This window comes from Scyliorhinus torazame, chromosome 6 (assembly GCF_047496885.1).
Source record: "Scyliorhinus torazame isolate Kashiwa2021f chromosome 6, sScyTor2.1, whole genome shotgun sequence".
NCBI classification, from domain to species: domain Eukaryota; kingdom Metazoa; phylum Chordata; class Chondrichthyes; order Carcharhiniformes; family Scyliorhinidae; genus Scyliorhinus; species Scyliorhinus torazame.
This window is the reverse complement of record NC_092712.1, coordinates 116,684,293-116,755,987: the sequence shown is the minus strand read 5'-3', so window position 1 is coordinate 116,755,987 and position 71,695 is coordinate 116,684,293. Positions and strand designations below refer to the sequence as shown.

The following is a 71,695-nucleotide window of genomic DNA, read 5'->3' as shown; positions in this document are numbered from 1 at the left end:
AGAGCAAGGTGGGGGGAAGACGGGGGGTGGTAGTGGAGAAACCCCCCGTAGAATTAACGACGGTGGGGGAGGTCCCTGACTCCACGGTCACACAACCGGTGGCAAGGTGCTGTCCCGAAGGGGCAGTCCCAAAGGAAACGACGGTGCTGCAAGCACCCAGCCCAGGGACAGTAACGATTCCCAAGCCCTTACCTGTGGGTCAGGTGGCCTGCCTTAGTATAGAGGCTAAGGAGGCGGAGGAAGTGGAGGTATCACCTTGGGTTTGGGAACCAGTCAGGGGACGAAGGAGCAATCGGGTCTCCAAGCCCCCTCTAAGATGGTCCCCATCACACCTCCCTAGAACCCAGTCCCGCAGTAAGGGGGCCCGAGTAGAAGGGAACGCTGAGGGATCCCCGAACCCTGTTGGGGAAGGAGAGGCAAGGGGCAGCCCGAACCCCCGGGAGGGGACGGTCTGGCCCGAGCCGTTGGACCAAACAGGTGAACTGCCCCAGTTTAGCGGGGCACAGTTTTAATTTGGCCACCCGGAGACGGGTGGCATTGTATATAGCATTCCCCCCCTGTTAGTTCTAATTAGTGTGTAGTGGTGTGTGGATTATTTAGGATCGTGGGATCACAGAAGCGCCTAGTGCAATGGTATAATGATGGAGCAGCAGGCACTAGGACCCTGGGGGAACCGGGCTGTGGACACAGAACCACAGACAGGCTGCGGCAATTTCATGTTGATTTCACAACTTCAAAGCGGAAGCTGCTGCTGCCGCTGGATAGAACCCATGCACTTTAAGGTAGGTAGGGCTGTAGAGGCAAGGATGTGTTTTGTCTGTTTTACAGATGGGGCACCCGACGATGTGGAGCTTGCTGATGATCTTGGCGATGGTGGGACCGGGAGAACTCCGCAGAGGCGAGACAGAAGAGTCCTTCGACTGACCGGGTTAGGGTGACTGAGGGCAGGTGGGTGTGTTTAACCTGTGAGGGGGACGTTCCTTTGGGGAGATGGTGGTGGCTCAGGAAGCTGAGCCTGGACATGAGGGATCGGTCCTCGGACTGGGAACGCCTGGACAACACCTACCGGACCATCACGGGGTCACCGGGTAGGATCACCGTTTGCTGGGATAAGTGGTGGGCTTCTGACCAGGGCATTTATTTGTGTTTATGGGGATCTACCAAGGCATGTCCACAAGGGGCATTAATCACTTTTGTAAGGTGGTGGCAGAACCCAGGGAACGGGATAAATTGACCGCAGTGGGGAGGGATGTGTAACGCCCAGGGAAGGGATGACTGTAAAAGCTACCGAACTGCTGGTTCAGGTAAAGCGACCCCTGCCCACAGCCCAACCGATCGACCCTCACAACTGTCCGATCACCACCAGGGGGGGCCTGAGAATGGTTTAGTGTTTGCCCCCACAAAGAAAATGTTGTACAGGGGGTACATTATGCTGTCGCCTCAGTTGGACTAAACCTCTCAGCTGCAGGTATCGACGACGGAGGAAAAATGAAGAGCCTTCAACGGGAAGAAGCGAAGTGCAGCCAAGAAAGGAGGATCCTTGGTGAAATAAAGAGATGCAATTGTAAATAGTTGTATGGATTCGCGGGTTTCAGTTACTTGATTGTGATATATGTACAGGGACCCTTACGTTTGGGGTTCCGGTGAAATGTGTATATGTTACTGTGTGTTTGAATTAAGTATGGTCTTGTCTTTCCCTTTCATTGAAATCAGGGGTAGCCTAGATTAAGGGAACTGTCTTGGGACTTGTAGTTTCGCATGTTGTTGAGGGGGGGCCTACGGTCCACACAAAAGGAAATGATTGCCCTTCACCTGTGTCGATACGGTCCAAGCAGGTAGGGACGTATCGAAGGGGCATCTGTAAGGTTTTCGGGCAATTCGGCCCTTTTTGGACTGCCCAAGAATAAAACTCAGAGACTGTAAACTGACTTTTAAGCCAAGAGAACGTAACCAGATTTCCCAGCAGGCTTGATCCGCTGAGCTGAGTAGGGGCATAGGTATTTACAAACCCCCCCCTAGGAGCTACAAGGAAGAAGGAGCCAGACAACGAGATAAGATTAAAACACAGACAAAGGGGCACGGGAATACACAGGGGGCCTGCCTGCAAGCAGGACAATGGGATGGTCATAGCCCCATGCAGATGTAAATGACTTTGCCTCCACCAGAGCAGAATCCAATCAACACCCCATCAACATAGCAGCTATCTCCGGAGCAGATGGAAGACTTTGAAAATCTTCAAGGGAGCTCAACCTCGTTATCTCAAAAAAAACAGACTGGAGGCGGACCTAGGGGAGGTACTCCCATCTCGACAGGTCTGACCGGCTCAAAGGGGGCAGGACCAGCGGGAACTTTAAACCTTATGGATTCAATGCAAAAGGGGCTGGCCGAACACAGGAAAAAGCCAGGTAAAACAATATAAAAGGGGCTGTGTTTCGATTGAGGGTCTCTTGGCTTGACCTCTCCACCTTTGACTTGACCTCCTGCAGCCTGTGACTGTAAGTACCCTGCAGCAGCTTGCGAAACTCCCTTGACTTTGATAGTGGTTGAGGCCTTGGGGAAGGGTTTGTGTTCTGTGTCATTGCTAAAACTGTGTAACAATAAGATTTTTCGTTGTGTCCGTTATAGTACTTTCTGAATAGACTTAGTTTGTGTTAGAGTTTAAGATTTTATTATAATTTCTTCTGTTTGATGATTTTGACCTGGGTTTTGCAATAAACCTTGATTTGCTGATAATTGGAGTCGTTTAAATTCTTCAATCTCTCACCAGCGATCTCTGACCAAGTCATTGTTAAGATATTCCTCACCTTAATTCCGGGTTCAAGAATCTAGGGTCATCTTGAGCGATTCACTCAGGACAGGCTGCTGGTTAGGTAATAAACAGCAGTGTCCTATTCTCTCTCTTGGGAAAGCTACTCCAGCGAAGTAGGAACCGGGTGGGTGTTGCACCACCGGCAAGAGAGAGAATCACCTGGGCATTGGTAGGGGTCTGGAGATCTGTGTGATATAAGCCTCAGGCTTCCGGTTAGGGATAAACGGCAGGCTTGATTCAGTGCTCTCTTCAGTGGAGGTGTCCCAGTGCGGCATCCCCTGGCCTCTGAAGTTTCAGTGCCAGCTGGAGAGAGACACACACAGATACTCAAACCCCAGATATCGGCCCAGTAGTGGAGTAGCAGAGATGGCACCCTCTACAGCCTTGTGGATAGCACAATTGCTTCACAGCTCCAGGGTCCCAGGTTCGATTCCAGCTTGGGTCACTGTCTGTGCGGAGTTTGCACATCCTCCCCGTGTGTGCGTGGGTTTCCTCCGGGTGCTCCGGTTTCCTCCCACAGTCCAAAGATGTTAAGGTTAGGTGGATTGGCCATGATAAATTGCCCTTAGTGTCCAAGATTGCCCTTAGTATTGGGTGGGGTTACTGGGTTATGGGGATAGGGTGGAGGTGTTGACCTTTGGGTAGGGTGCTCTTTCCAGGAGCCGGTGCAGACTCGATGGGCCGAATGGCCTCCTTCTGCACTGTAAATTCTATGATTCTATGATCCTTTCTTTTCTACCTTGCATCAGAAAGAAGAGCAGCAGCCTCGGTAAGTAAGACCTGGCGAGTATTTCTATTGACGTAAATACAATCTAAACTAGAGGGAGTAAGGTAAAGGGAGCAATTTGAAGGCAAGTTATGGCAGGGCAGCTTGGCCATGTGGAATAATAATTTGTAAAAAAATTTAGTGTACCCAATTCATTTTTTCCAATTAAGGGGCAATTTAGTGTGGCCAATACACCTACCCTGCACATCTTTGGGTTGTGGGGGTGAAACCCACGCAAACACGGAGAACGTGCAAACTCCACATGGACAGTGACCCAGAGCCGGGATTGAACCTGGGATCTCAGCGCGTGAGGCAGCAGGGCTAACCCACTGTGCCACCGTGCTGCCCGTGTGGAATAATAATAATGATAATATTCTTTATTGTCACAAGTGGGCTTACATTAACACTGCAATGAAGTTACCGTGAAAAGCCCCCAGTCGCCACATTCCAGCGCCTGTTTGGGTACACTGAGGGAGAATTCAGAATATCCAAATGACCTAACATCTCGTCTTTCGGGACTTGTAGGAGGAAACCGGAGCACCCGGAGGAAACTGACACAGACACGGGGAGCACGTGCAGACTCCACACAGACAGTGACCCAAGCCAGGAATCGAACCTGGCACCCTGGAGCTGTGAAGCAATGGTGCTGACCAATGTGCTACCATGCTGCCCACAATGCACCTCTAGTATGATTTGGGAAGTCAGGGGCACTTTCAGTGACCATTTATGCAGGAGGTTTCTCCAGCAGGTCAAAATCTGCATTTCCAAACTGGGGCTGTGATTGGAGTCACTATGGAGTATCCTGAAGGATGAAATCTTCTTCAATAGCATGTACAGTGAAATGGTCACACCGCAGGTAAAGAGTGCACAGGCAGAAAGGGAATGGGTGACTGCTGGAGAGAGTAAAAGCACAAGGCAGGTAGTGCAGAGTTCCCGGGGGTCCATCTCCCTCTCTAACTGGTTTTCCGTTTTGGATACTGTTGGAGAGGTGGTTTCTCAGGGTAATGCAGCAAAAGCAATGTCCGTGGACGAGCATGAGAGAGCAATAGTAACAGGGAATTCTATGGTATTAGGAACAGATAGATGTTTCTGTGGCTGCGTATGTGACACCAAAATGATATGTTGCCTCCCTAATGCCACGGTCAATGATGTCACTGAGTGGCTACAGAGCATTCTGAACAGCCAGCGGCTGTGGTCTATATCGATAACAATGTAGGTAGGAGAGGGATGAGGTCCTGCAAACAGAATATAGGGAGCTAGAAAATAAATCAAAAAGCAGGACCTCTTTGAATTACGCCCAGTGACATGTGCTAGCGAGAGCAGGAATAGCAGAATAGTCAAGATGAATGTATAGCTGGAGAGATGGTATAGGAAGGGATTTGGATTCCTGAAGGATTGGGACCAATTTGGGGGAAATGGAACGTCAATGGGGGTTGCTGGGTTACGGGGATAGGGTAGATACATGGGCTTGAGTAGGGTGTTCTTTGTAAGGGCCGGAGCAGACTCGATGGGCCAAATGGCCTCCTTCGGCACTGTAAATTCTATGATTCCATGACAAGTTGAACGGATAGCCCCCCCCCCCAGCAGGACAGGTCCAAAATCCTTACAGGGGTATTTGCTAGTGCTGTTGGGGAGGGTACAAACTAGAGTGACGCGGGGGGTGGGGGTGGGGGCTGGGAACCTCAGTAGGGAGACACAAAAGAGGGAAACAAAGATGTTGGGCTGGATTCTCCGATTTTGAGGCTATGCCCCGAGCATGTGTCTAGTATTACGACCAAAACGTCAGCACTGCCCCCGCACTAATTCTCCGCCTGGTGGGAAGTTAGCAGCCGCGCCACGTAGACCCCCCGGCTTTACCTGCAGATACGGACGGAGAATTGCCGGGTCAGTGGCCGTGCACGAGCACGGCGGCAACTTCCAGCGGCCACGCCGTACAACATCGTGCTGGCCGCATGCGGACCCGGCCTGCCAGGTAATGTCCCCCTGTAAACCCCTCACCACCCCCGGATCACCCCCCACCAGTCCCCCCAGATGCTGCCGAAGCACCCCCCCCCCCGCCCCAGCCAGCGGAACGGTTCCCCCCCCCCCCCGCCCGACTGTGGTGGCGTTGGACACAGTCCACAGCCACCACGCGATGTTGACGAAACCTCAGACATCATGTGATCCACGTCATCGGGAAGTCCGCCCATCGGGGGCAGAGCATTGGTTGAGGGCCTTCAGGTGACGTCCTGAGGCCATCCCAATGGCGTGCGGCGTACTCACCAATGACACCATTTTGGAGGGGGCAGAGCATCCAAAAACATGCGGCACCGCCCATTTCTGCTTCAAAAGGGATTCTCCAGCCAATTGCTGAATGCGATTTTGGCATCGGCAATCAGAGAATCCAGCCTGTTATGTATTGTTACCAATGCCCTTCTCTATAGTATGTCACATGATTATGTGGTGATATCATAGAATCATAGAATAGAATCCCAACAGTGCAGAAGAAGGCCATTTGGCCGATCGAGTCGGCATCGACCCTCCGAAAAGGCACTCTACCTAGGTCCACTGCCCCGCAACCCCATAACCACACCTGAACGTTTTGGACACAAAGGGACAATTTAACTTGGACAATCCACTATTATGCACATCTTTGGACAGTGGGCAGAAACCGGAACACGCAGACACGGGGAAAATGTGCAAGCTCCACACAGACAGTCACCCAAGGTGGGAATCGAACCCGGTCCCTGGTGCTGTGCCACCGTGCTACCCCATCAGAGGCACTTGGGAGATTTTCCTTGTTTGGTACAGCTTGAATTCCGGATCCCTCCTCTGCTTATCCTGTGGTCATGTTCATGACCTTCCCCGTCACCGGATCTGACCTCATGGCCGGGATTCTCCGTCCTGCTGCACCAGTTTTCTGGCGCGGCACGCCCCCGCCAGCGGCAGAATTCTCCGACCCGCCAACCAGCCAATGGCATTTCCCATTGTGGGCAGCCCCATGCCGTCAGGAAACCCCAGGCATGAGTGCGCTGCCGGCACAACAGAGAACCCCGACAGTGGAGAATCCAGCCCCATAAGTCTTTGTACTTGAGATGCACCATCTACCTGGGAAATGTACACACTATTTACATAGTTCGCCTGTGATTTGGCTTTGTCCAGTATTGGTAGATGTGATTTCCACGTTGCTCTGATCTTCTGCATAGAAGATATCCCCATAACACAGCAACCCTGATGTGTTGGGTGTTCTGGATCACAAACAGGTCACCAACACTGGAAGTGGTGCAACTCTATTTTATTATAAGGTTAACTGTATTAACATACTTGAACTGTGGGTAAATGCAATACCAGCTTTAACTGTTGACCCTTGCCTAGTCCTAACCAGGTGATGCACTCAGCACATGGCGAATGTCTGTGTTGCAGGCTGTGAGCTCTGTGCTCCGAGCTGGCTGCTACTAGAATGAGCGGGAACTCTGATGCCCCCTGTCTTTATAGTGCGTGTGCTCTCACTGGTGATTGGCTGCGGTGTTGTGTAAGGTGATTGGTCCCACTGCATGTCCATCAGTGTGTGTGTGTGTCTGCACCATAATATACTGGTGTATATTATGACAAACCCCACCCCACCTTTTCGAACACTAAGAGCAATTTAGCATGGCCAATCCACCTAAACTGCACATCTTTGGACTGTGGGAGGAAACTGGAGCACCCGGAGGAAACCCACACAGACACAGGGAAACTCTGCACAGACAGTGGCCCAACCCGGGATTTGAACCTGGGACCTGGAGCTGTGAAGCAACTGTGCTAACCACTGTGCTACCGTGCTGTTTGGGAATTTTCATTGTCTTCATTCATTCTGTGGATTTGTTTTGTGGATTTGGGTGTTTTTACCCATCTTTATAGTTTGAGGATTCTGTCTTGGCCTCGCCTTTGTTATGTGACCTTTCTTGCCGCAATTCCAACACTTGACACCAACATTTCTGTGGAGAATGCCTTCATGTTTAACAACACATAGCGGGGTAAGATCAAAAATGATAAGATCTTGCGGTGGAGGATCGAGCTCGCCACCTTTAATTACGAGATTTTATATCGCCCCGGTAAGCTCAACGAGCCCCCCATTGCCCTGTCCCGAGGTACATGTGCCATCGCACAAGTGGACAGACTCCGGACCTTGCACGACGATCTCTGTCTCCCAGGGGTCACCCGCTTTTATCACTTCATTAAGGCCCGCAATCTGCCCTACTCCATCGAGGAAGTCAGGGCTATCACCAGAGACTGCCAGGTCTGCGTGGAGTGTAAACCACACTTCTACCGGCCAGACCATGTGCGCCTGGTGAAGGCCTCGCGCCCCTTTGAACGCCTCAGCGTGGAATTCAAAGGGCCCCTCCCCTCCACCGACCACAACACGTATTTTTTCAATGTGGTCGACAAATATTCCAGATTCCCCTTCGCCATCCCATGCCCCGATATGACGTCTGCCACCATCATCAAAGCCCTCAACACCATTTTCGCTCTGTTCAGTTTCCCCGCCTACGTCCACAGCAACCGGGGATCCTCATTTATACGCCAGTACCTGCTCAACAGGGGCATTTCCTCGAGCAGGACGACCAGCTACAACCCCAGGGAAAACGGGCAGGTGGAGCGGGAGAATGGGACGGTCTGGAAGGCCATCCAGCTGGCCCTACGGTCAAGAAATCTCCTGGCCTCCCGCTGGCAGGAGGTCCTCCCCGACGCCCTTCACGCCATTCGGTCGCTCCTGTGCATGGCGACTAACGAAACCCCCCATGAACGTCTCTTTGCCTTCCCCAGGAAGTCCACCTCCAGGGTTTCACTCCCAACGTGGCTGGTGGCTCCTGGACCCGTTCTCCTCCGCAAGCACTTGTGGCTCTACAAGGTGGACCCGTTGGTGAGAGGGTGCAGCTACTCCACGCAAACCCGCAGTACGCCTAGGTAGCGTACCCCGACGGCCGCCAAGACACAGTCTCCCTCAGGGATCTGGCACCAGCTGGGACTCCACCCCCCCCCTGCCCCGGTGCCACCCTCCCTTCCCCCAGCGCACCCCATAGCCCCCGCTCCAGGACAATCCGTCCTCTCCTTGGTCCCACCCGGGGATGAAGAGGGTGTCGACACGCTCCCGGAGTTACCGACGACCGAGCCGACGCCTGACTCGCCACCAGCGCTGCGGCGCTCTCAACGACGGATCAAGGCGCCCGACTGTCTAAATTTGTAAACTTCTCTGAAATTTTAATGACAACCTGTATGTAAACAGTTCCCCCCCCCCCCCCCCCCCCCCCCCTGGACTCATTTTTAACAGGGGGTGAATGTGGACTGTTGTATTATATTGTATATACTGCACTGCATATGAGGGTATTACGGTAAGGCCCCTGTACTACAGGTACGGGAGTAGATCCCTGCCTGCTGGCTCTGCCCAGTAGGCGGAGTATAAATGTGTGTGCTCTCCGAACTGCAGCCATTTCGACAGCAGCTGTTGGAGGCCACACATCTCTGTGTAATAAAGCCTTGATTACATTTTACTTTTGTCTCATCATAATTGATAGTGCAGCAGAGACCCCCAAATGGCCATCACAACTGATCTCCGCAGGTGGTGACCAGTACTAATCGGTGCCCGATTGAGGCCTCGCTGGTTCGGCTGGTGACTCCCAGGCACTGGGTGAATGTGATGTTGGCATATTTAAATCTCATTATCTGGATCATGGCCAGCGAGGGTGTGATCCAGGGTGTGCCGGGCAGATGACTCGTGATCGGTCCAGCACCCAGGGCGAAATCCCTTTCCTGGGATTTGCCTATCACACCCAACTCGAGGCACAGTGTCGAGGATGGTTTAATCCTGTGGGGATCCCGGGTGCCTGTTCCTTGCCCATCGTGACACCCAGTTTTAATGGAGCTACATAATAACCACCCTGGCGTTTCTAAAATGAAGATGCGCGCCAAGTGCTGTGTTTGGTGGCATGGGCGCGACACAGACAATTCAAACTTGGTCAAACCGAATCCCACCCTAAGACTTCCAGATGTCGTGTATCCAAAAACTGTTAAAGCTTCTCAATCGCAGCATGGGGGTTCATAGGGGCCATGTAATGTACCTCCATCCACTTGGAATGTGCACCCACCTAGATCAGAAACACAGAACCCAAGAAAGACTCGGCAAAGTCTACATACACCCGTCTCCATGGTCTGCCTAGCCACTCCTCTGAGTGTAGGGAGGCCGGACCCCGGGGGGGGGGGGTCTGGGTTCCTTGGCATAACTTACATTGTTTTACTAAGTTTGCATTGTCTGTGTCGACATACCGCCTGTCCCAGAGCTGCAACAATTGGAAGCACAGCCCTGGGCAAAGCAGTGCAGAATGCCCCCACCATTGGCAGCTAAAGGGGGACTTTTGGAGTTTGGGGGAGGAGTGTTACCCCTATCAGTACCACAGAGAAACCATTGTTGATCACCCCCCCGGGACTCATGGAGTACGGGCTTCCCAGATAGGGGCGGAGACCAGCTAGCTGGAGCTTCTTCCAAACATACAGAAAAGCTAAGCCAAAGCAGGGCCTGGTGTAGCTCGTTCTCCCAGCCAGGACTGGAGTGAGAGCGAGTTACTGCCATGAGTAGGATATTGTGTATAATTAAATAAACCTCTGCTCAATTACTCAAGTTAATAAAACTGCCATGCCTTCCTTCTTAATCAGCAAATAGTGCCGCTCTGCATCCGAAAGAGTCCTGGACATGGGGGATCATACCAGTGCCAAAAGAGAACCAGGCCAGCTGCCTCAATGACTACTGTCTGGTGGCCCTGACATCTATCTTTATGAAGTGCTTCGAGAGGTTAGTCATGACACATCAATTCCATACTTCCAGAATGCCTTGATCAACTGCAATTCGCATACCGGCACAACCGGTCCACAGCAGACGTCATCTCCCGGGCCCTACACTCATTCCTGGAGTATCTCGATAAGAAGGATACCTACCTCAGACCCCATTTCATTGACTACAGCGCCTCCTTCAACACCATAATCCCAGCTAAGCTCATATCCAAACTCCAACACATATGACTTGGCTCCTCCCTCTGCAACTGGATCCTCCATTTCCTGACCCGTAGATCACAATCAGTAAGGATAAACAACAACACCTCCTCCACAATAGTCCTCAATACCGGGGTCCCGCAAGGCTGCGTACTTAGCCCCCTACTATACGCCCTATACACACACGACTGTGTGGTAAAATCTGGCTGCAACTCCATCTACATGTTTGCTGATGACATGACTATAGTGGGCCAGATCTCAAACAACACTGAGTCAGAGTACAGGGGGAGATAGAGAACCTAGTGGCGTGGTACAATGACAACAATCTCTACCTCAATGTCAGCAAAACAAAGGAGCTGGTCATCGACTTCAGGAAGCAAAGTGTCGTACACGCCCCTGTCTTCATCAATGGTGCCGAGGTGGAGGTGTTTGACAGCTTCAAATTCCTAGGTCTGCACATCATCAACAATCTGTCCTGGTCCACCCACGTCAACGCTACGACCAAGGAAGCACAACGGTGCCTGTATTTCCTCAGGAAATTAAGGGAATTCGGCATGTCCACATTGAATCTTACCAATTAATAATAATAATAATAATAATAATTGCTTATATTCCCAAGTAGGCTTCAATGAAGTTACTGTAAAAAGCCCCTAGTCGCCAAATTCCGGCGCCTGCTCAGGGAGGATTGTTACAGATGCACCATATAAAGCATCTCATCAGGCTGCATCACAGCCTGGTATGGCAACTGCTCGGCCCAAGACCATAGGAAACTACAGAGAGTCGTGAACACCGCCCAATCTATCATGCAACCCGCCTCTCATCCATTGACTCTGTCTACACCTCCCGCTGCCTTGGGAAAGCGGGCTGCGTAATCTCTCTTCCGACCTGGGTTATTCTCTCTTCCAGCCTCTTCCATCAGGCAGAAGATACAAACGTCTGACAACACGCACCAACAAGTTCTAAAACAGCTTCTTCCTTGCTGTTAACAGACTCCTGAATGACCCTCTGATGGACTGAACTGATCTCTTAATGCCTCTTCTTTACTGCTGTAGAACTATATTCCTTATGCTTCACCTGATGTTTATATCTATGCAATTGTATATTTATCATGCGTTCTATGTTTTTCATGTATGGAACGATCTGCCTGGACTGTACACAGAACAATACTTTTCACTGTACCTTGCTACACGTGACAATAAATCCAAATCTTTCTGTATCATCTTTCCAACAATGTGAGACGACCACCTGACTCCATAATGAGAGGCATCACACGTCATTATGAGCTCCTTCTTGGGATCACAATTAGCCAATCAATTAGATGATAGTAGTTGTCATTTGGTCTTTTAAAGGCCTCTTCTTGTGGCGCCTCCCAAGACCATTTCTGGTATTTCTTCATTAGCAGATATAATGGCAACAGCAAGGCCATGTTCGGGATGAACTTCCCATTATAATTGCCTAGTTCCAGGAAATATTTCAATTCTGGGGCATTTCATGGGATAGGCACTTTCCTAATGACTTTGACTTTGTTTTCCATGGGGTGTATGCCTTTTTGGTCCACTCTGTAGCCTAGATAATTTACTCCACTCGCCTGGAAAATATGAGTTTCCCTTTTAAGATGTACCCCTGCTTTTGAAATTTGCCTCATTTAGGTTTGCTAGGTGCTCTTGCTCTGTAGTCCCTTTAATCAGATCATCATCCAGATGCAGTCACCTTGGGTAACCCTGGAGTGTATTATCCATAACGTGTTGAAATATGACGCATGCTGACTGATGCACGATCAATGACCACTAAAGCGAGGTTGTAGTCCAACTGAAGGCTTTACTAAGTTAGATGTTTCCCCCAGCAGCTCAGGTACAGAATGAAGGCTGCTGGGGCGGCACGGGCTCTTATACCCCGCCTTGCAGGGCGGAGCTACCATACAGCTTGACCAATAGGAAACATGCAATATCTACCAATGGTGTTCCAGCAATACCAGGTACCGTACTACCTCTACACAGGCTACCACATTCACCCCTGTTAAAATGAGTCCGGCGGGGGTGGTGGCCTGATATTACAACATGGTAACATGGTAGAAATTATAGTTATGGAGGTACCGTAATACCTCCGTACAGCGTTTTGTAACCATTTACAATTCTATTTACTATTTACAATTTATGATTCATAATTAACTATACACTTTAAAATTAAGCAATCAGTTGATCGGGGGCCCTGGTCGTCCTCTGTGATCGTCGAAGCTTCGGTGGTGACTCCGGTGGAGGCTCGGGTGTCTGTGCCTCCAGGGGCGTGGCCTCGATCTCTGTGGCAGCTTCGACACCCCTAGACGGAGCTGGTGGGGAAAACGGTTGACCTGGGAAGGGAGTGTCTGCGGGGTGCGTCGGGGGGTGGGGGGGCCTAGACGGGGCCGGCAGAAGGACCGATCCTCCTGTAAGGTGCACTTGTGGGAGGGATAGTGGGACTGGTGACTGGGGTGTGTGTGGGGCTCCGGCGGGCGCCAGGTCTCGTAGGGAGACCGTATCTTGTCGGCCGTCGGGGTACGCCACGTAGGCGTACTGGGGGTTAGCGTGGAGAAGATGGACCCTCTCGACCAACGGGTCCGTCTTGTGCGCCCGCACATGTTTTCGGAGCAGGATGGGTCCGGGAGCTGCCAGCCAGGTTGGGAGCGAGGTCCCAGAGGAGGACTTCCTGGGGAAGACAAGGAGACGTTCGTGAGGTGTTTGGTTGGTTGTGGTACAAAGCAGTGACCGGATGGAGTGGAGGGCATCCGGGAGGACTTCCTGCCGGTGGTAGACTGGGAGATTCCTGGACCGTAGGGTCAGTAGGACAGTCTTCCAGACCGTTCCGTTCTCCCTCTCTACCTGTCCGTTACCCCGGGGGTTGTAAGTGGTCATCCTATTCGAGGCGATGCCCTTGCTGAGCAGGAATTGACGTAGTTCGTCGCTCATAAAGGAGGACCCCAGAGACATCTGGTTGCGGCTATGCGGAGCTACGTCGCACATTCGGCGGGCTCCCACAAAAACGGACTTTTGGGCTCTTTTCAGGGCTCCCAACAGAACTTTTTCAACGTTTCCCGGTGTGGGAAGGAGATTATAACAGCTTTCCGATAGTATATGGCTTCTACTAGGAGCGGGGCGGTGGACCCGAAGAAGGTGCGAGGGAAGAAGAACAAAATGGCGGCGGGCGGAGACCAGGCAGCGTGGATGCAGTGGGCTGACGAGCAGCAGGAAGGTGTCCAGCACTGCTTCAGAGAGATTAAAGTGGATCTGCTAGAGCCGATGAAGGCTTCTATTGATAAGCTGCTGGAGACACAGACGGCCCAGGGGATGGCGATCCCCGAGGCTCAACAAAAGATCTCCGACAACGAGGACTAGATCTTAGGCCTGGCGGTAAAGGTGGAGGTGCACGAGGTGCTCCACAAGAAATGGCAGGAGCGGTTCGAGGAGATGGAGAATCGGTCGAGGCGGAAGAATCTACGGATTCTGGGCCTCCCGGAGGGGCTGGAGGGGCCGGACGTGGGGGCCTATGTGGTCACCATGTTGAACTCGCTGATGGGAGCGGGGTCCTTCCACGGGCCCCTGGAGCTGGAAGGGGCCCATAGAGTGCTGGCGAAGAGGCCCAAGGCTAACAGGCCTCCACGGACGGTGCTGGGGAGGTTCCATTGGTTCGTTGATTGGGAGTGTGTGCTCAGGTGGGCCAAGAAGGAGAGGAGCAGCAGGTGGGAGAACACGGAGGTTCGAATATACCAGGACTGGAGTGCGGAGGTGGTGAAGAGGAGGGCCGGGTACAATCGAGCGAAGGCGGTGCTGCACAGGAAGGGGGTGAAGTTTTGCATGTTGCAGCCGGCACGACTGTGGCTCAAATACAAGGACCAGCACCATTATTTTGAGTCACTGGGCATAGTAAGAGAAAAACCCTAGGCAGCGCTTTAGGGCCTTGGAGCAGCGAGGGAGGGGGAACTCCATAAGGGGGCGCATGTGTTCAGGGTCAGGGCCTATAACTCCATTTCGCACTACGTCGCCGAGGATGACTAGGTGGTCGGTGCTAAACACGCATTTATCCTTGTTATATGTAAGGTTAAGGATCTTTGCGGTCTGGAGGAATTTTTGGAGGTTGGTGTCGTGGTCCTGCTGGCCGTGGCCGCAGATGGTGACATTATCGAGATACAGGAATGTTGCTCGTAAACCGTACCGGTCAACCATTCGGTCCATCTCACGCTGGAAGACCGAGACCCCATTGGTGACATCGAAGGGAACCCTTAAAAAGTGGTAGAGCTGCCCATCTGCCTCGAAGGCAGTGTATTTGCGGTCACTAGTGCGGATGGGGAGCTGGTGGTAGGCGGACTTAAGATCCACCGTGGAGAAAACCTTGTAATGCGCGATCCTGTTTACCAGGTCAGATATGCGGGGGAGAGGGTATGCGTCCAGCTGTGTAAACCTGTTGATGGTCTGACTGTAGTCGATCACGATCCTATGCGCCTCCCCGGTCTTTACCACCATTACTTGAGCTCTCCAGGGACTGTTGCTAGCTTCAATGACTCCTTCCCTCAGTAGCCTTTGGACCTCTGACCTAATAAAGATCCGATCCTGGGCACTGTACCGTCTGCTCCTGGTGGCGACGGGTTTGCAATCCGGGGTGAGGTTCGCAAACAGGGAAGGCGGATCGACCTTGAGGGTCGCGAGGCTGCAGACAGTGAGGGGGGGTATAGGGCCGCCAAATTTGAAAGTTAGACTTTGGAGATTACACTGGAAGTCTAAACCTAGGAGTGTGGCTGCGCAGAGGTGGGGAAGGACGTAGAGCCGGTAATTTTTAAACTCCTTTCCCTGGACTGTGAGGTTTGCTACACAAAACCCCTTTATCTCTACTGAGTGGGAACCGGAGGCCAGGGAGATTTTTTGATTAATGGGGTGGATGAGGAGAGAACAGCACCTTACCGTGTCAGGGTGTATGAAGCTGTCCGTGCTCCCAGAGTCGATTAAGCAGGACGTCTCGTGCCCGTTGATTAGTACTGTTGTTGTAGCAGTTGAGAGTGTTCGAGGCCGGGACTGGTCCAGGGTCACCGAGGCTAATCTCAGCAGTTGAGTGTTCCCTTCGGGCAGTGTGCGGTCAGCCGAGCTGGGGTCCTGGGAGTCCATCAAAGAAGGCGGCTCCCATTGGTCGCACATGGCTGGGGGTGCACAAAATGGCGGCGCCCATCCATCGAACGTGGCATCCGCGGGATAAGATGGCGGCGCCCGGGGGACGCAAGTGGCCCTGGAGTAGGAAGATGGCAGCGCCCACTGACCGCACGGGTACCGTGGAGAGGTTTGTGGTGGCAAGGGCCCGTGCCTCCTTGAGGCCTAGGGTATCCTTTTCCAGCAATCGCTGGCGGATTTGGGAGGACAGCGTACCTGCCACAAAAGCGTCCCAGATCAAGAGTTCTGTGTGGTTGCTCGCTGAAACTTGCGGGCAGCTGCAGTTTCTCCCCAACACCAGGAGCGCACGGTAGAATTCTTCCAGCGTTTCCCCAGGGATTTGTCAACTCGTTGCTAGCAGATGTCGGGCGTAGACCTGGTTTACTGGGCGACTATAATGTCCTTTTAGCAGCTCCATTGCCGCATCGAAGTCTTCCGCGTCCTCGATGAGGGTGTAAATTTCCGGGCTCACCCTCGAGTGCAGGACTTGCATTTTCTGCTCTCCTGTGGGTGTGTTTTCGGCCGTTCTGAGATATCCTTTAAAACACGCCAGCCAGTGTTTGAAGATTGTCGCTGGGTTCGCCGCGTGGGGGCTGAGTTGCAGACACTCTGGCTTGATTCAGAGCTCCATCCTTTTAAATCTAGCTTATTAAATTGATGCACGATCAATGACCACTAAAGCGAGGTTGTAGTCCAACTGAAGGCTTTAATAAGCTAGATGTTTCCTCCAGCAGCTCAGGTATAGAATGAAGGCTGCTGGGGAGGCACAGGCTTTTATACCCCACCTTGCAGGGCAGCGCTACCATCCAGCTTGACCAATAGGAAACATACAATATCTACCATGATGTTCCAGCATTACCAGGTACCTTAATACCTCTACACAGACTACCACACAGATAAACCCTGAATGGCAGGTGAGTACACTCATACAGACCCCTATGGGTGGTAATTATGACATATTTACAAGAGGTTTCATTCAGATTGAGCTAGGTGTGCCTCATGTCTGGTTTATGAAAGTCTGACCACCTGATAGTTTGAGGCCTGTTTGATTGTGAGGTTATAATCCCCACAGAGGGTGCCTGATTACTTAGGTTTGAGGACAGGAACAACGTGTGTGGCCCACCCTGCGAATTGCATGGGTTTGATTATCCCTAAACCGACCAGATGCCCAGGTTCAGTCTTTGCTTTCTCTGGCAGTATGTGTGGAACTGGTTGTGCTCTGAAGGATTTTGGCATAGCATCGGAGTCAACATAGATTCTGGCTCAGATTTCTTTTAGTTTTTCAAGCCCCTCTGAGAAAACATTTGGGTATTTACTGATAATTTTGTCAAGTTCTCCAATGCCCAATGTGAACATTTCCAGTCTGATCCACTGGAGTCAACCTCTGCCCATAAGACTTGGCCCCTGTCCTAGCACAACAATGAGTGGTTGCTGGGCTGACAGTTTCTGTAGGTCTGGGGTCACCGTCGTTCCCATAAGCCTTGAGTTCTTCAGGCAGAGAGAGAGAAAGTCTGCCAAAAGTTGAAAAAAAAATGTCCACTGGAAGCAGAAAGACTATCAGGAATCAAAGGTATTTCTGAGGTGGAGCCACTAAGCAAGAGTGCAGTGAAACCTATGCTTGAGCTGGAGAGTCCACAATTGTGAGGTACTTAAGGAGAAATGGAGGATCACTTAGCGGGAGGCTAGTGGAAGGACTGCAAGGAAGCTCATACTTTGGAAGTGTTAGAACCTGCCTGCTTACCATTGGCTGGGGACTAGTGACAATCCTACAATCCGTGGGAGTATCAGCTTCCCCAATGAGGGGGGCGGAGAAACCATTAGTAAACTCCAAGTATAAATAAAGCTGGCCAGTTTAGGAACCGGCAGGAAGGTATGTGCAGCAAGGGAAGTTGCTGCTGCTGTTATATACATATGTTATTGTAAATAAATGTTATTACTTTGTATCCATAAAACTCGTGCTGGATTCTTCGTGGCCCTCACAAAAGGAAGATAGCAGGAACACTGAGGATTTGAAGAGTTGTGGCACTTCGGTTTAGTCCCAGGAAATGAAGGAACCTTCTTGGGGAGTTCAAATTACCCTGTAAACATCACGGCACACTGGGATTGTAAAACATTTTCAAACATTAATAGTCTTATAAACCTCAGATCTGTGACAGTATTGAGCAGCAATTGTATTTGGTGTTAATTAGATAGGTAGAGTACAACGTCCAATAACTCGATTGCTATCAACTATGAATAGAAATATCACTTCAGTCAAGGAAGGAGTCATTCAAACTTCACTCATAATATTATTTAAAATTATAATAGATTAATAATATGTCCCAAAAGGTGTATTTTTACAGTTTGTCATAGTTGATCATATTTGTACAGTATGCAATACATTTTTCATCGGCATCAGTTAAATATTCTGTAAAAATTAGGAATTATTCAAATGGGTTTTAAAGTCAGATTTTTGCATTAGTCCTTGTTCATCTGTGGAGTAGACAAGGTGAAGATGCAGAATTCAGATTAGTGCAGTGGTGCTGAACATTGGCATTCTGATGCTTAGTGTTCTGGAGTGGGCCATACCAGGTTCAATCCTGCAGATCAGTAAGTTCTTTACAAGTGCCAAGATTGAGTCTGCTAAATGCAGATTGCAAGATCTCGTTATGTGGAAAGGGAAATTGGATTGAGATGCTTTGTTCAGAGTACCTCCTCTGACTGCCAACATTGGAGATGAGGGGCTGGATTCTCCATTCCCTCAGTCATGTATTTTTTAACAGCATGCCATTCGCTTCTGCCACTTGTCAATGGGATTTCCCATTGTAGCCACTCCATGCCACCAAGTAACCCATGGGTGGGGAACCCTGCCAGTGGGAACATAATTCCCAATGACTGGAAAATTCTGCCAGGATACTTAGAAGAGACCCAGGAAGAATGACACAGAACTCAAAAAGAACTTTATTCTTGAAATTTACAAGAGTGATTTTTTAAAAAATATGAAAATACAGGATTGCTGCTAATTCCATTCTTATCTGATATGTCTGACAAAAAGCATCACAGAATTTAGACAATTTAAAAACTTTGCTATGAAAATCCATGGAGTCATTTATGATAATGCTGGTCTCTGAATGTGGACCTTACAGGAAGTTTTAAGGGGGCTACAAAGGGATATCAATACGTTAAGTGAATGGGAAAAGAATTGTCAAATGGAGCACAATATGTGCAAATGTGAAATTTTCAATTTTGGCAAAAAAGAATAAAACAGAAGTATATTATCTAAAAGGTGAGAGTTTGCAGAGTTCTGAAATTCAGAGGGTTCTGGGTGACCTCGTGTATGAATCACAAAAGGCGAGTATAAAGGTGCAGGAAGTAATTAGGAAAGTGAATAGAATTTTATTGTTTATTCTGAGGGGGGTTGACTACAAAAGTAAGGAGGTTATGCTTCAGTTGTACAAGGCATTGTTGAGACCATATCTGGTGTACGGTGTACAGTATTGATCTCTTTATTTAAAGAAAGAGAATAATAATAATCGCTTATTGTCACAAGTCGGCTTCAATGAAGTTACGGTGAAAAGCCCCTAGTCGCCACATTCCGGCGCCTGTTCGGGGAGGCCGGTACGGGAATTGAACCCGCACTGCTGGCATTGTTCTGCATTACAAGGCAGCTGTTTAGCCCACTGTGCTAAACCAGCCCCTGGATGTAAATATGTTAGGAGCAGTTCAGAGAAGGCTTACTAGACTAATACCAGGAATGGGTGGATTGTCTTATGAGGAAAGGTTGGATAGGCTAGTTTTGTATTGACTGGAGTTTAACATAGAACATACAGTGCAGAAGGAGGCCATTCGGCCCATCGAGTCTGCACCGACCCACTTAAACCCTCACTTCCACCCTATCCCCGTAACCCAATAACCCCTCCTAACCTTTTTGGACACTAAGGGCAATTTAGCATGGCCAATCCACCTAACCTGCACATCTTTGGACTGTGGGAGGAAACCGGAGCACCCGGAGGAAACCCACACAGACAAGGGCAGAACGTGACCCAGCGGGGATTCGAACCTGGGGCCCTGGCACTGTGAAGCCACAGTGCTATCCACTTGTGCTACCGTGTTGCCCAACCATGCTGTTTAGAAAAGTAAGAGACGATTGATTGAAACCTTAAAGATACTGAAGGGTCTTGACAGGTTGGATGTAGAGAGAGTGTTTCCTCTTGTGGAAGAATCTATAACTGGGGCAGAGGGTAGGGAGTCTTTGGAACTCCCTTGCTCAAAAGGTAGTAGAAGCAGAGTCCTTTGAATAGTCTGAAGGCAAATGGAGATAAATTCTTGATAAACATCAGGTTAAAGGGGGTAAGTGGGAGGTTACAATCAGATCAGCCCTGATCTTATTGAATGGCGGAGCAGGCATGCGGTGCTGAGTGGTCTACGCCTGGTCCTAAAGCGTATGTTTGTATGTAACCATCAATGCTCAACTGTGACATACGTGGTGAGAGGTTGTTTTTGGAAATTACGTGTACAGCTTTTGAAAAGCCAGGATTGGTTGAAGATTGACAAATTGAAGAGCGAGAGTTAATTCAGAAAAATGCCTGACAAAATCAGTACGAAGTCTGACAACAAACACCAGGTTAAAGTCCAACAGGTTTGTTTCCAATCACTAGCTTTCAGAGCACTGCTCCTTTCTCACCTGTTGGACTTTAACCTGGTGTTGTAAGACTCCTTACTGTGCTCACCCCAGTCCAACGCCGGCATCTCCACATCATGACAAAATCAGGTCACTGGGCATGGTGGCTCACTGGTTAACACTGCTGCCTCACAGTGCCAGGGTCCCAGGTTTGATTCTGACTCCGGGTGACTGCCTGTGTGGTGTTTGCACGTTCTCCCCGTGTCTGTGTGGGTTTCCTCCGGGTGCTCCGGTTTCCTCCCACAGTCCAGAGATGTGCAGGTTCGGTGAATTGGCCATGCTAAGTTGCCCATAGGTGGGGTTACGGGGCTAGGACGTGGCCTAGATAGGTTGATCTATCGGAGCAAGGGCCGGTGCAGACTCAATGGGCTGAATGGCCTCCTTCTGCACTGTAGGGTTTCTGTGTGTGGTTTGGCGCTGTTTTGAAAGCATGTCTTCAAGTGGACAACCTGACAGAGGCTGCTCCAACTCTTTTTGCGTTGTCTGTATGGACAATTCATGGCACTGCTTTGTGCAACAGGCACTGTAATTCCCTGTCTGAAAATCTCTTCACACCATTCCAACAGTAGCACAGCCACCAGAGATTTAATAATTTATTCAACATCAGCAGCTCAGTGCGACAGAATTTCTTTATCCATTTGACACCTTTGCTAATTGTGCCACTCACAGCTATTTCCTTGTCACAAATCAACATCACAATTTTGTCTATTTCACTAACCAGGCTACCTGGCAATGACAAAATGAATCAATTATTAATTTTTGCTACACCAAGCACTTATTTATTTGTTGTCTCCTTTAATTTTTTGCAAAAGATTATTCATGAGCAGGAAATGAATGTTCTTGCATAATCACACATTCACAAAATATCCTGAAATTCAATGCCAGAGTTCTGCTAGGTTTATTTCAAAATTGATTTGGTCTGATCACTGGGCTGTGTGCAAAACAGCTTTTATTGCAAAAGTTAACTTGACTTTAGGGTATTAAAAATCAACCACTTCTTTGTGTATGATTGTAGTTACATGTAGGTTATGTTGGATAGGTGTGACAGGCTCCCTTCCTTCTAAGACATAAATGTACAAGTTGTGATTTGATAAAAATCAACTGTAACTTTGTACTAGCCCACGAATCACCAAGACGATTTTGTAACTTTGCATGGTGATATTACTGGAATTACCACTTTAACATTGGGAGAATTTTCCTGCATCTTTCAGACATTGCAATATCCTCCTAAATCAATAGTACCAACTCACCTCCTTTCCTTCCTTCCCCACCTTTCCTGAACTCCTTGGCCAGAGTTTCCCCATAAGAGACAGGAATCAGGAATCCTTAAAATCCAAGGAATCCCTACAGTGCAGAAGGAGGCCACTCTACCTATGCCCATTCCCCCGCCCTATCCCCATAACCCCACCTTTCCTTCACATCTTTTGGACTGTTGGTTTTTTGGAGTTGGGATTAATCCCAATGTTGAGATCCTGCCTCCATCCTGGAGGTGTTGTAAGACGGAATCTTCATAACCTGGACAGTTGGACAGACTTGAGATGGGTGGCAGGCCAGAGGAGGAGACAGAGGTAAAGGTGGAGGTGGGCTAATGCTGAAACAGCCAGGTTAAAAGGCCCAACTCCATTGCCAGGAACATCAACCCAGTTCTTAAATGATAGCAGGGGCTAATCCACATTGAGATAAACCTACAGATCATCCTCATCCCCTCAGTCCATCTTAACCATTCACCCTCATGTCCTACATCCCTCAGCCCTGTCACTGAACTGATCCCCTCACCTCTATCCACTTCAGCCATTGACCCAGTATTCACTTCATGCATAGAGTTCACAAATATGAAAACATAAGGAACAGGAGCAGGAATAGGCCATTTGAGCCCTTATGCCTGACCCGCCAACAAGATCATGGCTGATCTGATAATGACCTTTATTCCACTTTTTAGGAGAGCTTCCAAATCACGACCCTATCCATGAAATTTCCAGAAGATCTAAAATATCCATTTCTACAAGAGTGCCATTAGCTTCAAAGTAGAGTTCCCACCTCCTCGCCGGTGAAATTGGCCAGAGGTGAAAACCGAGACAGGACGTCCTTTTTGTATCTGGGCTGCAATTTGTTTCCAATCCCAGCTCCATCGCAGGACTACAAAATCCCAACACTAGTACCCAGTCCTGCCGTTTTTTGAGTCAGGTCTCAGTTAGTATGACAACATCATATCCCTCCGTGTCATGTTGTGCCAGCAGTTCAACAACCTTATTTACCAAACTCCATGCATTCCCGTGCGTGCACCGAAAACTTAATTTAGAAATTATTTCATTCCCTCTTCCTCTGATCCTATCCAATGTGAATGTTATTTGTTCCTCTCAGCCCTTTTCGTAGCTCGTTTTTCCTTTCTAATGTTACATCCTGATTGCAAGCCAATGCCAAGTTGATTTAAACCCTCCTCAATAGCACTAGTAAACTGTCCTGTAAGGACATTAATCCCGGTCTGTTAATGTGCAATCCATTCAGCCTAAACAGTTCCCACTCCCCAGAACTGGACCCAATCTATGACCCCTTAAAGTGCTGTGCAAGCGCTCAGTGACATTCTCCACACAGGCATCAGGGAGGCATTACCCCATCCGGGGTTCACATCTGAAGCCGCATAAATGCCTGCCTGTTTACAAAATTACAGAATCCTCAATCACTGCTGATTTCTACCCAGATAGAGTTGATCCAGCCTAGATCCCATAGTTTTGGCTCCAGCTGAATTCTCCAGGGGAATCATTGCTCTCATCGCTATTCAGAACAGAGTACTGGCTGGAGGGTGAGATTCACTCCTGCATTATCTGCCTGGTCCTTCTTGAACACTTATCCACTTGTGCTGTGAGAAGAAATTCACATCTGAAATATTGATTTTCACAGATGTTGACTGACCTGTTGAGTATTTTCAGCATTTCCATTGTAGATTCTTTGTCAGACTCCAGTACTGAGGCACTTTCAATCTCTGTGATCTCACACACCAAATGATCAAGTTTCAGCCTGCAGATTTACATCTGCTGCGAGGATAGTTTTCCCCTCGTGCTTTCAGAGCTCTGTAGAGTTCTAGGAGAACATGGTGGGGTGGGGAAGGGAAACTGAAAGCTATGAGAGTGGGGACATCCAGAGAGCACAACATCCAACATGCTCACCTGGCCTTTCTGCCCATAGACCTTAGGTTGTCAGACCACAAGACAGGATTGACAGAGCACATTGTAGACACAATTTAAGTTTTCAATTCTATACAATGGCACCTCACATTTGACTCATTCACAATAATTGCAATGGCTGCTCTGAACCTTCCGCTTGATGGCTCCAAATGTATCCCTTCCCATCTCTTCCTTGTCTGCCACCACCTCTGTCAAGTTGTCTTTCTGCAGCTGTCCTGTCTTTTCCTCAGAATGGAGTGACTTTGTGTGCTGGAGCATGAGCTCTGTCAGTAGCTGTGGTCTCCTGCTGTTAAATGTTGCATTTCCGATGCTTTAAGATTTCCATGACACTGACCTCACCTTTTGCCTCCCTGTACTTACTAGAGATAATTTTTATCAATCATTCATTCATTAACTCTGTTCAGGTGTTTGGAGTGAATGTAACATCTGACCAGTGAGTCAATCCTTGCTGTGCATGGGGATATTCCTGGGTACACAAAGCAGCATATTACTTTGAATGATAGGGAACACGAGTTAGTTGTCATATAACTCAGCAACATTCCATTAGCTGTGTTAATGTTCACACTTATTTTCCTATCCTCTCCAGCACCCTGCCCTATTCCTGACAGAACATTTACCTTCTTTCTGTAGAATACCCTTAACTCTGGCATGCTGCTGATGGTCTCAGCACTCTCTTGCCCGGGCCTATCCAGTATATCATTTCCTTCACTAGATTTCATGGGGAAGTATCGCAAACCTGCTGTGCTCTACTTTCTGCAGCAGCTGTTCAACGGCCTCACCATCAAAGCGGATGCCCTTCGAAAGGTTGGCTTTTGTTCATCGCTTTTTAAAAAATAGATAGTTTTATTCTCCACTTTTTCATCATTCTCATCAAACAAACAACAAAAGAAAAACAAACAAAAGGACTGCGGAGCACAGACTTTATTATTGAAAACCCTTCACATCCTTAGGAGAAGCGTCTCATTGTGAGAGACACCTGAGTCTCCGTGACACCCACTCCCTGTTGGCTCTCAGGTATGGCAGCTGGCCAGTCAGGATCTTCTGATTGACTTCCACATTCTCTTCAGATTCATCATTTGAGAATATGGGCGGTGACCAGAATCCTCCTCTGCTGAGGCCTACCCCGTCTGTAGTGTAAGGTTGTGAAGAACGCAGTGTAACATGCCAATCAAGGAGACCCGAACCGGTACATCATGCAGAGAGCACCAACTCAGTCCAGGCAGTGGAATCTCATTTTGACCAGACCAATGGTGTGCATCATCTCACATAAATTACGTGATATTAGTTTATAAGGTGTGGGGCGGGGAGTCAGTTTTCACATGTTACAAGGGTTCCAAGAGCAGTTATCCATTATCACCGCGATAGGGTCGCCAAATTGGCCTCCTTTCAAGTAATCATCAGAGGTAGGAATGAAGATAAAATGCTGCAACAAAATAACTTAGTATTTTACATATTTCTAATTTACTTAAGTATAACTTCATCATGTGTCGAAATGTCAGTTCTGAAAAAATTAAAACCAGTGCTTCCAGTAAGGCAAGGGCAAACATCTGTGTTTCGATGCTGTGCAGAGTGAATACAGCTAATACTGTTTTGGCCATATTATCATATTGATCATATTTTACCCCTGGGCTGTTTGTGTCTGAGGAAAATCAATTTTGGTGCCCCATGGCTATGTTATTTCGCTCCATTTTTTTACTTTACTCAATTTGTTCTATTTTCATCTCTGCTGTTTATCAACTGATGCTCGACTTAAGTAAGTCCAAAAGAAAAGTCAACTTACTACCACACTGAAGTACAAAGGGAGTTGGTGTTCTTTTGATGAAAAAGCTGAGAAGGAGGACGATAGGTGGAATGTAACTTTCAACATGTGCTGAAAATTTAAACTCATTCTGGTAAGTGACTGGATGATAATATTGTACTTGTCAATCGTTATACATAGACATTTTAATAAAAATATTTTTGAAGTAATGTTTATTTTGGCACCACAAATTTGACATGTGAATTTCTATTTCAAAGCTCTATTTGACTTCAGAGAAAGCTCAAATATTTGCTTTTTTAGCTCGCTGTGTGAACTGATTCTGGCATGGCCAGTTGTAATATTCCCTTTGATCTGAAGAAAGGAAACCCTGACTTTTAAATTTCGAGAATGAGATGTCGGAAATGTTGCTAAGTTACAGCAACTTGCTCAATCTTATCGATTTGGAACTGTCCCACTGCATAAGCCAACATGATACAGTTCCCTACCTCATTACACTCTTTCTCATGGGTTTATGAAATCTATTTCATTTCTTAGATGATGTCCAAACTCATATTTTTTTTGTTACTATCCTGGAAGCATTTGTGCTGTATCAAGAGAGCGACTGTGTCATCCTCCTTATCACCAGCATCCCCAGCAATGGACTGGTGCACGGGAGTAATTTTATCCACAAGTAGTTTTTACTTATAACTGCCGAAAATGACTTTCTCTTGAAACTAGGCAAGTTTGAAACTTTAGCCCCTGTAGGAACAGTGGAGAGGTACTTTTATAAATCTGCGCCTGAAGCTTCACTCACTGTCAGCATGAACTCAGAGATGTCATGTTCATGATTGGTGATCATTGCTGCTCTTAACTTTATCATTAAAATGAGGGGTTAGTAATTCGGACATTTTGTCCCCCAAAGTCCTCAGGCCGACAAACGCAGCTCTGCACAAGTTGAATGCAGTGCAATGAGAGACGGACAAATTCAACCAGGCCCCAAATTCACCAAATCCTGGCATCCATGGTAGTTTCTCTCATGTTCTGGAGTGAAACCACCACATGCCACACATGGCTACACATTAGAAGTGGAATGGCGGACTTCCGGTTGCGGCTATGCGGAACTAAGCCGCACGTTCGGCAGCTCCCGCTTGGAGCAGACTTTTGGGCTCTTTTCAAGGCCCCAACGGCATTTTTGCGACATTTCCTGGTGTCGCCAGGAAGAAGACTGCAACATTCCCCCGACAGTGTATGGCTTGGGCCAGGAGCGGGCCACTAAAAAAGTGATGGTGAAGCCAAAGAAAGTGCGAGGGAAGATGAGCAAGTTGGCGGCGGGCGGGGACCAGGCAGCGTGGTTGCAGTGGGCGCAGGAGCAGCAGGAGGTTATCCAGTGCTGCTTCAGGGAGCTCAAGGCGGACCTGCTGGAGCCGATGATGGATTCTATTGATAAGCTGCTGGAGACCCAGATGGCCCAGGGGGTGGCGATCCGCGAGGTCCGACAAAAGATCTCAGATAACGAGGACAAGATCTTGGGCCTAGCGGTAAAGGTGGAGGTGCACGAGGCGCTCCACAAGAAATGGCAGGAACGGTTCGAGGAGATGGCGAACCGGTCGAGGCGGAAGAATCTGCGGATCCTGGGCCTCCTGGAGGGGCTGGAGGGGCCGGAAGTGGGGGCCTATGTGGTCACCATGTTAAACTCGCTGATGGGAGCGGGGTCCTTCCAGGGGCCCCTGGAGCTGGAAGGGGCCCATAGAGTGCTGGCGAGGAGGCCCAAGGCTAACGAGCCGTGCAGCTTCATCGGTTCGCTGATCGGGAGAGCGTGCTCAGGTGGGCCAAGAAAGAGAGCAGCAGCAGGTGGGAGAATGCGATGGTTCGAATATATCAGGACTGGAGCGCGGAGGTGGCGAAGAAGAGGGCTGGGTACAATCGGGCGAAGGCGGTGCTGCACAGGAAGGGGGTGAAGTTTGGCATGCTGCTGCCGGCACGTCTGTGGGTCACCTACAAGGACCGGCACCATTATTTTGAGTCCCCAGAGGAGGCGTGGGCCTTTGTTCAGGCCGAGAAGGTGGGTACAAACTGAGGGTCGGGATGGGGGGTCGGGTGTGGGGATAGTCGGGGATTGTTGTTGTTGTGTTACATTTTGAGGGGGGGGTTCTTTGTTCTTGTTTATTTTTGGTTCGGTGTGGGTGGTTAGGGTGGGTTGGGCACTGTTTTGGTTGGGACTGTCGGGTGGGCTCTTGGAGGGGGCAAGTAGACGGAGTGGGGGGTGGATGGCCGGTGGGGGCGGTGGGGCCCCACGGGGGTGGGTGAGGCCCGGGTCGGGGGTGAGGGGACTGGGCCTGTAAAAGGAGCTGCGTCAGAGGAGGCGGGGCCGGGCAGGTGGAAGGCGCGGGCTTTTTCCCACGCTGAAGGCTGGAGGGGGCGGGGGCGGGGCCGGGGCAGGGAAGTGTGGGATTGTCCCCACGCTTGGGATGGAAGAGGGAGGCAGAGAGCTTGTGGGTGGCTAATGGAGGGGGAGGGGAAGTCCCACAATGGGAGGAGTCGAAGGAGAGGCGGGAGCGGCCGTGGTCAGCAGGAGTCTGACTTGCGGGAGTGCAATGGGGTGAGCAAAGCAGCTAGGAGGGGTCCTAGCTGGGGGGGTGGGGGTGGGGGGGTGGGTAGGGGGAACCGGGTTGCTGCTGGTATGGTCAAGGGGGAGCTAGAGCAAGTAGAGGGGGATGGGACGGGGGTCTGCCGCCGTGGGGAACGGGCCGGGCGTGGGGCTCGGGCACGTGGCTGGCCGAGGAGGGGTTATGGCTAGTTGGCGGGGGAAGGGGGGGCGGGTAGCCCCCTGATCCGGCTGATAACCTGGAACGTAAGGGGATTGAACAGGCCTGTTAAGCGGGCCCGGGTGTTCGCGCACCTGAAGGGGCTGAAGGCGGATGTGGTCATGCTCCAGGAGACACACCTGAAGGTGGCAGACCAGGTAAGATTGAGGAAGGGGTGGGTAGGCCAGGTGTTTCATTCGGGGCTGGATGCCAAAAATCGGGGGGTGGCGATCTTGGTGGAAAAGAGGTTGTCTTTCAAGGCGTTGATCATTGTGACAGACAATGGCGGCAGGTACGTAATGGTAAGTGGTAAGCTGCAAGGGGAGAGGGTGGTGCTGGTCAATGTGTATGCCCCGTACTGGGACGATGCGGGTTTTATGCGGCGCATGTTGGGTCGAATCCCGGACTTGGAAGTGGGGGGCCTGATAATGGGGGGGGGGACTTTAACACGGTGTTGGATCCGGCACTGCACCGCTCCAGGTCTAGGACGGGTAGGAGGCCGGCGGCGGCTAAAGTGCTGAGGGGGTTTATGGACCAGATGGGAGGGGTGGACCCTTGGAGATTTGCAAGGCCGGGGTATGATAGTCTGTGTAGAGGTATTACGGTACCTGGTAATGCTGGAACACCATTGGTGGATATTTTATGTTTCCTATTGGTCAAGCTGTATGGTAGCTCCGCCCTGCAAGGCGGGTGTAAGAGCCCGTGCCGCCCCAGCAGCCTTCATTCTGTACCTGAGCTGCTGGGGAAAACATCTAGCTTATTAAAGCCTTCAGTTGGACTACAACCTCGCTTTAGTGGTCATTGATTGTGCATCAATTTAATAAGCTAGATTTAAAAGGATGGAGCTCCGAATCAAGCCGGAGTGTCTGCAACTCAGCCCCCACGCAGCGAACTCAGCGACAACCTTCAAGCACTGGCTGGCGTATTTTAAAGGATATCTCAGAACGGCCGAAAACACACCCACAGGAGAGCAGAAAATGCAAGTCCTGCACTCGAGGGTGAGCCCGGAAATTTACACCCTCATCGAGGACGCGGACGACTTCGATGCAGCAATGGAGCTGCTAAAAGGACATCATATTCGCCCGGTAAACCAGGTCTAAGCCCGACATCTGCTAGCAACGAGGCGACAAATCCCTGGGGAATCGCTGGAAGAATTCTACCGTGTGCTCGGTAGAATTGGGAGTTGGGGAGAAACTGCAGCTGCCCGCAAGTTTCGGCGAGCGACCACACAGAACTCTTGATCCGCGACCCTAGGCCTCAAGGAGGCACGTGCCCTTGCAGGCTTCCTGGATGTGGCCTCCCGAAACGCCCGCACTTACGTTCCCGACCGCGCGGCAGCCCCCTGGGCAGCGTGCAAACCCTCTGCAGCCGACCGCGAGACATCACCCATCCCCCCACAAGCTTGTGCTGCAAGGCCCGGGGGGCCCCGCTGCTACTTTTGCGGGCAGGCCAAGCACCCCCGGCAGCACTGCCCGGCCCGCGCATCCACCTTCAACGGATGCAGTAAAAAGGGCCACTTCGTAGTGGTATGCCAGGCCCGTGCGGTCGCTGCGGTCTCCAGTGGCGAATGCGGACCGCCACCACAAACCTCTCCACGGTCCCCGTGCTGCCAGCGGGCGCCGCCATCTTCCTCCTCCAGGGCCACGTGCGGCCCCCGGGTGCCGCCATCTTGTCCCGCAGACGCGGTGGAGGGGCGCCCTCGATGGAGGGGCGCCGCCAATTTGTGCAACCCCAGCCATGTGCGACCAATGGGAGCCGCCATCTTGGATGGACTCCTAGGACCCCAGCTCGGCTGACCGCACACCGCCTGAAGAGAACACTCAACTGCTGCGATTAGCCTCGGTGACCCTGGACCTGTCCCGGCCTCGAACACTCTCAACTGCTACAACAACAGTACTAATCAACGGGCATGCGACGTCCTGCTTAATCGACTCTGGGAGCATAGAGAGCTTCATACACCCCGACACGGTAAGGCGCTGTTCTCTCCTCGTCCACCCCGTTAATCAAAAAATCTCCCTGGCCTCCGGTTCCCACTCAGTAGAGATAAAGGGGTTTTGTGTAGCAAACCTGTGCTAGCAACAGTCCCTGGAGAGCTCAAGTAGTGGTGGTAAAGACCGGGGAGTCAGACAATCAACAGGTTTACGCAGCTGGACGCGTACCCTCTCCCCCGCATATCCGACCTGGTAAACAGGATAGCGCATTACAAGATCTTCTCCATGGTGGATCTTAAGTCTGCCGACCACCAGCTCCCCATCCGCACTATTGACCGCAAATACACAGCCTTCGAGGAAGATGGGCGGCTCTACCATTTCTTAAGGGTTCCCTTCGGTGTCACTAACGGGGTCTCGGTCTTCCAGCGCGAGATGGACCGAATGGTTGACCGGTACGGATTATGGGCAACATTCCCGTATCTCGATAATGTCACCATCTGCGGCTACGACTAGCAGGACCACGCCACCAACCTCAAAAAATTTCTCCAGACCGCAAAGATCCTTAACCTTACGTATAACAAGGATTAATGCGTGTTTAGCACCGACCACCTAGTCATCCTCGGCTACGTAGTGCGAAATGGAGTTATAGGCGCCGACCCAGAACGCATGCGCCCCCTTATGGAGTTCCCCCTCCCTCACTGCTCCAAGGCCCTGAAGCGCTGCCTCGGGTTTTTCTCTTACTATGCCCAGTGGGTCCCCAACATACCCGTGGCCTTCTTCTCACGTACCTTCCATGCTTCCGAAATCCGTCACTCCTCAGTCAAAAAGGAGGCCCTGGCCATAGTAGAAGCTGTGCGACATTACAACTACAAGATCTTGTATCGTCCCGGGAAGCTAACCAAGCCCCCTGATGCCCTGTCCCGCGGCACATGTGCCAACGCACAAGTGGACCGCCTCCGAGCCCTCCACGAGGACCTCTGCCACCCGGGGGTCACTCACATTTTCCACTCTATCAAGACCCATAACCTGCCCTACTCCATCGAGGAGGTCAGGACAGCCACCAGGGACTGCTAAATCTGCACGGAGTGCAAACCGCACTTCTACCGGCCAGAGAAAGCGCACCTGATAAAGGCTTCCCGTCCCTTTGAACGCCTCAGTATGGATTTCAAAGGCCCACTCCCCTCCACCGACTGCAACACGTACTTCCTGATTGTGTTTGACGAGTACTCTCGGTGCCCATTCTCAATCCCCTGCCCCGACATGACCGCAACCACCGTCATCAAGGCCCTCCATAGCATATTTGCACTATTCGGGTTCCCTTCTTACATACATAGTGATAGGGGGTCCTCCTTTATGAGCGTCGAACGGTGTCAATTCCTGCTCAGCAAGGGCATCGCCTCGAGCAGGACAACCAGTTACAACCCCCGGGGTAACGGACAGGTAGAGAGGGAGAACGGAACGGTCTGGGAGACCTACTGGCCCTACGGTCCAGGAACCTCCCAGTCTCCCACTGGCAGGAAGTCCTCCCGGATGCCCTCCACTCCATCCGGTCACTGCTTTGTACCACGACCAACCAAACATCTCACGAACGTCTCCTTGTCTTCCCCAGGAAGTCCTCCTCTGGGACCTCGCTCCCGACCTGGCTGGCAGCTCCCGGACCCATCCTGCTCCGAAAACACGTGCGGGCGCACAAGTCGGACCCGTTGGTTGAGAGGGTCCATCTTCTCCACGCGAACCCCCAGCACGCCTACGTGGTGTACCCCGACGGCCGACAAGATACGGTCTCTCTACGAGACCTGGCTCCTGCCGGATTCCCACGCACACCCCAGCCACCAGTCGTACCCTCCCTCCCACCGGTGCACCTTACAGGAGGATCGGTCCTTCTGCCGGCCCCGTCTAGGCCCCCCCACCTACCAACGCACCCCCGCAGATGCTCCCTTCCCAGGTCAACTGTTTTCGCCACCAGCACCGTCTAGGGGTGTCGAAGCTGCCACAGAGATCGAGGCCACCCTCCCAGAGTCACAGACGCCCGAGCCTCCACCGGCGTCACCACCAAAGCTTCGACGATCACAGAGGACGACCAGGGCCCCCGATCGACTGATGGCTTCATTTTAAAGTATATAGTTAATTGTGAATCTGTAAATAGTTACAAAACGCTGTACGGAGGTATTACGGTACCTCCATAACTATAATTTCTACCACATTACAATGTTGTAATATCAAGCCACCACCCCCGCCGGACTCTTTTTTAACAGGGGGTGAATGTGGTAGTCTGTGTCGAGGTATTACGGTACCTGGTAATGCTGGAACACCATTGGGCAGCATGGTAGCATTGTGGATAGCACAAATGCTTCACAGCTCCAGGGTCCCAGGTTCGATTCCGGCTTGGGTCACTGTCTGTGCGGAGTCTGCACATCCTCCCCGTGTGTGCGTGGGTTTCCTCCGGGTGCTCCGGTTTCCTCCCACAGTCCAAAGATGTGCAGGTTAGGTGGATTGGCCATGCTAAATTGCCCATAGTGTCCAAAATTGCCCTTAGTGTTGGGTGGGGTTACTGGGTTATGGGGATAGGGTGGAGGTGTGGACCTTGGGTGGGGTGCTCTTTCCAAGAGCCGGTGCAGACTCGATGGGCCGAATGGCCTCCTTCTGGACTGTAAATTCTATGGTAGATATTGTATGTTTCCTATTGGTCAAGCTGTATGGTAGCTCCACCCTGCAAGGTGGGGTATAAGAGCCCATGCCACCCCAGCAGCCTTCTTTCTGTACCTGAGCTGCTGGGGGAAACAACTAGCTTATTAAAGCCTTCAGTTGGACTACAACCTCGCTTTAGTGGTCATTGATCGTGCATCACGGGGGCTAGGGAATTTTCATTCTTCTCGCACGTTCATAATGTCTATTCCCAGATTGACGTTTTTGTTATGAGTAGGGCGGTGATAGCGAGAGTAAAGGATACCGAGTACTCGGCGATAGTCATTTCGGATCAAGCCCCTCATTGGGTGGACCTAGAGCTGGGGAGGAGAGGGACCAGCACCCGTTGTGGCGCGTGGAGGTGGGCTGTTGGCGGACGAGGAGGTGAGGGAGCGGGTCGGAGGAAGCATAGAGAGATACCTGGAGGCCAACGATAACGGGGAGGTCCGAGTGGGGATGGTCTGGGAGGCGCTGAAGGCGGTGGTTAAGGGAGAGCTGATCTTCATTAGGGCCCACAAGGAGAGGAGAGAGCAGAGGGAGAGGGAGAGGCTGGTGGGGGAGATGGTGAGGGTAGGGAGGAAGTATGCGGAGGTGCCGGAGGAGGGACTGTTGAGGGAGAGGGGTAGCCTCCTGGTCGAATTCGACCTGTTGACCACCAGGAAGTCGGAGGCGCAGTGGAGGAATATGGGGAAAAGGCAAGTCGGATGCTGGCGCATCAGCTTCGGAAGCGGGACACAGCTAGGGAGATCGGGGGAGTTAAGGACAGGGGAGGGAGTGTGGTGCGGAGTGGGGTTGGCATCAATGGAGTCTTCAGGGACTTTTATGAGGAAATGTACCGATCCGAGCCCCCACTGGAGGAGTGAGGGATGGGCCGCTTTCTGGACCAACTGAGGTTCCCGAAGGTGGAGAAGGGACTGGTGGCGGGATTAGGGGCCCCGATTGGGCTGTAGGAGCTGGCCAAAGGGATAGGGAGCATGCAGGCGGGGAAGGCACCGGGGCCAGACGGTTTCCGGATTGAATTTTACAAGTTTACACGTGGACTTGTTGGGCCCGTTGCTGGTTAGGACTTTCAATGAGGCAAGGGAGGGGGGGTCTTTGCCCCCGACGATGTCCCGGGCACTGATCTCCTTGATCCTGAAGCGGGACAAGGATCCCCTGCAGTGTGGGTCTTACAGGTCGATTTTGTTGTTAAATGTAGATGCCAAGGTGCTGGCGAAGGTCGAAGCCACGAGAATTGAGGATTGGGTGCCGCAGGTCATCCACGATGACCAGACGGGGTTTGTGAAGGGGAGGCAGTTGAACGCGAATGTGCGGAGGCTCCTGAACATTATTATGATGCCGGCGAGCGAGGGGGAGGCGGAGATAGTGACAGCGATGGACGCTGAGAAGGCCTTTGAAAGGGTAGAGTGGGGGTACTTGTGGGAGGTGCTGAAGAGGTTCGGGTTTGGGGAGGGGTTCGTCAGGTGGGTTAGGCTGTTGTACGAGGTCCCGATGGCGGGTGTGGCCACGAACAAGAGGAGGTCTGAGTACTTTTGGTTGCATCAAGGGACGAGGTAGGGGTGTCCCCTTTCCCCCTGCTCTTCGCACTGGCGATTGAACCCCTGGCTATGGCACTGAGGGAGTCGAGGAACTGGAGGGGGCTGGTGCGGGGTGCGGAGAAGCATAGGGTGTTGCTCTATGCGGACAACTTGCTGCTATATCTGGCGGACCCGGTGAGGGGAATGCCGGAGGTAATGAGGATCCTCAGGGCGTTCGGGGATTTCTCAGGGTACAAGCTCAACATGGGGACCAGGAGAGGGGGATTGGCGAGCTCCCACTAAAAAGGGCGGAGAGAAGCTTCAGGTATTTGGGGGTCCAGGTGGCCAGGGTCTGGGGGGCCCTGCATAGATTTAATTTCACGAGGCTGGTGGAGCAAATGGGGGAGGAGTTTAGAGGTGGGATGCGTTGCCACTGTCCCTGGCGGGTAGGGTGCAGTCAGTCAAGTTGACGGTGCTCCCAAGGTTTTTGTTCCTGTTCCAGTGCCTCCCCATTCTTATCCCGAAGGCCTTCTTTAGGTGGATCAACAGGAGCATAACGGGGTTTGTGTGGGTGCGAGGGACTCCGAGGGTGAGAAGGGTGTTCCTGGAGCGGAGTAGGGATGGGGGGGGACTGGTGCTGCCCAACCTCTGTGGGTACTACTGGGCCGCCAATGCGGCGATGGTGCACAAGTGGGTGATGGAGGGGGAGGGGGCTGCATGGAAGAGGCTGGAGACGGAGTCTTGTGAGGGTACGAGTCTGGAGGTGCTGGCAATGGCAACGCTGCCGCTCCCTCCAATGAGGTATACCACGAGCCCGGTGGTGGCGGCTACCCTCAAAATCTGGGCGCGGTGGAGGCGGCACAGGGGGGAAGTGCGGGCCTCAGTGTGGACCCCGATACGGGGGAACCACCGGTTTTGTCCCAGGGAGAATAGATGGAGGGTTTTCGGGGTGGCACAGGACAGGGATAAGAATGTTGGGGGACCTGTTTGTGGACGGGAAGTTCGCGACCCGTCGAGTCTGCACCGACCCACCCAAGCCTTCACTCCCAACCTATCCCAATAACCCAACAACCCCTCCTAACCTTTTTGGACACTAAGGGCAATTTAACATGGCAAATCCACCTAACCTGCACATCTTTGGACTGTGGGAGGAAACCGGAGCACCCGGAGGAAACCCATCCAGACAGGGGGAGAACGTGCAAATTCTACACAGACAGTCACCCAAGGCTGGAATCGAACCTGGGTCCCTGGTGCTCTCCAACTTCCAGACAGGGGACTCTTTTCTGGGCGGGGATCTTTGTGGGGGGGTTTGTGTGTGGGGGGGGATCCGTGGAGGGGGTTCCTTTAGGCAGGGGATCCCAGTGTGGAGTTCCCCTATTACAGGGGTCCCTGTGGGGGTCCCCCTTTTACAAACGTCAGGTCACCCCCTAACTTAGGGGTGGTGCACCCTTGCAATCTGTGGTGGGGAGGCTGTCATGCGGTGGGGGGGGGGGGGAGGGGGTCATAGCCGATCTGCGGTGTTGGGGGGTGTGGGGCTGTGGCCGATTTGCAGTGCGGGAGCGGGGTGCCACTGCGGAACACCACTGCCCGCTCAAGATGCCATCCCAATATTGGCTTTCCCTAATATCATATTCCACACCATGCAAAATTTTGCATGGAAAGGAATGTGGAATTGTATCCTGCTTTACGCCCACATGGGAATTATAAAACTACTGCAATTCAGCTCCAGTGGGAGAACATAGGGCGGGATTCTCCATTGCACGACTCCGATAATCGGCGATCGGCCGAAAAGCCCACCTTTGGAACGCCATTGGAGAATCCATAAGACATAGGAGCAGAATTAGGCCACTCGGCCCATCGAGTCTGCTCCGCCATTCAATCATGGCTGATACCTTACTGCCTTCACAGGCAGTCACCTAAGGCTGGAATCAAACCTGTCCCTGGCACTGTGGCATAGCTGTGCTAACCACTGTGCCACCTTAAATCTTTATTTGCTGCCCATTTATGTGTCAACCCCATTGCTGTGGGTCTGTGGGCCAGACCAGGTTGGGCTGACAGATTTCCTTCCCTAAAGGACACGATTGAACCAGGTGGGTGTTTACAACAATCGACAATGATTTCATGGTCGTCATTAAACCTTTAATTCCAGATTTTTATGGAATTTAAATTCCACCATCTGCCCTGGCGGGAATCGAACCCATGTCCCCAGAGCATTACCCTTCGTCTCTGGATTACTAGTCCAGTGACAATACCACTATGCCACTGCCTCCCCACTCTGGCAAGTAGCTTTAAATGGGTCTTTATTACAAGCTTCTTCCCACCTTTCTGCTCATCAAAATCTAGCCCTGAAAATGTTAGGGGACTCAATTTAACGGCCCAACTGTGGAGGAGTATAGACCTACTCATCCCAGCCCAAAACTGCTGTTACGATCCCATGGTGGAACCATGAGCCAAAATTACAAAATTCACTCAATGACGATCAAACGGAGAAATTACAAACAAGATTCCACTTTTTGTAGCTTTTACTTTAATATGAATCAGGATCCACGTAAATTAAACAAGAATTAGCAGGCAAATAATGGTTCGTAAAGAGTGTAAATTACACATGTGATGCGACCATCAATTCAAACGAGACGATTAGTAGAAGTGAACAGTGGTTTTAATAAGCTAGATCTATGTCTGCCTGCGACTGCTCTGTACCGAGTGCCCCCTAAAGGCTGCAGGTTTATATACCACCCCTGAGTGGGCGAAGCCATAGGCGGAGCCCACAGGGGCATCAACATAACACAATACAATACAGTGGTGAATTGTAGTAGCAATACGTTCACCACATTCACCCCCTGTTGAAAATTGAAGTCCAGCAGGGGTGAAGTGGGCTCACATATCGAGTCTGTCCAGAGCCTTAATCGTTCTCCTAGATCGCCTCAGCTGCCGCTTCGCTGCGGGCACAGTGTTGGACTCGTCGCTGCGGGTACGGGTGTTGGACTTGTTGACTCCGGGAGCGTGTCGTCTGGAGCTTCATCACGGTGTGTCGGCGATGGGGGATGTAGGCTATGTAGGGGCAGGGGCGGTGTTCAGGATCCCCAGGGGGGAAGCTGGTAGCCCGCCGTGAGGGATTCAGTTGGTGGTGATCGGTGGTGTGGGGGGGGGGGCGCGTTGTTGATGGGCGCTGGGGAACCGGCGGGTGCCAGATCCCAGAGGGAGACTGTATCCTGTCGTCCGTCGCGGTGCGTCACGTAGGCATACTGAGGGTTGGCATGTAGGAGCTGGCCCCACTCGACCAGGGGGTCGGACTTATGGCTCCTCACGTGCTTCCGGAGGAGGACAGGCCCCGGTGTCGTCAGCCAGGACGGAAGCGAGACCCCGGAGGTGGATTTTCTGGGGAAGCCAAATAGATGGTTGTGAGGGGTCCCGTTTGTGGCTGTGCAGAGGAGCGACCGAATGGAGTGGAGTGCGTCGGGGAGGACCTCCTGCCAGCGGGAAACCGGGAGACTTCTAGACCATAGGGTGTAGAGCCCGAAAGACGGCCTTCCATACCGTCGCGTTCTCCCTCTCCACCTGTCCGTTTCCCCAGGGATTGTAGCTGGTAGTCCTGCTCGAGGCAATGCCATTACCGAGCAGGTACTGACGCAGCTCATCGCTCATAAACGAGGCGCCCCGGTCTCTGTGGACGTAAGCGGGGAAACCGAACAGGGTGAAGATGCTGTGCAGGGCCTTAATGACAGTGGCCGCTGTCATGTCGGGACATGGGACGGCAAAGGGGAAACGGGAGTACTCGTCAACGACGTTGAGAAAGTACATGTTGCGGTCAGTGGAGGGGAGGGGCCCTTTGAAATCGACACTGAGGTGCTCAAAGGGGCGTGAGGTCTTCACCAGGTGGGCCTTGTCTGGCCGATAGAAGTGCGGCTTACACTCCGCGCAGACTTGGCAGTCCCTGGTCATGGTCCTGACCTCCTCGGTGAAGTAGGGCAGGTTGCGGGCCTTGATGAAGTGGAGAAGCCGGGTGACGCCCGGGTGACAGAGGTCATTGTGGATGGCCCGAAGTCGGTCATCGGTCATGTGCTGTGGGACAGGGCATCTGGGGGCTCATTGAGCTCCTCAGGACGATACACGATATCGTAATTATAGGTGGAGAGTTCGATTCTCCACCTCAACATTTTATCATTCTTGATCTTGCCCCGCTGTGTGTTGTTGACCATAAAGGCTACCGACCGCTGGTTGGTGACGAGGGTGAACCTCCTACCAGCCAGGTAGTGCCTCCAATGCCGCACAGCTTCCACAATGGCTTGAGCTTCCTTTTCGACAGAGGAGTGTTGGATCTCGGCGGCGTTGAGGGTACGGGAAAAGAAGGCCACGGGCCTGCCTGCCTGGTTGAGGGTAGCGGCCAGGGCGACATCCGACGCGTCGCTCTCCACCTGGAAGGAGATGGACTCGTCCACTGCGTGCATCGCGGCCTTGCTAATGTCTGCCTTGATGCGGCTGAAGGCCAGGCGGGCCTCAGTCGTCAGGGGAAAGATGGTGGTTTTGATAGGGTGGCGGGCTTTTCCGCATAGTTAGGGACCCACTGGGCATAATATGAGAAGAACCCCAGGCATCTTTTCAGGGCCTTGGGGCAGTGGGGAAGGGGGAGTTGCAGGAGGGGGCTCATGCAGTTGGGGTCGGGCCCTAGGACTCCGTTTTCCACGACATAGCCGAGGATGGCTCGTCGGGTTGTGCGGAAAACGCATCTCTCCTTGTTGTAGGTGAGATTAAGGGCTTGGGCGGTTTGGAGGAACTTCTGAAGGTTAGCGTCGTGGTCCTGCTGATCATGGCCACAGATCGTGACATTATCCAAGTACGGGATCGTGGCCCGCAGCCCGTACTGGTCAACCATTCGATCCATCATTCTTTGGAAGACCAAGACCCCATTTGTGACGCCAAAGCGGACCCTGAGGAAGTGGAAGAGGCGGCCGTCTGCCTCAAAGGCAGTGTAGTGGCGGTCTTCTGGGAGGATCGGAAGCTGATGGTATGCGGACTTAAGATCTACCATGGAGAAAACCCGGTAGTGTGCAATCTGATTAACTATGTCCGCTATGCGGGGGAGGGGGTATGCATCGAGTTGCGTGTAACGATTTATGGTCTGGCTGTAGTCTACAAACATCCGGTTCTTTTCCCCGGTCCTGATGACCACCACTTGGGCTCTCCAGGGGCTATTACTGGCCTCAATGATCCCCCTCCCTCAGAAGCCGCTGGACCTCCGACTTGATAAAAGTCCTGTCCTGGGCACTGTACCGCCTGCTCCTGGCGGCGACGGGTTTACAGTCAGAGGTGAGTTTCATGAAGGTCGAGGGAGGGGCGACCTTAAGGGTCACAAGGCTACATACGGTGAGAGGGGGTAGGGGTCCGCCAAACTTCAGGGTCAGGCTTCTGAGGTTGCACTGGAAATCCAGTCCTAACAAGAGGGGAGTGCAGAGATGGGGAAGGACATAGAGTTTAAAATTGGCGTACTCGGCGCCCTGTATCGCGAGGTTCGCGACACAGTACCCCCGGATCTGCACTGAATGTGATCCGGAAGCAAGGGAGATTGTTTGGGACGTGGGGGAAATGTGGAGGGAACAGTGCCTTACTGTGTCCGGATGGATGAAGCTCTCCGTGCTCCCGGAGTCAAACAGACAGGGCGTTTCGTGCCCATTGACCCGGACGGTCGCCATGGAGTTCTTGAGGTGCTTGGGCCGTGACTGGTCGAGAGTGACAGCGCCGAGCTGGGATATAATTCCCAGGATTATATCGTCCTGGGAAGCTCAATGAGCCCCCGGATGCCCTGTCCCGCAGCACATGCGCCAGCGCGCAAGATGACCGACTTCGGGCCATCCACAATGACCTCTGTCACCCGGGGGTCACCCGGCTTCTCCAATTCATCAAGGCCCGCAACCTGCCCGACTCCATCGAGAAGGTCAGGGCCATGACCCGGGACTGCCAAGTCTGCGCGGAGTGCAAGCCGCACTTCTATCGGCCAGACAAGGCCTACCTGGTTAAGGCATCCCGCCCCTTTGAGCGCCTCAGCGTCGATTTCAAAGGCCCCCTCCCCTCCACTGAACGCAACGTGTATTCTCTCAACGTCGCTGACGAGTACTCCAGTTTCCCCTTTGCCATCCCATGCCCCGACATGACCGCGGCCACTGTCATTAAGGCCCTGCACAGCATCTTCACCCTGTTCGGTTTCCCCACGTGCGTCCACAGTGACCAGGGGCTCCTCGTTTATGAGCGATGAGCTGCGTCAGTACCTGTTCGGTAAGGGCATTGCCTCGAGCAGGACTACCAGCTACAATCCCCGGGGAAATGGACAGGTGGAGAGGGAGAACACGTCGGTATGGAAGGCCGTCTTTCTGGCCCTACACCCTACGGTCTAGAAGTCTCCCGGTTTCCCACTGGCAGGAGGTCCTCCCCAACGCGCTCCACTCCATTCGGTCGCTCCTCTGCACAGCCACGAACGAGACCCCTCACGACCGTCTATTTGTCTTCCCCAGAAAATCCACCTCCGGGGTCTCGCTTCCATCCTGGCTGACAACACCGGGCCTGTCCTCGTCCGGAAGCACGTGAGGAGCCATAAGTCGGACCCCATGGTTGAGAGGGTCCAGCTCCTACATGCCAACCCTCAGTATGCCTACGTGGCGCACCACGACGGCCGACAAGATACAGTCTCCCTCTGGGATCTGGCACCCGCCGGTTCCCCAGCGCCCATCACCTACGCCCCCCATCTTACACTGAACGCCGCCCCTGCCCCTACACGGCCTACACCCCCCCCTCCCCCCCATCGCCAGCCCACTGTGAGGAAGCTCCAGACGACACGCTCCCGGAGTCAACGAGCCCAGCACCCGTGCCCGCAGCAACGAATTCAACACCCGTGCCCGCAGCGAAGCCAGAGCTGAGGCGATCACGGAGAACGATCAAGGCGCTGGACAAACTCGATCTGTGAGCCCATGTCACACCCCCGGACTTCAATTTTTTAACAGGGGGTGAATGTGGTGAACGTATTGCTGCTACAATTCACCACTGTATTGTGTTGTATTATGTTGATGCGCTTGTGGCTCCACCCACTCGGGGGTGGTATATAGATCTTCAGCCTGTAGGCGGTATTCAGTACAGAGCAGTCGCAGGCAGGCACAGATCTCGCTTATTAAAACTACTGTTCACTTCTACTAATCGTCTTGTGTGAATTGATGGTCGCATCAAAAGGTACAGTGTAAATAGGACAGAACCCTGGTATAACCAGATTCCATCCCAAATTTCAAACCCTTCTATCTTCTTACCCCAGGAATTTCAGAGTCACTACCTTTTCTACCAAATTTGCCACCTCTGTCACATCTCTCATGGTGACTCCATGGCCTGAAGCAGTGCTCCTAAAATCGTTTAATTGTAAATAATTGCATTTGTTTTCCAAAATTAGACACACAATGGCAAGCAAAAGCATAAAGCAGCTTATGTGGGCCCACCTGGGGTTAAATAATAAAATTAACATCAAGTGACAAACTGCAAACTCTTAAGCCCATAACATCCAAGTCCTATGACATACTGAGAAAGGTTTTCCTGTAATAGGCTATCTGCCATTAGTTAGACTTGCCCTTGCACCCTTCACTGCAAAATACCTTTTCCATTAAGCTGCTGAAACTGAGTATCTGGGGTCTGAGTGACAGGACAAGCAGCAGGTTATCTCCTTCACCTGTGTTATTTAAAAAATGGTAAATCAAGAGTGTGGTGTTGGGTGTTCTGACACACAGATGAGCCAACACAGTTGCATATGGTACAACGCTACTTTATTTAAACTCACTATTTACAACTTGGTGTTTGCACTCTGCACGTGGGGGGCTCCCTGCTTGTGGTGTTTCAACAGCTCTTTCTTGTTCCCTTCTCCCCAGACCTACTGACCTCCAGGTGTCGTGCTCGTGCTTTTTATGTGGTTGGTGTTCTTGTCTGTGATTGGTTGTGGTGTTGTGTACTCTGATTTGCCTGTTAGTGTGTCCATCATGATGTGTGTGTTTGAATATCATGACATCCCCCCTTTTTACAAAGATATGTGCCTACGTGGTAATAAATATGATCGTGACGTGAGTGCATCTAAGAGTGTGTGTGTGTCGTGTGCAGCATGTGTCTATGACGGAACTATGTACATGGGGCGATGTCGAGTGCGTCACATGAATCCAGTTGTACCATAACATAACAGAAATGCGAACGAGAGAAGAAGAAAAAAAATTTTGAACAGTTGTCCAGTCAGACGACATCTGGAACGATAAACAACAACAGGTTATCATGTAAAATTGTCCAACTTATTAAACATATGAACTGTATTATAAGTCCATTCTAATGGGTTTGCGACGAATTCGGGTTGACCGCCTCAAGGGTGGATCAAGAACCACCGGCTGCTGTGCAGGCATGGCCATGGGTGGCGATGGAAAGGGCGTGATGTGCGGCAGCTCCACAAAGTCATCCTCGGAAGCCTGTTGAGGATCTGGCGTGTTGTGTGGCTGTGAGCGTGGAAGTCGGCGAAGGGCGCGCCGATTGCGGCGACGCACGGAACCATCCGGCATGCGAACCAGGAACGAGCGGGGAGCCACTTGTCGGAGGACTTCGGCCGGTGCTGACCAGCCACCATACGGTTGATGGACGCGTACTTTGTCTCCGGAGGACAGGGGGGGCAGGTCCGTCGCTCGTGTGTCGTACCGACCTTTCTGGCGATCACGCTGCAGTTGCATGTTCCGAAGAACCGCCTCATTGTCTGTTGTCGGTGCCAGGACGGAAGGTACCGTCGTCCTGAGGGAGCGACCCATTAGTAGCTGCGCTGGCGAGAGGCCCGTGGATAACGGGGCCGATCGATAGGCCAGCAAGGCAAGGTTAAAGTCCGATCCGGCATCAGCCGCCTTGCACAGGAGCCGCTTTGCGATGTGGACACCCTTTTCAGCCTTCCCGTTCGATTGTGGATGCAGAGGGCTGGATGTCACATGAGTGAAACCATATGCTGCGGCAAAGGACGACCATTCACGGCTGGCAAAACAAGGTCCATTGTCTGACATGACAGTCCTTGGAATGCCATGGCGAGCAAACGTTTCCTTGCAGGCCCCAATGACTGCGGACGACGTCAGATCATGGAGAGGCATGACTTCCGGGTAGTTTGAGAAGTAGTCTATAATAACAATGTGATCTCTGCCGAGCGCGTGAAATAGGTCCACACCCACCTTCGCCCAGGGGGACGTCACCATCTCGTGTGGTAGAAGTGTTTCCGGAGGTTGCGCCGGCTGAAACCTCTGACAGGTTGTGTAGTTGAGCACCATGTTGGCTATGTCTTCATTAATACCCGGCCAATATACCGCCTCCCGGGCCCTTCGTCTGCATTTTTCGACGCCCAAGTGGCCTTCGTGTAGTTGACGAAGAATCATCTGGCGCACACTGTGTGGAATAACGATCCTATGCGATTTCATAAGGACCCCGTCTATATTGGTGAGATCATCTCGCACATTATAAAACTGGGGGCACTGCCCTTTTAGCCACCCTTCCGTCATGTGGCGCATCACTCGCTGCAGCAGAGGGTCAGTCGCCGTCTCTGCGCGTATGTGGGCCAGACTAGGATCATCAGCTGGCATATTTGCTGCTGTCAGAGTCACGTGTGCCTCAATTTGACGCACGAACCCCTCTGCATCTGGTGGTGTGCTCACTGCTCGGGAAAGAGTGTCCGCCACGATGAGTTCCTTCCCCGGAGTGTAGATCAGTTCAAAATCGTACCTCCTGAGTTTGAGTAAGATGCGCTGGAGGCGAGGAGTCATGTCGTTCAGGTCTTTGTTAATGATGTTGACCAGGGGGCGGTGGTCAGTTTCGACCGTGAATCGTGGCAGGCCATACACATAGTCGTGGAACTTGTCCAGTCCAGTTAACAAGCCCAGGCATTCTTTTTCGATTTGCGCGTAGCGCTGTTCGGTAGGGGTCATGGCTCGTGAGGCATACGCAACCGGGGCCCATGATGACGTGCTGTCTTTTTGCAGGAGTACCGCTCCAATACCAGATTGGCTGGCGTCTGTTGAGATCTTTGTAGGGCGAGTCGTGTCAAAGAAGGCCAGCACTGGTGCCGTGACCAGTTTGTGCTTGAGCTCCTCCCATTCCCGCTGATGCGATTGGTGCCAGTTGAATTCCGTCGATTTTTTTACGAGATGGCGCATGTTTGTTGTATGAGAAGCCAGGTTGGGAATGAACTTTCCAAGGAAGTTGACCATGCCCAGGAATCTTAAGACAGCCTTCTTGTCAGCCGGTCGTGGCATGGCTGTGATGGCGCTAACCTTGTCTGCATCGGGACGGACCCCGGACCTTGAGATGTGGTCCCCGAGGAATTTCAGCTCCGTCTGGCCGAAAGCACACTTCGCACGGTTGAGACGCAGGCCATTTTGCCGTATGCGGGTAAAGACACGTCGAAGACGATGCATGTGTTCCTGCGGAGTGGTGGACCAAATGATGATATCGTCCACATATACACGTACCCCTTCGATGCCTTCCATCATCTGCTCCATAATGCGGTGGAATACTTCAGATGCCGAAATGATGCCGAATGGCATCCGGTTGTAGCAGAATCTGCCAAAAGGGGTGTTGAATGTGCATAGTCTTCGGCTGGCCGGGTCCAGTTGGATTTGCCAGAATCCTTTGGACGCATCCAATTTAGTGAATATGTTGGCTCGCGCCATCTCGCTGGTGAGGTCTTCTCGTTTCGGGATGGGATAATGTTCCCGCATGATGTTGTTGTTCAGATCTTTTGGATCTATACATATACGGAGCTCGCCCGAGGGCTTCTTTACACAGACCATGGAGCTGACCCATGGCGTGGGCTCCGTGACCTTGGATAGGACCCCTTGGTCCTGAAGAATCTGCACTTGTGCCTTGAGGCGGTCTTTGAGAGGCGCAGGAACCCTGCGAGGTGCGTGAACGACAGGGATGGCGTCCGGTCTGAGTCGAATCTTGTACGTGTGTGGCAATGTCCCCATGCCTTCAAAAACCTCCTGGTTGTGAGCGAGGAGGGAATGGAGATTCGCGTGGAACTCAGCATCCGGGAAGTCGGATATCTCATCTGGAGAGAGAGACATAATGCGCTGTACCAGGTGAAGGACCTTACACGCTTGTGCGCCCAGTAACGAGTCCTTTGATGAGCCCACAACTTCGAAGGGGAGTGTGGCCGTGTACCTCTTGTGAGTCACCTGTAGCTGGCAAGATCCTATGGACGGGATAACGTTCCCGTTATAGTCAACCATCTTAAGCCGGGATGGTGTGATGGGTGGTTTGACCTTCATGGCCTGGACTGCAGAGTAAGCAATCAGGTTGGCGGATGCGCCGGTGTCCAGACGGAAGGCGACGCGCGATCGGTTGACCGTCAGGGTGGCACACCACTCATCGGCTGGATTGATGGCATTGACCTTGTTGACATCAATGACGGCAACTCGGAAGGCATCCTGGTCATCTGCATCACTTAACTGGAAGTCTTGATGCGTGGGCTGGACGGTCCTGACTCGTGCGCGAGGTTGTCGAGGATGCGCCGGATCTATGGGTTGAGCCGCACGACAGCGGGCTGCGTAGTGGCCCATCATGGCACATCTGTTGCACTGTCGGTATTTTGCAGGACATTGCCCTTTTAAGTGTAGACCTCCACAATTGCTGCACGTCATGACGTCACGGCGTTCGTTGCGCCACTGCGCATGCGCAGTGCGATCTTGCGGTGGACGCGCCTGCGCAGTGCGTCCCTCGTTGTGGCCGTTATTTTTGGCGCGCACCTGCGCGGGAGACCGCGAAAAGCGCGGGAAGCGGCCGCTGTCGTCCGGGCCGTGGGGCGGGAAGAAATCGACGGCCTGGATGCGTTCGACGTCGTGGGCGGCCTGGCTTGCCGATTCGACGGCTGGGGACCCCCTCCGTGCCAACTCGGACGCCTGAAATCGGGCAAAACGGCAGGTAGCATTTTCATGGAGGACACAGGCTTCCACAGCAGACGCTAAGGTGAGGCTCTTTATTTTAAGAAGCTGCTGGCGTAGGCCACTAGAGGCAACGCCAAAAACAATCTGGTCCCTGATCATGGACTCTGTAGTGGTGCCGTAACCGCAGGACTGTGCTAGAATCCGGAGGTGCGTCAAAAAGGGTTGAAAAAGCTCCTCCTTACCTTGCAGGCGTTGCTGAAAGATGTATCTTTCAAAACTTTCGTTTACTTCAACTTGAAAGTGCTGGTCCAGTTTGAGGATGACCGTGTCATATTTGGCCTGGTTTTCGCCTTCTTCGAACACCAGTGAATTAAAGACATCGTTTGGGTGGGGGCCTGCGTAGAAGAGCAGCATTGCAATCTTCGAATCATCCGAGGCATTCTGTTTTTCGGTGGCACGGATGTACAGGTCAAATCGCTGCCTGTAGAGCTTCCAGTTGGTGCCTAGGTTCCCCGTGACTTGCATCGGCTGCGGTTTGCCGGTGTGGTCCATGTCCAGAATGGCAGGTTAGTAGGCAGGTATCGATCCACTCCTGTACCATGTGGTGTTGGGTGTTCTGACACACAGATGAGCCAACACAGTTGCATATGGTACAACGCTTCTTTATTTAAACTCACTATTTACAACTTGGTGTTTGCACTCTGCACGTGGGGGGCTCCCTGCTTGTGGTGTTTCAACAGCTCTTTCTTGTTCCCTTCTCCCCAGACCTACTGACCTCCAGGTGTCGTGCTCGTGCTTTTTATGTGGTTGGTGTTCTTGTCTGTGATTGGTTGTGGTGTTGTGTACTCTGATTTGCCTGTTAGTGTGTCCATCATGATGTGTGTGTTTGAATATCATGACAAAGAGCAGATGAACTGAGGAGGATAATTTAAAGAGGATTAATTCAATATCAACTTAGGTACAGAAAGATAAATAAAAAGAGGGAAATAAAGATTGGACTTAGTGAGGGAGAAACAAAGGCAGAAAGAAAACAACTTTTCATTTTAAAAATCCACGAACACTAATTCTACTTGCCTGGCCAATTACTACCCTATCAGTCATCTCTTAATCATCAGCAAAGTGATAGCACGGGTCGTCAACAGTACTATCAAGCTGCATTTACTCATAGATGCTGAGGTTGGGTTCCACGTTGCCAAATCAACTCCTGACCTCATTACAGCCTTGGTCCAAACATGGACAAAAGAGCTGAACTCAAGAGATGAGATGAGAGTAATTGCCCTTGATCTCAATGCAACATTCCAGTTAATGGCGCTTCAGAAACTATAGAAAATCACTTTTTTTTCCCCAATTTCATGTATCTTATCAGTTCCGTGAGGAAAACTCACAATTTATTTTCATTTTGTTTTTGAGACAATAGGAAGGAATTTTTCACTCAACTGAATTGAAACAAAAGCAATTTCCATTAATCCTTTTGTGCTCATCATTTTGGCCCTGATTTCACGGTGAGGATGATGGCAAAACTATTACCATTTGCTGTCACTCCTCTGAAACTGACAGAAACATCTGTACATGCACAGTTAAACACAGAAATCCTAAAGTCTGTCAATAGTCATATGCATCCCCAGAGGATGCGTTACTGCAATCAATTAGAAATCAGTGGGGTAACGTGATGCGGGAACGGGAATAGCAGCTATTCCGCAGGCTCTGCGCTACTCATTTTTTATACATGCTTGCCTAATCTGGGAGTTAAGACTCCGTGGTATATCCCTAGAAGATTTTTGGATGAGTGTTGGAGAAAAATTGCTGAGGAAGTCTAAGAAACCTGGCAATAAAGGTGCAATCGGATGCAACAGGAGTGGAGCCGCCTTCTCAATATGATGACCTGATGCTCGACTGGGCTCTTGACTCAGTGCTTGCTAAGGCCCTGAAAATGATGACTGTGAACATTATCAACAATATCAGAGTGCTTGACGACAAAGTCAGCTTGTTGATACAGAATCTAAGTGCTTATGAGACCGAGCTGCAGAATACAAATAAAAGGCTTGATGAAACGGAGGAAAGGATCCTGATTGACAAGATGTTGCTTCCTTCGCTGAAGCTCGCATTCAATTCTTGGAAAACCAGCTACGTGGCTTGCCCGAAATCCTGGAATATTTGGAGAACCAAGGCCGGAGGAAGAATGTCCGAGTCGTCGACCTGCCAGAAAGAGTAGAGGGTAAGATTCCTGTTAAGTTCTTTGAGAGCTGGCTACCATGTTTCCTTTAGCTAAATGTGAAGACTGGGTGTTTCAAGTTGGAAAGAGTCTTTGAGGCCCTGGGGCAATCAACGCCCCAGGCCCATAATCATTTCCTTTTATATCTTCAAAGATCACCAGAAGATTCCATAGAAGGCGAAATCTTGGACTGACAATCTGCAGCTCATTGAAATTTGAAATTTGGATTTTCTTCTTGTATAATGCCTTTTGTCTGATTTTATATTGTAATATATCTTGTTTATTAAGGTGTTAACATTTGAGCACTGTGCTGAATGTCTTATCCTTAAGAATCTCAGGGACTTTTATCCATGGTAGCTGTGCCATGTACGAATTATCCATCGTTTTCTCATCTTCATAGAATCATAGAATCCCTAGAGTGCAGAAGAAGGCGATTCAGCCCATTGAGTCTGCACCAACCTTCCGAAAGAGCACGCTACCTAGGCCCACGCTCATCCCTGTAAACCCACCTAACCTTTTGGACACTAAGGGGAAATTCTTCCCTGGCCAATTCATCTAAACTGCACATCTTTGGACTGTGGGAGGAAACCGGAGCACCCAAAGGAAACCCACATAGACACAGGGATAACGTGTAAACTCCACACCCAAGGTCAGCATCAAACCCAGGTCCCAGGCGCTGTGAGGCAGCAGTGCTAACCACCGTGCCCTAAGAAAACTTAAATGTTTGCATTGTAACAAAGTTGGCAGATGAAGTTGCATCTTTATGATGGTAATATTGGCTATTTGGTACCCTCTCTTTAATCATGATAGTATTGAGTGGCGCCATTGCTGGGAGGTGGGTGGAAGGTTTAGGTCATCATGGGTGGGTCAAAGTGCAGGAGGGACATTTGGCTCCCATTCCCTTATTGGCTTTTTTTTCCTCATCTCTGTTGAGGAGTATGTCCCCTTTTGGTAACGATAGTATGGCTGTGGGGTTAGCCTTACAAGTCCTCACCTAGAGGAATTTCCCCTTAGAAATATTGTGGTCGTGATTCATTTGTATTTTTGTTGTGTTGAGGTTTGTAAGATGTTGACTGGATCTTGCATTGGTACACATCGGTTTCTTATCCGAGAAAAGAATGTTATAGGATGTTATGGTGCCTCTGAGGTAATTTGAGCTGAGGGAGGTGTGTTTTGGTGCATGCCCGGACGCGGCATGAAAATCCTATCCTATTTTTCTTCTGGTGGTCTGTGCAATGGCAGTAACTACTTTAAAATTATGTTCCTGGAATGTGCAGGGAATTCATCATCCTATCAAAAGGAAAAAGACCCTGGGCGGGATTCTCCATTTCAGAGACTAACGGCTGGATTCTCCCGTTTAAAAGGGCGAGAGAGGAGCCGGAGATTTAAAAGGGTGAGAGAGGAGCCGGAGATTTAAAAGAGCGAGAGAGGAGCCGGAGATTTAAAAGAGCGGGAGAGGAGCCGGAGATTTAAAAGGGCGAGAGAGGAGCCGGAGATTTAAAAGGGCGAGAGAGGAGCCGGAGATTTAAAAGGGCGGGAGAGGAGCCGGAGATTTAAAAGGGCGAGAGAGGAGCCGGAGATTTAAAAGAGCGAGAGAGGAGCCGGAGATTTAAAAGAGCGGGAGAGGAGCCGGAGATTTAAAAGGGCGAGAGAGGAGCCGGAGATTTAAAAGGGCGAGAGAGGAGCCGGAGATTTAAAAGGGCGGGAGAGGAGCCGGAGATTTAAAAGGGCGAGAGAGGAGCCGGAGATTTAAAAGAGCGAGAGAGGAGCCGGAGATTTAAAAGAGCGAGAGAGGAGCCGGAGATTTAAAAGGGCGAGAGAGGAGCCGGAGATTTAAAAGGGTGGGAGAGGAGCCGGAGATTTAAAAGGGCGAGAGAGGAGCCGGAGATTTAAAAGAGCGGGAGAGGAGCCGGAGATTTAAAAGGGCGAGAGAGGAGCCGGAGATTTAAAAGAGCGAGAGAGGAGCCGGAGATTTAAAAGGGCGAGAGAGGAGCCGGAGATTTAAAAGAGCGAGAGAGGAGCTGGAGATTTAAAAGAGCGAGAGAGGAGCCGGAGATTTAAAAGAGCGAGAGAGGAGCCGGAGATTTAAAAGAGCGAGAGAGGAGCCGGAGATTTAAAAGGGTGGGAGAGGAGCCGGTGATTTAAAAGGGTGGGAGAGGAGCCGGAGATTTAAAAGGGCGAGAGAGGAGCCGGAGATTTAAAAGGGCGAGAGAGGAGCCGGAGATTTAAAAGGGCGAGAGAGGAGCCGGAGATTTAAAAGGGCGAGAGAGGAGCCGGAGATTTAAAAGGGCGAGAGAGGAGCCGGAGATTTAAAAGGGCGAGAGAGGAGCCGGAGATTTAAAAGGGCGAGAGAGGAGCCGGAGATTTAAAAGAGCGAGAGAGGAGCCGGAGATTTAAAAGAGCGAGAGAGGAGCCGGAGATTTAAAAGAGCGAGAGAGGAGCCGGAGATTTAAAAGGGCGAGAGAGGAGCCGGAGATTTAAAAGGGCGGGAGAGGAGCCGGAGATTTAAAAGGGCGGGAGAGGAGCCGGAGATTTAAAAGGGTGAGAGAGGAGCCGGAGATTTAAAAGAGCGAGAGAGGAGCCGGAGATTTAAAAGAGCGAGAGAGGAGCCGGAGATTTAAAAGAGCGAGAGAGGAGCCGGAGATTTAAAAGGGCGAGAGAGGAGCCGGAGATTTAAAAGGGCGGGAGAGGAGCCGGAGATTTAAAAGGGCGGGAGAGGAGCCGGAGATTTAAAAGGGCGAGAGAGGAGCCGGAGATTTAAAAGAGCGAGAGAGGAGCCGGAGATTTAAAAGGGCGAGAGAGGAGCCGGCGATTTAAAAGAGCGAGAGAGGAGCCGGAGATTTAAAAGGGCGAGAGAGGAGCCGGAGATTTAAAAGAGCGAGAGAGGAGCCGGAGATTTAAAAGGGCGAGAGAGGAGCCGGAGATTTAAAAGAGCGAGAGAGGAGCCGGAGATTTAAAAGGGCGAGAGAGGAGCCGGAGATTTAAAAGGGCGAGAGAGGAGCCGGAGATTTAAAAGGGCGAGAGAGGAGCCGGAGATTTAAAAGGGCGAGAGAGGAGCCGGAGATTTAAAAGAGCGAGAGAGGAGCCGGAGATTTAAAAGGGCGAGAGAGGAGCCGGAGATTTAAAAGGGCGAGAGAGGAGCCGGAGATTTAAAAGGGCGAGAGAGGAGCCGGAGATTTAAAAGGGCGAGAGAGGAGCCGGAGATTTAAAAGGGCGAGAGAGGAGCCGGAGATTTAAAAGAGCGAGAGAGGAGCCGGAGATTTAAAAGGGCGAGAGAGGAGCCGGAGATTTAAAAGAGCGAGAGAGGAGCCGGAGATTTAAAAGGGCGAGAGAGGAGCCGGCGATTTAAAAGGGTGGGAGAGGAGCCGGAGATTTAAAAGAGCGAGAGAGGAGCCGGAGATTTAAAAGGGCGAGAGAGGAGCCGGAGATTTAAAAGGGCGAGAGAGGAGCCGGAGATTTAAAAGGGCGAGAGAGGAGCCGGAGATTTAAAAGGGCGAGAGAGGAGCCGGAGATTTAAAAGGGCGAGAGAGGAGCCGGAGATTTAAAAGGGCGAGAGAGGAGCCGGAGATTTAAAAGAGCGAGAGAGGAGCCGGAGATTTAAAAGGGCGAGAGAGGAGCCGGAGATTTAAAAGGGTGGGAGAGGAGCCGGAGATTTAAAAGGGCGGGAGAGGAGCCGGAGATTTAAAAGGGTGGGAGAGGAGCCGGAGATTTAAAAGGGTGGGAGAGGAGCCGGAGATTAAAAAGGGCGAGAGAGGAGCCGGAGATTTAAAAGGGTGGGAGAGGAGCCGGTGATTTAAAAGAGCGGGAGAGGAGCCGGAGATTTAAAAGGGTGGGAGAGGAGCCGGAGATTTAAAAGGGTGGGAGAGGAGCCGGTGATTTAAAAGGGTGGGAGAGGAGCCGGTGATTTAAAAGGGCGAGAGAGGAGCCGGAGATTTAAAAGGGTGGGAGAGGAGCCGGTGATTTAAAAGAGCGGGAGAGGAGCCGGTGATTTAAAAGGGCGGGAGAGGAGCCGGAGATTTAAAAGGGCGAGAGAGGAGCCGGAGATTTAAAAGGGCGAGAGAGGAGCCGGAGATTTAAAAGAGCGAGAGAGGAGCCGGAGATTTAAAAGGGCGAGAGAGGAGCCGGAGATTTAAAAGGGCGAGAGAGGAGCCGGCGATTTAAAAGAGCGAGAGAGGAGCCGGAGATTTAAAAGGGCGAGAGAGGAGCCGGAGATTTAAAAGAGCGAGAGAGGAGCCGGAGATTTAAAAGGGTGAGAGAGGAGCCGGAGATTTAAAAGAGCGAGAGAGGAGCCGGAGATTTAAAAGGGCGAGAGAGGAGCCGGAGATTTAAAAGAGCGAGAGAGGAGCCGGAGATTTAAAAGGGCGAGAGAGGAGCCGGCGATTTAAAAGGGTGGGAGAGGAGCCGGAGATTTAAAAGAGCGAGAGAGGAGCCGGAGATTTAAAAGGGCGAGAGAGGAGCCGGAGATTTAAAAGGGCGGGAGAGGAGCCGGAGATTTAAAAGGGTGGGAGAGGAGCCGGAGATTTAAAAGGGCGAGAGAGGAGCCGGAGATTTAAAAGGGCGAGAGAGGAGCCGGAGATTTAAAAGAGCGAGAGAGGAGCCGGAGATTTAAAAGGGTGGGAGAGGAGCCGGAGATTTAAAAGGGCGAGAGAGGAGCCGGAGATTTAAAAGGGTGGGAGAGGAGCCGGAGATTTAAAAGGGCGAGAGAGGAGCCGGAGATTTAAAAGGGTGGGAGAGGAGCCGGAGATTTAAAAGGGTGGGAGAGGAGCCGGAGATTAAAAAGGGCGAGAGAGGAGCCGGAGATTTAAAAGGGTGGGAGAGGAGCCGGTGATTTAAAAGAGCGGGAGAGGAGCCGGAGATTTAAAAGGGTGGGAGAGGAGCCGGAGATTTAAAAGGGTGGGAGAGGAGCCGGTGATTTAAAAGGGTGGGAGAGGAGCCGGTGATTTAAAAGGGCGAGAGAGGAGCCGGAGATTTAAAAGGGTGGGAGAGGAGCCGGTGATTTAAAAGAGCGGGAGAGGAGCCGGAGATTTAAAAGGGTGGGAGAGGAGCCGGAGATTTAAAAGAGCGAGAGAGGAGCCGGAGATTTAAAAGAGCGGGAGAGGAGCCGGAGATTTAAAAGGGCGGGAGAGGAGCCGGAGATTTAAAAGGGCGAGAGAGGAGCCGGAGATTTAAAAGAGCGGGAGAGGAGCCGGAGATTTAAAAGGGCGAGAGAGGAGCCGGAGATTTAAAAGGGCGAGAGAGGAGCCGGAGATTTAAAAGGGCGAGAGAGGAGCCGGAGATTTAAAAGGGCGAGAGAGGAGCCGGAGATTTAAAAGAGCGAGAGAGGAGCCGGAGATTTAAAAGGGCGAGAGAGGAGCCGGAGATTAAAAAGAGCGAGAGAGGAGCCGGAGATTTAAAAGGGCGAGAGAGGAGCCGGAGATTTAAAAGAGCGGGAGAGGAGCCGGTGATTTAAAAGAGCGGGAGAGGAGCCGGAGATTTAAAAGGGCGAGAGAGGAGCCGGAGATTTAAAAGGGCGAGAGAGGAGCCGGAGATTTAAAAGGGCGGGAGAGGAGCCGGAGATTTAAAAGGGTGAGAGAGGAGCCGGAGATTTAAAAGAGCGAGAGAGGAGCCGGAGATTTAAAAGGGTGGGAGAGGAGCCGGAGATTTAAAAGGGCGAGAGAGGAGCCGGAGATTTAAAAGAGCGAGAGAGGAGCCGGAGATTTAAAAGGGCGAGAGAGGAGCCGGAGATTTAAAAGGGTGGGAGAGGAGCCGGTGATTTAAAAGGGCGAGAGAGGAGCCGGAGATTTAAAAGGGCGAGAGAGGAGCCGGAGATTTAAAAGGGTGGGAGAGGAGCCGGTGATTTAAAAGGGCGGGAGAGGAGCCGGAGATTTAAAAGGGCGAGAGAGGAGCCGGAGATTTAAAAGGGCGGGAGAGGAGCCGGAGATTTAAAAGGGCGAGAGAGGAGCCGGAGATTTAAAAGGGCGAGAGAGGAGCCGGAGATTTAAAAGGGTGGGAGAGGAGCTGGAGATTTAAAAGGGTGGGAGAGGAGCCGGAGATTTAAAAGGGTGGGAGAGGAGCCGGAGATTTAAAAGGGCGAGAGAGGAGCCGGAGATTTAAAAGGGCGGGAGAGGAGCCGGAGATTTAAAAGGGCGAGAGAGGAGCCGGAGATTTAAAAGGGCGAGAGAGGAGCCGGAGATTTAAAAGGGCGAGAGAGGAGCCGGAGATTTAAAAGGGCGAGAGAGGAGCCGGAGATTTAAAAGGGCGAGAGAGGAGCCGGAGATTTAAAAGGGCGAGAGAGGAGCCGGAGATTTAAAAGAGCGAGAGAGGAGCCGGAGATTTAAAAGGGCGAGAGAGGAGCCGGAGATTTAAAAGGGCGAGAGAGGAGCCGGAGATTTAAAAGGGCGAGAGAGGAGCCGGAGATTTAAAAGAGCGAGAGAGGAGCCGGAGATTTAAAAGGGCGAGAGAGGAGCCGGAGATTTAAAAGGGCGAGAGAGGAGCCGGAGATTTAAAAGGGCGAGAGAGGAGCCGGAGATTTAAAAGAGCGAGAGAGGAGCCGGAGATTTAAAAGGGCGAGAGAGGAGCCGGAGATTTAAAAGAGCGAGAGAGGAGCCGGAGATTTAAAAGGGCGAGAGAGGAGCCGGAGATTTAAAAGGGCGAGAGAGGAGCCGGAGATTTAAAAGGGCGAGAGAGGAGCCGGAGATTTAAAAGGGCGAGAGAGGAGCCGGAGATTTAAAAGGGCGAGAGAGGAGCCGGAGATTTAAAAGGGCGAGAGAGGAGCCGGCGATTTAAAAGAGCGAGAGAGGAGCCGGAGATTTAAAAGGGCGAGAGAGGAGCCGGAGATTTAAAAGGGCGAGAGAGGAGCCGGAGATTTAAAAGGGCGAGAGAGGAGCCGGAGATTTAAAAGGGCGAGAGAGGAGCCGGAGATTTAAAAGGGCGGGAGAGGAGCCGGAGATTTAAAAGGGCGAGAGAGGAGCCGGAGATTTAAAAGAGCGAGAGAGGAGCCGGAGATTTAAAAGGGCGGGAGAGGAGCCGGAGATTTAAAAGGGCGGGAGAGGAGCCGGAGATTTAAAAGGGTGGGAGAGGAGCCGGAGATTTAAAAGGGCGAGAGAGGAGCCGGTGATTTAAAAGGGTGAGAGAGGAGCCGGAGATTTAAAAGAGCGAGAGAGGAGCCGGAGATTTAAAAGGGTGGGAGAGGAGCCGGAGATTTAAAAGGGCGAGAGAGGAGCCGGAGATTTAAAAGGGCGAGAGAGGAGCCGGAGATTTAAAAGGGCGAGAGAGGAGCCGGAGATTTAAAAGAGCGAGAGAGGAGCCGGAGATTTAAAAGGGCGAGAGAGGAGCCGGAGATTTAAAAGGGCGAGAGAGGAGCCGGTGATTTAAAAGGGCGAGAGAGGAGCCGGAGGTTTAAAAGGGCGGGAGAGGAGCCGGAGATTTAAAAGAGCGAGAGAGGAGCCGGAGATTTAAAAGGGCGGGAGAGGAGCCGGAGATTTAAAAGGGCGAGAGAGGAGCCGGTGATTTAAAAGGGCGAGAGAGGAGCCGGAGATTTAAAAGAGCGAGAGAGGAGCCGGAGATTTAAAAGGGCGAGAGAGGAGCCGGAGATTTAAAAGAGCGAGAGAGGAGCCGGAGATTTAAAAGGGCGAGAGAGGAGCCGGAGATTTAAAAGGGCGAGAGAGGAGCCGGTGATTTAAAAGGGCGAGAGAGGAGCCGGAGATTTAAAAGGGCGAGAGAGGAGCCGGAGATTTAAAAGGGCGAGAGAGGAGCCGGAGATTTAAAAGGGCGAGAGAGGAGCCGGAGATTTAAAAGGGCGAGAGAGGAGCCGGTGATTTAAAAGGGCGAGAGAGGAGCCGGAGGTTTAAAAGGGCGAGAGAGGAGCCGGAGATTTAAAAGGGCGAGAGAGGAGCCGGAGATTTAAAAGAGCGAGAGAGGAGCCGGAGATTTAAAAGGGCGAGAGAGGAGCCGGAGATTTAAAAGGGTGGGAGAGGAGCCGGAGATTTAAAAGGGCGAGAGAGGAGCCGGAGGTTTAAAAGGGCGAGAGAGGAGCCGGTGATTTAAAAGGGCGAGAGAGGAGCCGGAGGTTTAAAAGAGCGAGAGAGGAGCCGGAGATTTAAAAGAGCGGAAGAATAACGGGAGGTTTAAAGGTGCGGGAGAGGAGTCGTAGATTTAAAAGAGTTGGAGAATAGCGGGAGGTTTAAAAGAGTTGGAGAGGAGCCGGGAGATTTTATTGGATAAGAGGGGACCTGTTAAATTTGAATCCATCTGGTAAGTAGTGGTGATTGGTAAGTAGTTTGTTCTTTTCTTTACATTTATCTCTCTCTTTTTTGTTTTTTGTGATTGTAGTTGTACAAGTTAACCTGAGGTTTGAGACAAGGCAGGAGATCCCAGACCCATGTCATGTTCCTCATGTGCGAAGTGGGAGTGCTGGGACATGTCCACTGTCCTTGACTCCTTCACATGCAAGATGTATGTCCAGCTGCAGCTCCTGTTAGACCGCTTGACAGCTCTGGAGCTGCGGATGGATTCTCTTCGGAGCTGAGGGAGTCATGGCTAGCACGTTTAGCGTATTGGTCACACCGCAGATAAAGAGTACTGAGGGAGACAGGAAATGGGTGACCAACAGGCAGAGGAAGAATATGAAGGCAGTGCAGGGGTCCCCTGCAGTCATCTCCCTCCAAAACAGGTATACCGTTTTGGATACTGTTGGGGGAGATGGCTCACCAGGGGAAGGCAGGTTCATAGCACCGTGGCTGGTTCTCCTGCGCAGGAGGACAGGAAAAAGAATGGTAGAGCTATAGTGATAGGGGTTTCAGTTGTAAGGGGAGTAGACAGATGTTTCTGCGGACACAAACGAGACTCCAGGAAAGTATGATGCCTCCCGGGTGCAAGGGTCCTGGATATCCCAGAGTGGCTGCAGGACATTCGCAAGGGGGAGGGTGAACAGCCAGCTGTCGTGGTGCTTATAGGCGTTAATGATGTAGGTAAAAAAACGGAATGAGGTCCTACATGCTGAATTTAGGGAGTTAGGAGCTAAATTAAAAAGTAGGACCTAAAATTAAAAAGTAGTGCCACGTGCTAATCAGAGTAGGAATGACAGTATAGGCAGGATGAATGTGTGGCCTGAGAGATGTTTTTTGGGACATTGGAACCGGTTCTGGGAGAGGTGAGACCATTACAACTCGGACGGTCTACACCTGGGCAGGACTGGAAACAATGTCCTAGAGGGGGTTGTTTGCTAGCGCTGTTGGGGGGGTTTAAATTAATGTGGCAGGGGGATGAGAACCCATGCAGGAAGTTAGAGGGTAGTAAAGAGGGGATAGGAACAAAAGCCAGTAAGGAGAAACGTGGAAGGCAGAGAAACAGATTGAACTGCATTTATTTCAATGCAAGAGTCCTAATGGACAAGGCAGATGAACTCAGGGCATGCATAGGTACATGGGACTGGGATATTATAGCTATTACTGAAACATGACTTGCAGGACTTGCAGCTCATTGTTCCGGGGTACAGATGCTATAGGAAAGATAGACCAGGAGATAGGAGGGGGGTTTCATTTTTGATTAGGGATAACATCACAGCAGTACAGAGAGAGGATATATCCAAGGGTTCGCCCACTGAGTCTATATTTGTAGAACTAAAAATTAAGATGTGGTGATGCCGGCGTTGGACTGGGGTGAGCACAGTAAGAAGTCTTACAACACCATGTTAAAGTCCAACAGGTTTGTTTCGAATCACTCACAATGATTTGAAACAAACCTATTGGACTTTAACCTGGTGTTGTAAGACTTCTTACTGTAAAAATTAAGAAGGGTGAGATCACTTTGATAAGATTGTACTATAGGCTCCCAGATAGTCAGCAGGAAATCGAGAAGCAAATCTGTAAGCAGATTACAGATAGCTGTCGGAAAAATAGGGTGGTAATAGTAGGGGACTTTAAGTTTCCCAGTATTAATTGGGACAGCCATAGTACTCGGGGTTTGGATGGAGAGAAATTTGTCGAGTGTATTCGGGAAGAATTCCTCATTCAATATGCTCGACCAGAGAGGGGGCAAAACTTGATCTCCTCTTGGGGAATAAGGAAGGGTAGGTGACGGAAGTGTTAGTGAGGGATCACTAGTGACCATAATTCCATTAGTTTTAACATATCTATGGAGAATGATAGTTCTGGCCCAAAAGTAAAAATTCTAAATTGGGGCAAGGGCAATTTCGATGGTATTAGACGGGAACTTTCAAAAGTTAATTGGGGAGCTTGTTCACAGGCAAGGGGACAGCTGGTAAGTGGGAGTCTTTCAAAAGTATGTTAACTAGGGTTCAGGGTGAGCACGTTCCTCTTAGAGTGAAGAGTAAGGCTGGTAGAAGGAGGGAACCCTGGATGACTCGAGATATTGAGGCCATGGTCAAAAGGAAGAAGGAGGCATATGACATGCATAAGCAGCTGGAATCAAGTGGATCCCTTGAATTGTATAGGGCTTGTCGGAGTAGAGTTGAGAGAGAAATCAGGAGGGCAGAAAGGGGACACGAGATTGTCTTGGCAGAGAAGGCAAAGGAAAATCCAAAGAGCTTTTACAGACATATAAAGGGCGAAACAGTGACTAGGGAGAGGGTTGGGCCTCTTAAGGATAAACAGGGTCAACGATATGCAGATCCACAAGGGATGGGAGAGGTCCTAAATGAATATTTTTCATCAGTATTTACTGTTGAGAAAGGCACGAATGTTAGGGAAATTGGGGAAATAAAAAGTGATGTCTTGAGGAGTGTACATATAACAGAGAAGGAGGTGCCGGAGGTATTAAAGCGTATCAAGATAGACAAATCCCCGGGACCTGATGAAATGTTGTGAGAGGTTAGGGAAGAAATTTCCGGCCCCCTACCTGAGATATTTAAATCATCAACAGCCACAGGAGAGGTACCTGAAGATTGGAGGGTAGCAAATGTTGTGCCCTTGCTTACGAAGGGCTGTAGGGATAAGCCCGGGAACTACCGACCGGTGAGTCTTACTTCTATAGTGGGTAAGTTGTTGGAAGGTATTCTGAGGGACAGGATCTACAGGCATTTAGACAGGCAAGGGCTAATTAGAGAAAGTCAGCATGGCTTTGTAAGGGCAAAGTCATGTCTCACGAATTTGATTGGGTTTTTTGAAGGGGTAATCAAGAAGGTAAATGAGGGTAGTGCGGTCGACGTTGTCTACATGGACTTTAGCAAGGCCTTTGACAAGGTATCGCATGGTAGGTTGTTGCAAAAAGTTAAATACCACAGAAACCAGTGCGAGGTAGCCAATTGGATACAAAATTGGCTTGGCGACCGAAGCCAAAGGGTGGTTGTAGACGGTTGTTTTTAAAACTGGAGGCCTATGACCAGCGGTGTGCCTCAAGGATCGGTGCTGGGTCCACTGTTATTTGTGATATATATTAATGATTTGGATGGGAATGTAGGAGGCATGGTTAGTAAGTTTGCAGATGACACCAAGATTGGTGGCATAGTGGATAGTGAAGAAGGTTATATAAGATTGCAACAGGATCTTGACCAATTGGGCCAGGGGGCCGATGAATGGCAGATGGAGTTTAATTTGGATAAATGTGAGGTGATGCATTTTGGTAGATCAAATCAGGGCAGGACTTACTCAGTTAATGGTAGGGAGTTGGGGAGAGTTACAGAACAAAGAGATCTAGGGGTACAGGTTCATAGCTCCTTGAAGGTGGAGTCGCAGGTGGACAGGCGAAGAAGGCATTCAGCATGCTAGGTTTTATTGGTCAGAGTATTGAATACTGGAGTTGGGACATCTTGTTGAAGTTGTACAAGACTTTGGTAAGACCACACATGGAATACTGTGTTCTGTTCTAGTCACCCTATTATAGGAAGGATATTGTTAAACTAGAAAGAGTGCAGAAGAGATTTACGAGGATGCTTCCAGGACTTTATGGTCTGAGTTATAAAGAGAGGCTGGATAGTCTGGGACTTTGTTCACTGTAGTGTAGGTGGCTTAGGGGTGATCTTATAAAGGTTTATAAAATAGAGGAGCATTGATAAGGTAGATAGTCGACATCTTTTCCCAAACGTAGGGGAGTCTAGAACTCAAGAGCATAGGTTTAAGTTGAGAGGGGAAAGATACAAAAGAGACCAGAGGGGAAATTTCTTCACACAGAGGGTGGTGAGCATCTGGAATGGGCTGCCAGAGGCAGTGGTAGAGGCGGGTACAATTTTGTCCTTTAAAAAGCAGTTAGACAGTTACATGGGCAGGGTGGGTACAGAGAGATATGGGCCAAATGCAGGCAAGTAGGACTAGCTTAGTGATAGAAACTGGGCAGCATGAACAAGCTGGGCTGAAGGGCCTGTTTCCATGCTGTAAACATCTATGACTCTATAAACTCCACCAGAAGCAGCGGAACATAAAGAAACAACTCAGAAAAAAGATCAACATTGAGTGGCTTCAAGAGCCAAGCATGCGAGTGAACTTCCAACACTGTCTTCTCCAAAATCTCCAATGTGTCCATTCTAATGGAGTGGGGAAAACTGGAAAGAGCTGAAGACAGTCATCATCTCAAACTGTGAAGAAACCATCGGCTACAAGACCAGGAAATACCAAGACTTATTGGGCAAGAACGATCACACCATCCAAGACCTCATCGACAAGAAGAGGAAAGCTCTCCGCGCCTGGCAAAATGACATAAGCAGCAAGGCAAAGAGGAGATCTCATCAATCAGCCAAGGCAGAGGTACAAAGAAGAACTAGGGAAAACAAGAACCACTGATAGACTGAGAAAGCTAAGGAGCTGCAACTCCTCACTGACAAATATGACACCCGGAGCTTCTTCAGTGCCACCAAGGCAATATATGGAGCCAATACCCGAGGCATTCATCCAGTATGGAGAAAGGATAGAACCCTCTTCAGAACACCTAAACTGTGATACAATCATAGGACACGTTTGAGGAAATCCTCCAACTCCCCATCGAAGATTATCTTGAATGCCCACCAAGCGAGGACAAAACCAAAGCCACCATTAAACACATGAAGAATGGAAAAGCCGCAGGAGTGGACAGGATCCCAGTGGAGATTTTCAAACTTGGAGAAGTAGAGATCACTCATCATCTCTGTCCAAAAAAAAAGCCCTGTCTGGAAGCTGGAGAGCAGTCCAAACAGGGGCAGTGACAGAAATTATAGCTGTATCACTTCCCTGGAAGCATCACGTGTCCATTCCTAGAAAGGGAACAGCTATGACCTGTGTTAAAAAACCCTGAGATTCTGTAGCCGCAAGCCAATTATGTTTACAAACATCAACCAAATCAAAGAGAGGTAAGTGCATTGCAACCACATGCTTGAGTGATTGGAATTTACTTAGTGATTAGAATACACTACCGGGTATCCATTAATAAGGTCTGGTAAGAGCACGTCCATGCTCGGGGATCACCACGCAGGTGCCCCATAAAAGCACACTGTCTTCGATGCTCAGTTCTTGCATCTTCCTGTGTAAGCCTTAAGGTCCTCAGGCAAAGCCCAGTACTGGGCACTGCACTGCACCATATGCCTGATGCGAGAGATTTGTGCGTAGATCTGAGACCAGCCACGAATGCGAGATGCCACGACTGGTAGTGAGTCCATGGAATAGAGGACAGCTATTACCTCATCGGTCGCTCGAGGCCATCTTCCATTACATGGGCTAGCACAGCACCGACACCATTCAGGGATGCATCGCAGGTCAGTAAGACTGGCCTAGAAGGGTCAAAATTAGGATGTGGACTTGCAGAGGAAAGCTACTTTTTACTCTGACAAACATTGCTTGTTGCTTGGTGCCCCCCACCCAGAGTTGCCTTTTTTTAGTAGTTTATGGAGGGGAGCTATTCGTGACTAATCCCGGAAGGAACTTGCCTTAATAATTGACCAGTCCCAGGAAAGCCCGTTGGCACCGGGGCTTGGTGGGTGGCCTGGTTCTTCTCCCCCATGGGGTGCAGACCGTGGCGGTCCACGTGGTACCCAAGGTGCACTGCATTAAAGACACACTGCTTTTGGCGGAGGCGGATGCCAGCCGCCTCAAAGCGTTGTCGCACGTTTGCCAAGTTGTGAAGATATCCCTGATCAGGCAAACTGGTTATCAATGCGTAGTCTAAATAGACCGCCACCTGTGGTAACCCCCACATTATGTTCTCCATGATCCTCTGAAATATTGCGCATGCCGAAGAGACCCCGAATTGTGGCCGGGTATACACACGGTGCGTGTTGATGGTGAATGACTCGGGGGACCATGGCTCATATGTAGCTTGGTGAATGTAAGTCTACGCTGAGCCTGGCATACAGATCCTCGATCCTGGGGACTGGATAATGGACTAAGCATGCCAGGCGTGACTGCCCCATCTGTGATAGGGCCCACTATTTGGAGGACGATGACAACCAAGGCTGACAAATACATTTAGTGGCTGCACCAAGAATTGCGCCCACCAAAATCGTGTTCCAGATGAACGGTCTCACCACCCGCAAGGAACTCGATACGGCGGATGCAGTGTCTGTCATTGGTCGACACACGTTCAACCGCATACGATCCGAGATTCGTCCACTGACTCTCCAGGGTACCAACGCAAGGTTAGTGATGTACACAAGCGAGCCTCTTGCGATTGCGGACATTGACTGCCATTTTATAATCCCCGCAGAGACGCATTGACCCATCGGTCATTATCGGCATGACCGGGGCCGCCCAGTCTGAAAGTTGTACTGGTCTTATGATCCCCAGGTTCTCCATGCGGACCAACTCCGCATTTACCTTTGGACGTAAGCCGTATGGAACAAGGCGTGTGCAGAAATAGCACGGCTGAACCATGGGGTCGACACTTATTTGGGCTTTGGCCCTGCTGGTGGTCCCCAAACCTTGCTGAAACACAATTGGAAATCTGGCCAATATGCCTTCAGGGCCATGTGAGGGCATTTGGCAAACCCTCTGCCAGTCTAAGCAAAGGTGCCGGAGCGAGTCGCGCCCTAACAGACTTGGACCGCTCCCATGTACAATGACCAGTGGTAAATTTGCTGACTGGCTGCCGTATTCAACAAGGGCAGCGGTCATGCCCGCAATCGCAAGAGGCTTCCCTTTATAGGTCGCTAACCTTGCATTGGTATCCTGGAGAGTCAGCGGATGAATCCTGGATCGTATGAGGTTGCACGTGTATCGACCAATGACAGACATTGCACCCGCCGTATCGAATTCCATTCGGGTTGTGAGACCGTTCATCTGGAACGAGATTTTGATGGACGCAATTCTTGGTACAGCCACTAAATGTATTTATTGGTCCTGGTTGTCATCGTCCTCCAAATAGTGGGCCCTGTCACGGATAAGGCAGTCACACCTGGTGGCCCGGTGGGTAGGTGGGTGGCTCCTCGAGGAGCCCCCTGTGCCCCGGATCCCTGCGTCCCCCTGCTACTGCTGCAGCCCAATAGTCCCCCTGGTCAGGGAAAAAGGTTTGGCCATGCTCCTGGGGCTTATTCCGGCATCTCGCCCCTTGCCTGTAGGTGTCCCAATGCTGAGGAATGGGTTCTTCGATCCTAGTGGGCTGTGCGTGGTGCCTGTTTTCTTGTCACTGAGCACCGCCACCGCCTGTTTTTTCTAACGCCGGTGAACCTGGGTTTCATTAAATCAACACAGAAAAAACAAAACCTCGATGAAAAAGAAATGTGTCTGTGGTTCTACAAATATATTTTCCTGCACAGCTCCTACCAGCAGGTAAGCCAGGATGCCAAATGCACTGTTAGTGCCAAGAGAATTCAGAAGCTGTGAAACCAGGGGAACAAAAGATATGGGAGATCGGAGAACAATGCTCCTGAATTATTTAATTGGTGCAATTAAATTTCTTGCTCTTTCAAGTGAGACTTTCAACCGCCTGCCTTTGTCCTTACCCCAGCCCACCAGAAATCCCCATCACATAATAGTGGTCACGCAAAGCAGTCTGACAATTTTTACAGGTCTCTCACAGCAGCACATGCACACTCAAATTGCAAGAGAACAGCTTCAAAACTGTTATACCTCGACCGGAGGCCTCACATGAGTATCATCTCCCTAGATGAAGGGCAGGCAGAACCACCCGCTTAAACTAGGGCCCTCTGGGACATAAATACCCCGGCCCAAGTGTGGACCTCGTCTGGGAGACCCTTCGGAAGGTAGGAGGTGTAATATAACAGGTAAATTTTTCTTACAATCATCACTTCCATGCAGACGCTCGCCTGGAACTTTACAAAAACTTTAAAGTTTGGAGACTGCCCAGAAGCACACACTGGCAGCATCTTTCATCTATACTGTTGACTCTTTGCTATGACCATTCTAATCTATGATCCTCTGTTTCCATAAGGGAATAAGAAGAGAGCTGGAAAGAATGGGAGAAGATGTACTCCGATGCAGTGGAAATATTGCAACTGAAGATTGGGGTCAGCTTTCTAGTTATTTAAAGAGGAAGACAAAACCCATTGTATGTGCTTTCCTTCCAAGAAGCTTTGTCTGTGTCACTAAATGCTTACTAGTTAAATATTGTATTCCTAGTTTTGCGACTTCAAATTTTAAACCACTTTGGTTTTGTTGAAATCAATAATATCCATTCAAACATAGAGCTGCTGCAAAAAAATCAATTAAATTTATGAGATATTAAAATGAAAAGCTTGCTTAATTTAATTGAAAGCAATTGTTTGTTTTGTGCTACTCGCACTCCAGCTGTCATCAGGTTGTCACAATACTGCACCTTATTTCCTGACCCTGGCTCCCTGTTTTATAGTAATCCCTTCCTTGCTATTTATCTATATCTGCAACATGTGTTGACCAAGAGACTAGGGCTGCAGAATAGCTCCCAGATTCTTGGCACTGTGTGCACCATTTTGGGTCCAGCTCATTAAGGTGCAGTCATGCCTCAGGCGACACATGCTACATCCTGATTCTTTATCACCGACTGGGTGATCACCCTCTCATGTTGTCACATAGAAGCAACAAAGGGGAAAGAGGTATGAAATAATCACCTTGCAAGTCTGAATGAGGTGATTGACTCACTTGTGACACTGGGTGCAGGTTCTTTAGGTGACCTCATGTCTGCTGACATCCTTCCTAATCTGTGTCCAAGCTTGCTTGGTAATTCAGGCTGGTCTCCTCCTCCCATCCCTGGGGAAGAGGACCTCCCACCTTGCCCTTGAAGCCTTCAGAAGAACCTTAAGGGAAGTACAGGACCACCCGGTGTCTTCCTTCTGTCATTGTGGTTGGAGACATCCATTAAATCTTTCCAGGCAGTAGTCACAAGTAAGTCCCATTATGGTGACGGCTATTGCGGTGTCACTTGAGCCACCTCTATTGCTTCGCTTCCTGTCTTTGAGCTTTCACCGGATGACCTCCACACCCCCCACTGCTATTTGGTCGGCTGCCAGAAGATCATTTGGTCATCCCAAACACAATGGAAGCAGAACCCACTTCTGGTCCCAATGTCAGAACCTGTGGCCCTACTGAAAAATTCAGCCTAACAGATCAAACGTCACGGGCTGGATTCTCTGCACCCCAACGCCGAAATCGCGTCTGGCGCCGGGTCGGAGAATCCACTTCTGTGCATGGAATTGGGACAGGCATAGTTCCACGATTCTCCGGGCCCAGAGTACGCCGCGCCGCGCCGCATACAGGTAGTATCCCCTACCTGTGGACATTGCTGGAGGCCCGCCATTCTCCGCTCCTGACCGCTTGAAGTCCCGACGGCGTGGATCTAATGTGGTCCTGCTGTTCGGGATACTCGCGTAGCGGCTGCGGACTCAGTCATGGTCGAGGGCGGGCTGATCGGAGGGCAGGGGGGGGCCTCATACGGGACCGGGCTATTTTTGGGCGGTCGGTCTGGGTAAGGCGTGCGTCCGATCGGGGGTACTATTTAAGAGGTCCAGCTCCATGGTCTGAGTCCGCCATGGAACACGGCGCGCTGGAGGCCACCGCCATGTGCATGCGGCCTCTGACCCGGAAATGTGGGGACCCGTATCTGCAGCTAAAGCTCGAGCTTCCCGACGGGTCCCTGCTAGCCCCCTGCAGGGCTATGAGTAAGTGGTCTTTTCACGCCAGTTTTTCTGGCATGAAAGGCCACAGTTTTTACCACGGCATGGGAAATCAACTGCACAAATACAGCCTCAGAGCACAGTGAGGGCAGAATTACCAGTAGCTGGGAAAGTGACCATGATTGTGAATTTTCATGAAGTGGGACTCTTCAGAGCTGGAACAGGCAACATTTGAAATATCTCTCAGCTTGCCATCCACTGGTGCATAAGGGAAGTCAATGACACTTTTTCTTCCCAGAGAGTTTATTATGTTTCATTCTCTCTTGTCAGAGAGTAGCAGGTGGAGCGAGTACATGGCTTCAGGAGAATGATGGTTTTGCATCGTACAATGTACTATTGACTGCACTCACGTTTCTTTGTGGGCGCCACGTGTCAACTCTAAGGTGTGCCACAGTTTTAAGGTTTCCACTCCCTAATACCAGCTGCTGCTTGTAACAATTCATGCACGCCAGCGTCCAGCATCCTCTCAGAAGGCATGATGCCTTCATTCTGTACCAACTTCACTTGAGCCACCGCAGCATACCAAAAGGTGGAGACTGGGTGACAAGGACTAGCCACTGACCACCTGACTCATGTCTCCAATATATAAGCCATGTATGTACATGTGGGCAGCAAACAGATCACAAAAGTCACGCTGCCACACAAAATGGGACGGAGCAGACGGCTGAACAATGTTTCCACAGCCTAAACCACATTGGAGGAGCCCTGCGAAACTGGACAGAAAGCGTGTCAAGTTTTAAGTAATTGTTACATTCTGTATAACCTCACCATCATGAGGACACAGTCATTGCGCTAGCCATCTGCACCCAGCTAAGGGGGAAGAAAAGGATGAGAACGAGAGGAGGCAATCAACAGAGCCCCCTTCCGGCCCAGCTGCCTGTGATTGGCTTATTCAACAGCAGGACCAGTGAATGCAACCTCACTTACCATTCTTCTACACTCCCACATTTTACCTTCCCTCTGTCACAAAAACAAACATTTAAAACCTGGGCCGGGATTCTCCAAGCCGGCGCTGTGTGGGTCCGCCATGTTGCGCGGGGCCAGCGCCGCAGTGGGGACCCGTGGCCAGCCGCCATGCGCATGCCATGGCCGGCAGTGCAGCGCCGTGTATCGGCAGCCTGAGCTGCGTGGAGCACTCCAGCGCCGTGCTGGCCCCCTGTGGAGCATGGAATCGCTTGGCCAAGGGGCCCGTTGATGCCGGCGTGACACACCCCGGTGTTTACGCCAGCGTCAACACTTAGCCGCCATTTTGAAGAATCCCGGCCCACATCTATGAACAAAACCAGGCCATAATTCATACAAAATTAAACGTTAGTGCATTCCCTAAACATCCCTGTGCTGTTCTCTGTCTGAGTGCTCCAACACAATGTTACCTCATGGCTGCTGCAAGGTTGCTGGCATTCTTGGGGAGAGGCTGCTGGTGGGCTTGTAGGACCAATTCAACCAGTTTGCACCCTAAAAACGCCAACTTTGAACTGCACCACTATTGGCATGGACAGCAACAGTCTAAGAAGGCTTTGTCGTGTTGGGTGTTCTGGTCTACAAACAGGACAACACGGCTGGAGATGGTGTAACTCTATTTTAATAACAATTCAACTGTAATAACATACTGTAACTTTGGGTACGTGCATTACCAGCTTATCTGTGGACCCTGTCCTATCACTATTGAGGTGAGGCACTCAGCACATGGTGAATGTCTGTGATGCAGGCTGTGAGCTCTGTGCTCTGAGCTGGCTGCTGCTAGAATGAGCGGGAACTCTCCTGTCCCCTGTCTTTATAGTGCATGTGCTCTCACTGGTGATTGGCTGCGATGTTGTGTATGCTGGTTGGTCCTACTGTATGTGCATCAGTGTGTCAGTGTGTGTGTGATTGCACCATGATATGCTGATGTATATCATGACATCCCCCCTTTTCGCAAAGAATATGTGCCTACATGAGAATAAATAAAGTGTAGTGAGTGTGTCTGATCATGTGTGTGCATTATTTACATCAATATGTACATGTGGCTATGCTATATACACGGGAAGGTGCCAGGTGCAGAGGAAAACTATGTTACACCAAGAACAAAACAAATGCTATTAACAAACGATGAAAAAATCTTAAACAGTACGGCAGAACAAGTCAGTGAGTCCAAAAGTGCAAGGTTTATAAATCAAGTCTTTGGGGTGGGCGACGAATTCGGGTTGACCGCCTCAAAGGTGGGTCAGGATCCTCCGGCTGGGCCGGGCCACGGTCGAGTGAGGAGGAGGCAGGGTATCCGGAAGCTCAACAAAGTCCATGTCAGGGACAACAGGAGGGCGTGGCACCGGTGCAGAATTTCGTAGCGAACGTGGAACCAGACGAAGGGCACGCCGATTGTGGCGGCGAATGGAGCCATCAGGCAAACGAACCAGAAACGAGCGGGGAGCCACCGTCTAAGAACCTCAGCGGTTGCCGACCAGCCACCCTCCGGAAGATGTATGCGGACATGATCTCCAGGCACCAGGGCAGGAAGATCAGTCGCCCGAGCATCATGAGCCGCCTTGTGTTGCTCACACTCTTGTTGCATCCGCCGAAGTACCGGAGCATGGTCGAGGTCTGGGACGTGAATGGACGGCACAGTGGTCCTGAGGGTGCGACCCATAAGCAGTTGGGCCGGCGATAGGCCCGTGGACAGTGGGGCCGAGCGATAGGCCAGCAAGGTGAGGCAGAAGTCAGATCCTGCATCAGCAGCCTTGCAGAGGAGCCTTTTTACAATGTGGACGCCCTTCTCTGCTTTGCCATTTGACTGAGGGTGCAGGGGACTGGACGTCACGTGTGCAAAGTTGTACGCACTAGCGAAGGAAGACCATTCCTGACTCGCGAAGCAGGGGCCATTGTTTGACATCACGGTGAGCGGAATGCTGTGGCGAGCAAAGGTCTCCTTACAGGCCCGGATAACAGCCGATGACGTGGTTTCATGCAGGCGTATGACCTCAGGATAGCTGGAAACGTAGTCGATGATGATGATGTAGTCCCTGCCGAGCGCATGGAACAGGTCCACGCCCACCTTCAACCAGGGGGACGTGACCAACTCATGGGGCTGAAGGGTCTCACGTGGTTGTGCCAGTTGGAACCGCTGACAGGTGGGGCAGTTGAGCACTGTGTTCTCATTTATTCCCGGCCAGTATACAGCCTCTCGGACCCTTTGTCGGCACTTCTCAACGCCGAGATGGCCTCCGTGCAGCTGTTCTAAGACAAGCCGATGCATGCTGTGTGGGATCGCAATGCGGTCCAGCTTCAGGAGGACACCATCCACGACTGCCAAATCGTCCCGAATGTTGTAAAACTGTGAGCATTGTCCCTTGAGCCACCCGTCCGTTATGTGGCGCATCACAAGTTGCAGAAGGGGGTCAGCCGCAGTCTCACGGCGAATGTGGGCAAGGCGTTCATCAGTGGCCGGCAGGTTGGCAGAAGTGAAGGCTACATGTGCGTCGACTTGGCAAACGAACCCCTCTGGGTTGGAGGGAGTTTCGACTGCCCTGGACAGAGCGTCTGCTATGATCAGGTCCTTACCCGGGGTGTATACAAGTTGGAAGTCCTACCTCCGGAGTTTGAGCAGAATGCGCTGGAGGCGAGGGGTCATGTCATTAAGGTTCTTTTGGATGATGCCAACCAGCGGGCGATGGTCGGTCTCCACAGTGAACTGGGGAAGGCCATACACATAGTCGTGGAAATTGTCAACGCCAGTCAACAGGCCTAGGCACTCCTTCTCAATCTGCGCATAGCGCTGCTCTGTGGGGGTCATGGCACGTGACGCATAGGCAACAGGGGCCAATGATGAGGGCGTCATCTCGTTGCAGGAGGACCGCCCCAATGCCGGATTGGCTGGCGTCAGTCAAGATCTTCGTCTCCCTTGCAGGATCGACGAATGCCAGTACCGGGGCGATGGTAAGCTTGACCTTGAGCTCCTCCCATTCACGCTGGTGGGTGGGAAGCCACTGGAATTCAGTTGTCTTCCTGACAAGGTGCCGGAGAGCTGTGGTGTGGGAAGCGAGGTTAGGGATGAATTTTCCCAGGAAGTTGACCATTCCTAGAAAGCGTAGCACCGCCTTCTTGTCTGTCGGCTTCTGCATAGCCGTGATGGCTGCCACCTTGTCGGCATCCGGCCGCACACCCAACAGGGAGATGTGGTTCCCCAAGAACTTGAGCTCGGTTTGGCCAAAAGAACATTTGGATCTGTTAAGGCGCAGGCCCTGGTCCCGTATCCGTTGAAAGACGCATTGGAGGCGACTGATATGCTCCTGCGGTGTGGTAGACCAAATAATGATATCGTCCACATAGACGCGCACGCCTTCGATGCCCTCCATCATCTGTTCCATGATGCGATGGAAAACTTCAGAGGCCGATGTGATTCCAAATGGCATCCTATTGTAGCAGTATCTGCCAAATGGAGTGTTGAAGGTACACAGCTTCCTGCTGGACTGATCCAATTGAATCTACCAAAAGCCCTTTGAGGCATCGAGCTTGGTGAATATTTTTGTCCGAGCCATCTCGCACATGATCTCCTCACGTTTGGGTATAGGGTAATGTTCCCTCATTATATTGCAATTTAAGTCTTTCGGGTCAATACAGATCCGGAGCTCGCCGAAAGGCTTCTTGTCGCACACCATGGAGCCGACCCATGGCGTGGGCTCCGTCACCCGGGAAAGCACTCCTTGGTCCTGAAGGTCCTGCAGCTGCTTCTTGAGGCGGTCCTTGAGGGGTGCTGGGTTCACTGCGAGGTGCATGAACTACCGGGGTGGCATCCTGTTTGAGCAGGATTTTGTATGTGTAGGGCAGTGTACCCTAGCCCTCAAAAGCATCCTGGTTGTGAGAGAGGATTGAGTTTAGTTGCGCCCTGAATTCCGCATCTTGGAAGTCAGACGTGCCTTCTGGAGAGAGAGAGTGTACTCGCTGAACGAGGTGGAGGAGTTTGCACGCCTGTGCGCTTAGCAGAGAGTCCTTTGAAGAGCCCACGATCTCGAAGGGTAGGATGGCTTTACGCGAGTTGTGCGTCACTTCGAGTTGGCACGACCCCGTGGCGGGGATGACGTTGCCATTATAGTCGACCAGTTGACAGATGGATGGAAGAATTGCTGGTTTGACCCTCAGGGTTTGAAATGCTGACCATGCGAGGAGATTTGCGGAAGCACCCGTGTCCAGGCGGAATGTGATCTGGGATCGGTTGACCATCAGGGTGGCACACCACTCGTCGTCCGGATCAATGCTGTGCACCGACAGCGGCTGGTGCGTTCGACTCGGGGACAGCTTGTTCTTGTTGATGACAGCAATGCGGAAAGGC

The 71,695-nt window shown here is 51.1% G+C and overlaps 1 long non-coding RNA gene across 1 annotated transcript; it reads left to right on the top strand.

The window, feature by feature from the left end:
- Window positions 1-24,258: 24,258 nt before the first annotated feature.
- On the top strand, window positions 24,259-64,955 carry LOC140425734 (uncharacterized). Its single transcript, XR_011947959.1, has 3 exons — window positions 24,259-24,391; window positions 25,342-25,479; window positions 64,677-64,955. It is a non-coding gene; the product is annotated as an uncharacterized lncRNA (long non-coding RNA).
- The last annotated feature ends 6,740 nt before the right edge of the window (window positions 64,956-71,695 follow it).